This window comes from Papaver somniferum, chromosome 11 (genome assembly GCF_003573695.1).
Source record: "Papaver somniferum cultivar HN1 chromosome 11, ASM357369v1, whole genome shotgun sequence".
NCBI lineage: Eukaryota > Viridiplantae > Streptophyta > Magnoliopsida > Ranunculales > Papaveraceae > Papaver > Papaver somniferum.
Window position 1 is genome coordinate 13,724,867 of NC_039368.1, and position 72,089 is coordinate 13,796,955.

The window sequence follows — 72,089 nt, forward strand, 5'->3', positions numbered from 1 at the left end:
TTCTATGGTTGCTTTTCTTAACGTATCCTCCAACTTCTATCCCAGCCAACCAAAGAACAAGCTAGTCAAGTCTCATTCAGTATTCTAAAGTGATTGGCAATCTAACTTCCTATCAAACACCTTGAAGATCGAGGCTATACATGTATTGGTAGATCGTGCGCGTGCAAGTTTCTTATCACATGTGAATTGTGCTAGAATCAGGGTGCCTAAATATCTAGACTAAGACTCCTAAAAATTACATATTTGCACAAGAGTCAACATTTCAAGGTAAATGAGCTCCATTTTTATGTTTTTATCATTTTTTAATTTTTTTGGAATTTTTAATTTTTTCAAAAAGAGGGAGTTCTGTTTTCAATTATGGCATATTATCAAAGTATCTACTCTATACCCCCAAACCTAAACTAAACATTGTCCTCAATGTTTCAAAATATGAACAAAATTATAATACAACATATGAAGAGGATCATGTTGAGTAGAGAAAAAGGAAAGAGAATACCCGATTTCGGCGAAAGCAATATTAGAACTCCGTTATTCAAGGCAAGAATCCAACATATGTCAGCCGAGATCATATTGGATTAGCAAAATATATACAAAAGGAACAAAAGGGTTTTAAGAAATTTTATATACTGGATTATGTACAAAAAATTCACCATACACCAAAAGTCTAAAGAGTTGAGGATCAACCCAAAAGACAAAGTGTAGCGGTTTCAACAACTTCACACAATAATAATATGATAGGCATGAAAGTGAAGCTGTGAAACAAAATGAGCTACCCCCAAACCTGGATTTTTCAACGGATAAAATTTTGGAAACAAAATCTCGCAGTTTTGGGGGTTCATCATGTACAAGGTCTAACTCAAAGTGAACTGTGCTAGGGACGGGAAAACATGCTAATTCCAACGTTGGTTCCTCAAATGTATTATACTTAGATGCAAAATAGTCCAAAAGGACTTGGGAAGCACACAGTTCCAAACCTAGATTAGGGACTCTCAGAAAAGTTGGTTTGACAATATGGGTACAAACCAAATCTAGGTTGGGTGGAAGGCCATCAGATTGTGACTTATGTAGGACGATAGGCACATCATTACTAATCACATCAACATCTCCTAAGTCTTCTACACGTGTCACAACATGCTCACAATCATCAAACAAATTGGCAAGATCACAATCAGAGTCATCAACATCATCAACAAATTTATTCTCATGCATCGGCAAATCAGGAGAAATATCACAATGTGACCTAGGTAGAGAATCAGACACATCAAATATATTTTCATGCATATTAGCATTAGTGTCTACAGAAGATTCAACTATTCCTATGTCATGCTCATCTTCACAGAATAATTGTACGAATCCCATGTCAATATCAAAATCATATGAATTACAATGAGTATTAGAAAAAACAACATTCATGAAGGTCGAGGGCGAGAAGCCATATGTTATTGAACCAACAGGTTCCACAATATTTTCATGTTCTTCTAACAATCATCATAATCATCATAATCATCATCATGGTAGCATGCATATTGGTCCTCATTAACAGTGGTGGTCATTAGTCGATTCATGTTCCTCTAAATTAGGTTCATATTCAACATCATTTACATGAATGGGACTAGACACTTCATTAGGGACAACATACATTTCCTCATGAATTTCCTCCTTTTGTAGGTGAAGCAAAATCTGATCTAAATATGCATGAATTCGTGATGTAGATCTATCAAAGTTTTGCTTACTGAGTCTTAAAGCTTCTGTGGTGGAGTCTAAATTCATGGGAGTACAAAATTCTTCATGTTCAAATTGTGGTGAATGGTACATGCGTGCATGGTCATTAGGGTTTACAAAATATTGATCGCAACCCTCAAAGGATTGATTATGGTCCCAATGACTACCATTCTCACAATTTATGGGCATTTCATACCTTGGATTTTCTCTAGATTGCCTAAAATTATGCAAAATATGACAATTCTCAACAGGGTGGTCTAAACTACCACATGCGGGACATGCATAGATTTCAGGTTGCCTAAGAAAATTAGATGTGACAGATTCCTCATGTGATTGCATTTCTAAAGCTGCGATTCGAGCTTCTAATTGATCGATCAGTGATGATTGTGTGAGTGAGGCACTAGCAAAATGTTCATTTTCACGTTGTGATGAATGATGCATGTGTGAATAGTCATTAGGGTTCATGTATTGAGGCTCGGGACTTTGAAAATGTCCATAATAATTCCTATAACTATTGACATCATGGTCTATGGAAGGTTCATAACGTGGAGTATGTCCATACGCAAGTTCTCTAAGGGATTTGTCGTATTCCCCAACTGTAGACCAAGATCCAGACATGATTTGGCTCAAAAGCTAAGTAACTATGTTACAAAGCCCAAAATTTGGTTTTTAATGGGTTTTCAAAAATTTGGTTTTTATGGGAAAATTTTGGTTTTTGGGTTTTGAAAACTTTGGTTTTTATGGGATTAAAATTTGGTTTTCGAAATTAGGAGCAAATTTTTTTTTTTTTTTTTTTTTTTGGGTTGGGTTTTGAAGCCCAAATTTTAGTTTAAAAGAAACTACAAGCCTAACAAACAACTAAATTACAAGCCCAAATAAAGAAAGAAATAAAAATAAAACTAATTATTACAAACCCACAAAAAAAGAAAATAAAAATAAAAATAAAACTAAAATTATTACAATCCCAAATAAAGAAAGAAATAAAATTAAAATTAAAAAAATTATTACAAGCCCACAGATTAAAAATGGAAGCCCACAGGTTGGGTTCTCTTAATGGGTTTAGGCTTACCTTTGAAGCACAGCCCAGCTGTTCAGCTTGGTTGCAAAAGCCCAGTTGGGCTTTGGATCATCCTAAGCTTTGGCTTCAATACTTAAGGCCCAGTTGGGCTTTGGTCTTTCTTCTCCTTCTGCAGCTTACAGCCCAGTTGGGCTTGGTTCAAATCAGTTCACTTCACAAGCCCAGTTGGGCTTTATCTTACACCAGCTGCAGCAGCTTCAGCAGAGATTGCAGCAGACTTGGCCTGGCACCAGCAGGAGCACCACAGCAGCACAAGTTCTAGCAACAATAGTGCAGCACCAGCTCCACAGCAGCAGCACCACAAGTTCAGAGGCACCACAAGGCACAGAGCAGGACTTCAGGCAGCAGTTCTGGCACCAGCAACAGCAACACCAGGTTCAAGGAAGAACCATCAACAAAGGTGCAAATGGGCTGCAGTTCACAGCAGTTCACAGCAAGAAATGCAAAAAAAAATGCTTATACTAAGATGCAGATGATTACACTAATATGCAGATGCTTACAAGAACTACACAGCAGGTATGAGTATGCAAAGAACATCAAGAAAAACTTCAAAAACACGGCAGCCAAGTCCCCGGCAACGGCGCCAAAAACTTGGTAGGCATTTAAAGATGTGAAAATAAGAAAATAAATGGATGCCTACAGTGATACCTGCAAGTGCACAGGGTCAGTTGTAGCTTGTGTGCAAGAACAGGGTCATTCCACAGGGACTTGGGGTGTTATGAAGTTTTCCTAGCTAAGCTATATGCAAGGCAGTGACAATGAGGGATAGGCCAAGGCAGTGAGCAAGGCAAAGCAATAAGGCAGAACAGTTAAGAACCAAGGATGTAAGCCAAGGGCAGGGGGGAGTTGGTGCACTGATTTCAGTGCACAGCAAGCTGTAAATTGCACAAAAACTAAACAAAGCAGCAAGGAAAATTTAACTAAGCAATAAGAAAAACAGATTCGGAGTTGAAAGTGACTGTGAAAACAAATTGTGGGTTAAGCTAAGGCTTTGAATCCACCCTTGTGACCTATCCAGATAATGTAATTCTAGGTTGAATTCCTAATGGAACTAAGTGACAGCTAAGGTCAACTTATGATCCTAAGCATACAAATGGAATGGAAAGAGAATTAGCTTGCTCAACTAATGTGCTCCTAGCATTGACTGTCTTTTGACAGTACAATCAATCACAAGCACACAAATGAGCACTAATTTCTCCCATTGCTCAATCAAAACAATGCACTAAGGCTCTAACCTAGCATTCCACTATCAGACAGTGCACTGAGGTTTCATCTAAACCTCAGCTGCAACAATTTAGCTCATGCTCAACATATAAACAACATTAACATTCATCACATATGATAATAAGAGCAAATTCAAACAAAACATGACTGAAAATTTACAAAACAAATGAACCAACAGTTGAGGAACTGGCTAGTCCAGTCCTCTTGGGTGAAGCTCTGGCTAATCCAGGCATCCCCTTCATCCTCTACACCATGAGCTATTTATACTTCAAAAGCCCCAATAATTTACAAACCCTAAAATTAAAATTAGGTATTTTCAATTCCGAAATTGCTCACCAAATCCGCTGAATTGGTGGTGACCCATGCCTCTTCTCTTCTCTCTCGATCCTTCTCTGCCCTCAATTTCAATCTATAGCCTCATCTATTTCATCAACTCTTCACGCCTAGGGTTCCAGCGAGAAAAAGGGGTGATGGGCTGATGTAATAGATGGCTAGAGAGTAGGGGATGTATAGGTGATTGAGACAGAGGAGTTGGTGGTAGAGATGGTGGTGACAGGAGCGATGGATGATGGAGTTGCAGTCGGGAAAGGTGGTAGCAGGTCGGGAGAAAGAAGAAGAAAGAAGGAGGAGAAATGATTTGGGTTAGGGTTCTCTCTTTTGGGGTATAGGGTAATTAATGTTTGGGTGTGAGGCAGTTTCATCAAATTTCGATGTCTTGCGATGCTTAGCCGTGGGGTGTGGAGATGAAGATTGATCTAACGGCTAAAAGTGAAGAGGCTGGCAGCGACCGTTGGATGCAGATATACAACGAAACTAACGGCGCCAGATGGAGTTAGGTGCTGTAGTGTTAGACAGGAGCTTCCGATTTCGATGAACGACGATGAAGTGACCATTGGATGATGATATGGATCCAATCCGACGGCTGAAGATGGAGGCGGGTTTGGATATAGGAAATGGGTTTGGGTGAGGGTTTTGGGCCTTGGGTATGCCAAGCCCATATCTTCTTTAAGAACAATTCTTCCTTCTTGAGCCCATTCCTAGCTTTTTGGACTTGTGCGCACCATTCTTTGCGGCTTCCTTGTGTAATTTCTCCCGGCTTTTCACTACTTTTCTGCTCTTTTCGCTCCGCTATTCATCCAAACTTTATTTATTACCTAAAAATGCAAAATTAATTGATAAAAATATTTATTCTTGAAAACAATGAAAATACAGAATATGGGATAAAATGTAGAATTAATGCACAAAAGATGAGTTAAATGCCAAGAAAAATATATAGAAATATGCACTTTTTAGCACTCATCATTGGCATAGCATGCCATTGGCACGGTGGTGCGGCTGGCATGATTGGCATGCCTTTGGCGTGGATATTTGGCTGGCATGGCATGTCATTGGCACGGTGGTACGGCTAGCATGGTTGGCATGCCTTTGGCGCGGATATGTGGCTGGCATGGCTAGCATGTTGTTGGCACGAAGATGTGGCTGGCACGGCGGGCATGCCGTTGGAACGGTGGTGCGGCTGGCATGGTATGCCTTTGGCACGGAGATGTGGCTGGCATGGTTTGCATGCCATTGACACGGTGGTGCGGCTGGCATGGTATGCCTTTGGCGCGGAGATGATGCCAGTCAATACTGAGGGTTCTATCGTGCAACATAGCATGTATAAAAAAAGGTACCCTGGTAAATTTCACGTAGACATATTGAATGGCTCAATAAATGTGTTAGTGGAGCTATTGGTACTCTCGGATTCGTTTTCTTATAGAGTGACGTCACGTTAGACTAAGGTTTTACGATTTTAACCCTAAGCTAAAAACCACTATCAACAGTACCAAAGACCAATATCCAAGGATCAATCAATGAAAATGAACAACCAAAGGTTGGATTATTCTAATTGATGATCTAAACACACAACCTGTATTATTTCAATTATAAAGAGAAAACAATATAATGCGGAAATAGAAATAACACAGACACCAGAAATTTTGTTAACGAGGAAATCGCAAACACAAAAAAAAAACGGGACCTAGTCCAGATTGAACACACACTGTATTAAGCCGCTACAGACACTAGACTACACCAAGCTAACTCCGGACTGGACTGTAGTTGAACCCCAATCAGTCTCCCACTGATCCAAGGTACAGTTGTACTCCCTACGCCTCTTATCCCAGAAGGATACTGCGCACTTGATTCCCTTAGATGTTCTCACACACAACTAAGAGTTCCTATGACCCAAAGTCGAAGAATTGACAATAAACAAATCTGTCTCACACAGACAAGTCTATCAAAGGATCAATCTCTCTCCCACAGATAAACCCTAAAAGTTTTTGTTTCGTCTTTTGATAATAATCAAGGTGAACAGGAACCAATTGATAATATGGTCTTATATTCCCGAAGAACAGCCTAGAGTTATCAATCACCTCACAACAATCTTAATCGTAAGGTAGCGAAACAAGATGTTGCGGAATCACAAACAATGAGACGAAGATGTTCGTGATTACTTTTTATATCTTTCCTATCGGAGATATCAATCTCAAGCCAATCAATCTGATTGTACTCGGACGATAGAAGATACAAGATCAGTTCACACAACTATGATAAAAGTAGTATCGGTCTGGCTTCACAATTCCAATGAAGTCTTTAAGTCGTTAACCTGGTTTTAGAAGAAGAAAACCAAAGGTTAAAGGAGAACTGACTCTAGTATGCAAACTAGTATCACACGTGAGGTGTGGGGATTAGTTTTGCGCAGATATTAGAGTTCCCCTTATATAGTCTTTCAAATCAGGGTTTGCAATTAAGTTACCTTGGTAACAAAGAAATCAATATACACCGTTAGATGAAAACCTGATTTAGATTCAAGCTAATATTTCTCAACCGTTAGATCGAAAACTTAGCTTGTTACACACACTTGATAATGCACGCTTCTAGGTTTGTTAACCGTACCCAAACGCATCCACTTGTTGGTTCAACAATAGTTAACCAAAAGGTTAGCCATATGAGCATTCCATATCAACCACGTTCTTCTTCACCATAACTAGTTCAAATGATTTCAAATGAACTAGTTAGAGAGTTGTTCAATTGCAAGGAAATCTCATGTACTACACAAGACACAATTGAAGCAAAGATGATTTGATTCACTTGAATCGGTTCATGAAATTTTATAGCCACGGTTTGCAAAATGCATTCCTTACTCTTTTTAAGTTTAAGTTCAGAAATGATCTTCAGATATATAACCTTCTCAAGTTCGCAGACTAGGTTCGCGGACTTAAGTTACCGAGCAGAGTTTACAAACTCCAGCAGAAATTCTTGGGTATGAGAACTTCGCCGGTTCGTGGACTGGGTTCGCGGACTGACTTTGCGTACTTAGTTTCACGCAAGTAGTTTGTCAACTCCAGCAGAAATTCTCGGGTTTGAGAACTTCGGCAGTTCACAGACTGAGTTCACGGACTTGGCTCACGCCATTCTTCCGGTTCTCTTGATCAACAAAGTTCGTAAACTTTGGTTCAAGGAATAATACTTATACATAAATGTGTTTCCACAAAAATGCTTATGTCCACCATTGGTTATGTAATCTAAACTCTCATTTCAATCATTGAAACATTCTTAGAGGACGTTATATAGTTGTTACACCATTTCTCGTCAAAGCAATTTTCATGATGATTGAAACATATCATGACTTTCGTCACATGGTAAAGATAAACTTGGTTAAAGCGAAAAGCTTACCAACCCATATTTCGAGATATAGATAGGCGAGGTATACTCGGCTCGAAATACCAAATATGTATAATCAAAGTCTATATATATAGCATACGACTTCTTGTCTCAAAGAGTAGGAGATAGAGTAGATAGACTTTTGAGCGATAGATAAGTTCAAGTCTTCACATACCTTTTTGTCGAGAAGTTCCACCGGTTCCTTGAGTAGTTCTTCTACTTGTATGATGAATCACCATGAAGTACTTGAGCTCAACTACACTTTCTATCCTAGTCCAGGACTTAGCTATAATAGACTAGAAATCAAGACTTATAGTTTTGATCACTAACATTGACAAACATGCTTGAGATAGCAACGCATGCGAGTTCGACTGAGCAATGCTCTAACAATCCCTTCCCCTTGGTTGGTTCATGAATACCGTTTGACGTGTAGGGGCGGTTGAATTTCCGCAACTCATACAACCAAAGTTGTCTTTGAGCCGGATACAATGAAGAATACTTGTCAAATAGTTCTTTGTGCGCCTCAGTGTCGCAAAACACATCTCCAAAAACTTCATTGTGTAACGGATCCTTGAAGCTAAGTTGTCTCCAAAAAGGATCGATGTCTTGGATTGGGGTCAACTTTGGTGAGTACTTAGCTATAACATGCTTACATGGAAGGCCCAATGACGACATGTTGGGACAAATACATTCCCTTGGAATAATTTTCTCCGGAGCCTCCAGTTCCTTCATAATATACTTAATCGCCCAATGCGATAAATAGTAATTAATTCCTCGGAGCCAAGGGCTATCCAAATAAAGAGTATCTTTTCTAGATCGATTAAATTCAAAATCCTCATTAACTCTATCGAGATCACGCTTAAAGTACTCTTCGATAGCTTGAAAAATCACAACAAAACCACAATCGCACCCATTTAACCTCCTCTTGAATCGAAATTGAGATGACTCTACCGTGCTTGTGTCTTGGTTGCCATAATGTTTATGCTTGTTTACCCACGCCCTAACGAATTTTTCTTTGTGGGGATCCAATAATTCATTCTCCAAATACGCTATCACCTCCGGGTAGATTTTCCAATTTTCAAATAGAATACGATCCCTTACAAAATACATTCCGTATGTGGTCGAACATGTCAACTTGTCCCAGTCATCTTGAAGTCTAGCCAATTTAATCGCGGGTACTTTGTCATCTTCAACAAATTTCTCTTTCGCTTCTTGTTGTTTATCCAACAGAAGTTTCTTAATCATCTCCATCACGGTTTTCTTTGGTGGTTGAATCATGCTCTTTAATTAGTTTGCACATTGTTCTGTAAATGAAACGTGCAAAGATGATGATGTCCGTCAGGAAAAACACGCTCTATCTCCCACATCAATGATTGCTCCTTATCTTTGATCCATACCTTAGGAGTATAATCTTCTTGGTACAATAAATTTACCTTTCCTAATGCCCACAAATAACTCTCCTTTTCGTCGTCTCTCAATAAACAAAAACCAACACTAAATGACGCCTTTGTAGACGTTTTCCCCACAAAGTTCAACATCGGCATATTGTACTTATTCATTTTATAGGTGCAATCCATGAAAAGTATTTGATGGAAACATCTCGCAAGCCTTGCGAATTCCGGGTGAGCAATGAAATGATGTATCACCTCCTTTTTCTCATTTACTTCATAGGCTACCGAATGGTTCGCCTTTTCCGTCAAATACAATAGTTGTTGCATACGTAGTCTATCTTCCCATTCCCCACTCCTAATTTTTTTTCTATTTCGTTTTAGATGGTAGACAAGATAGATGTGTTATTTTCATTTAATACCTTCATACTAGCTAGAATATCAATAGATCTTGATCGTTTTTTAGTCAACACTTTTACTAGCTTCTTTTCTTCGGGTTGAGCCTTGACGGATAAGGGTGGTTGAGCAAGCTCTCCGAGATTGGGTGGTTATTATCACCCAATTTAACTTCACTCATATACCACCCTTTCTTTTCTTGGTTGAAATTAAATTGAAGTTTAAAAGGACACCCGATCTTCTTTGTATGAATAAATTTCTTTTTCCTCGTGGTCAATGGTTGATACACATAACCTTTTCTATGATGACTCTCATATTTCCCACTAGACTAGCAAACCATTTGAAAGATGAATTTTTTAACTTGTTTATTTTGGACTATGATACAATTCTTCTTCAACCGTGTTGTTGATGTGATTTGTAGATAGTGGTAAAAGTGGTTCGATTCTCAGACTTGCGAAGGATAAAATATAGACTTAAATTCTAAAACTAAAATAGAAAACTCACTAATAATTATAGCAAACACTGACAAAGTTGATATCAATATTAAAAGACAACTGAGGCTAAGATTCCACTATTTTTTCAAGTTCAAAGTGATTTAATCCAATCTTTATATTTATGCAATTTTCTCATTCAATTTGATTCTAAAACATTGCAACAAATAGATTTTCAAAAGCAATAATTGTAAATATCAAGTATGAAGCATCAAAAGTCTATAAACTAAGCATACTTCATCAAAATAGATCACAATCACTCAAGTAAAAATCATATTCAATTATAGCTCAAGGCAAATAATCATAATCATAATTGCAATAAATAGATGAAATAGAATATAACACTTCTTGTTGGAAAAATAGCTTCCTCTATCGCCTCAGGAATGGGGTTTAGCTCCTCATATTAATCACTTGCTCAAAATACATGTTTGTTGCTCAAAAGTTGATTGAATAGAGAAGAAGGTATGAAGCAGCGTGTTTGTAACAGATTTAATTGTTACAAAACGCACTGTTACAGTAAGCAGTGTTACAAAGAAATACTAACAGTAATAGTTGTTGGCAAATTGTTACAGTTTGAAAAAAAAGGTGACGGTTCTCTGTTCTTCTTCCTCTCGACTGCAACTCGGCTATTCTTCTCTGTGAATTTTTCTTAGCTCTGTTATGTTTCTAAACTTCCCCAAAGTATGCGTAACCCTTCTATGACCTATCTGAACTCCTTTTATACTGCTCAGAAACCTAAAAATTCTGATAAAAATTATCTCTTTCTTTTCGTGCAAGTCACGAAAATAATCTTCTCTGCCGACTTGTTTACGCGTTTCTGAGCTTTCCAAATCATCCCAAACTCTCTATTAGGTAAGTAGCTATCTCAGGAAAGATTATCTCCGGTTTAATCTCCCTGAAACTTCAAAAATCAGGCCAGCAGAAACCCGTGTGTAACTTCACCTTTGTTTTGCTCCAACTCGAGTTCTAGCCCAATTCAATCCATTCCAACGCTCATACCAAGCCTGTTATGCTAAATCACGTCCAGCCCAACAAATTCCCGCGATTGAATCTCCCTAAAACAGCCTAGAAATCCAACCCTAACACTGGTATGCAAACTGGTTTTTTTCCCGCCAATTTTTTCTTTTGAATTTTGAGAAGAAAGTGGTCTCCCCCTATCCAGAGTGGGGGTGCGAATAGTAGATGCCCTGCAGGGATGCCCCTTAGTAATTATGTTGCCCCTTATCCATGGTGAGAGTCCGAATAGCAAATGTCCTCCGGGAGTGCCCCGCACAACTTCGAGCCGATTTTTCCAAAAATGTTTATTGGCCAAAAATACCTACACACACATAAAACACCTTAATAAGTACAAAAATGAGCACTATCAATTATAGAATCGAGACAAATTAGACACAAAAATGTGTCTATCAAATACCCCCAAACTTATTATTTGCTAGTCCTCGAGCAAAGATAAAATCCTAACTCACTGACGCAGGAATCGTCGATTGCATTTAGCTTATGCAATAAGCCTTTAAACCCCTAGGTGGCCCTAGTGGCCGAGTTATAGTCTCGGGAGGGCTTACCAGAGGTATACCCACAAAACCTTTATACTCCAGACCCTAGCTATCTACGCAGAACCTTGGAAAGCACTAAAGAATCTCCTTGGTTGGCATACTTATTGACTACAGGAAGAAATACCCTGATGCGAAATTCCAATTGTTGTACACGAGTTTGCACTCAAGCATACTAAAATTCATATAAAGTGACAGAGCTCTACTCAGATAGTTGCACTATGGACATCAATATTCGGAGTCAAACCAATCACATGGATAGATTAAGAGATGGATATAGAAAAACGTAGATGGTTTTGATGTTTACTAAGTGAACGGTGTTTCCCATATCTGTCTGAAGGCCTCCGCCAAAATGAACCTATCCTAATGGATTGAGATACTAGTCTGACTAATATCAACACACTGGCATATACAAGGGAACCAGTGATTGTAACCTAACTCTAGGTCAACACACTGGCATATACAAGGGTACCAGTGGTCGACTTTATTGAATTTATTCCTTTTGGTCAAATGGTCTGGTCTCAAATTTTTTTTTCATGGTATCTCAATCACTCTAATTCACCCTAGCATTGGTAACAACTTGAATCGTGAGCCCCACCTAATCACTTAGAGTAACATAGTTTAAAAACAAAATAAAATAAAAATAGAAGTGAAAAGGACTCAACGAGATATGGTGAAACTATCATGTTATTTCTAACACCTGAGCTCTGTGCTTTTATGAATAGACTCTTCTAGATGTTTCCATCTAATCAGATTGGTTCCTCAACTCCTACAACCAAAATGCTTCCATCCACTTAGGTTGGTTAGTGCTATCCTTAATATGCATAAATTTCTAGGCTCTGGAGTTTTTATTAAAACAAAAAGTTTCTACCCCACCCCCAAACTTAAATCTAACATTGTCCTCAATGTTTCGAATGAAAGAACAGTACCAAAAATATAAGTAACATGAGGAAATAGTAAAGAGAGAGTTCGGAAAGATAGTACCTGGGTGAAGTGAAACCAAAAACTGACAAAAATAGTATACAACATACAAATCGCCTCGATGGTCAATCAAGGGTAAACAGGGTCCTCCAGAGGGACCTCCTCAACATCACCTGTAGGAAAAGGCTCTAAAAAGGGCTTCAATCTCTGACCGTTAACCTTTGAAGAACTAGTACCATCTGATGTCTCAATCTCAACAGCGCCATGAGGAAAAACAGTACGGACCACAAAAGGACCGGTCCACCGAGAGCGCAGTTTCCCGGGGAATAGATGCAAACGAGTGTCATACAGAAGAACTTTTTGACCTGGAGAAAACGACTTCCGTAAAATATTCTTATCATGCACAAGTTTCATTTTGTTCTTATACTCCTTAGCACTATCGTATGCATCTCTACGAATCTCGTCCAACTCATTGAGCTGGAGCTTTCTGTGAGCTCCTGCCTTGTCAAGTGAAAAGTTTAGCTGCTTAATAGCCCAATAGGCTCTATGCTCTAACTCAACAGGCAAGTGACATGCCTTGCCAAATACTAAACGGTAGGGTGACATTCCAATGGGTGTCTTAAACGCGGTAAGCCCATAAGGCATCAGTAAGCCTCGACGACCAGTCTTTCCTATTGGGATTAACTGTTTTCTCTAAAATACGCTTAATTTCCCTATTGGAAACCTCTACCTGACCACTAGTCTGTGGGTGATACGGGGTAGCTACTTTGTGGGTAATACCATATTGTTTCATTAAAGAGCAAACGGTCTATTACAAAAGTGTGAACCCCCATCACTAATTATAGCTCGCGGTGTACCAAAACGTGTAAGTATATTCTCTTTCAAAAACTTAATTACGACCCTATGGTCATTTGTTTTACACGGAACCGCCTCAACCCACTTAGACACATAGTCTACAGCGACAAGTATGTAAAGATAACCCAAAGAATTAGGAAATGGACCCATAAAATCAATGCCCCACACATCAAAGACCTCAATCACTAAAATAGGGTTCAAAGGCATCATATTTCTACGGGAAATGGTCCTAACCTCTGGCAACGATCACAAGACACACAGTGACTATGGGAGTCTTTAAAAGTGAAGGCCAGTAAAATCCACACTGCAATATCTTAGCAAGTCTTCTTAGCACTAAAATGACCCCCACAAGCATGTTCATGACAAAAGGAAGAATACTGGACTGGTCACTCTCAGGTACACATCTCCTAATAATCTGGTCTGGACAATACTTAAACAAATAAGGATCGTCCCAAAAGAAATGCTTAACCTCGGCTAAAAACCTAGAACGATCTTGTTTACCCCAATGTTGAGGGGTTCGCCAGTAACAAGATAATTCACTATATTTGCATACCAAGGTGATTGGGAAACAGAGAACAATTGTTCATCAGGAAAGCTATCCCTTATAGGAAGGGAATCACTAGGGGAACTAACAACTAACCTGGATAAGTGGTCTGCTACTACATTTTCAGCACCCTTTTTGTCTCTAATGTCTGGAGAAAATTCTTGTAACAATAGGATCCACCTAATCAATCTAGGTTTGGTATCCTTCTTAGAAAAGGTATTTCAAAGCAGCATGATCAGTATAGATTACGATCTTAGAACCTAAGGTAGGATCTAAACTTATCCAAGGCAAACACGATGGCTACAGTTCCTTCTCGGTAGTTGTATAGTTCAATTGGGCATCATTCAGAGTTTTGCTAGCATAGTAAATCACATGAAGTAATTTTCTACTCGTTGACCTAACACAACGCCTATAGCATAATCTGAAGCATCACACATAATCTCAAAGGGTAGGTTCCAGTTGGGTGCCTGGACTATGGGAGCGGTAGTGAGTAAATTTTTAAGCTTCTCAAAAGCCTCTAAACAAGCATCATCAAAGACAAACTTAACATCTTTTGCAAGCAAATTGCAAAGAGGTCTAGAAATCAAGCTAAAATCCTTAATGAATCGACGGTAAAAACCTGCATGCCCTAGGAATGACCTAATGTCTTTTACGGTTTTTGGGACCTGTAAAGTCTTAATAAGGTCAACTTTGGCTTTGTCTACCTCTATACCTTTGAAGAAATGATGTGCCCTAAAACAATTCCTGATTTAACCATGAAATGGCATTTTTCCCAATTAAGCACTAAATTCTTTTCCTTACACCTAGTCAACACTAATGTCAAATGATGCAAGCACTTATCAAAAGATGAACCAAACACTGAAAAATCATCCATAAAGACATCTAAAAACCGTTCTACCATATCAGAAAATATGTTCATCATACAACGCTGAAAAGTCGCAGGGGCATTACACAGCCCGAAAGGCATGCGTCTATACGCGAAGGTACCAAAGGGACAGGTAAAAGTGGTTTTCTCTTGGTCTTCTGGGGAAATAACGATCTGATTATATCCGGAAAAGCCATCTAAAAAGCAATAGAAACTATATCCAGCTAATCTTTCTAGCATTTGGTCGATAAAAGGAAGGGGAAAGTGATCCTTCCTTGTTACCTTGTTCAATTTCCTATAGTCGATACAGACACGCCATCCCGTGGTCACTCGGGTTGGGATGAACTCATTATCCTCATTCTGGACTACAGTGATACCTGATTTCTTGGGAATAACCTGAACGGGGCTGACCCACTTACTGTCTGAAATTGGGTAGATAATAATCGCATCTAACAACTTAAGCACCTCTTTTCGAACTACTTCTTTCATGTTAGGGTTCAGTCGACGTTGCATCTCCCTAGACGGTTTGGAGTCTTCCTCTAAATGAATCTGATGCATACAAACGGTAGGACTAATACCCTTAATGTCTGCTATAGACCACCCTAAAGCTTCCTTATTATCTTGAAGTACTTTTACTAGCCTACTTTCCTGATCACTATCCAAATCGGCAGCAATAATCACAGGTAAAGTCTCAGATGGGCCTAAGAACATATACTTCCGGTTATCTGGTAGTGGTTTGAGGTCCAACTTAGGGGGCTCTTCTAAGGAAGGAACTGAGGTAGTCTCAGAAGCTGGTAATGGTTCGAACCTAGCTGTCCATCTATCAGTGTCTAACACAGGGGTAGAATCTAATAGAGCATTCACTTGTTCAATGGTACTATCATCGTCAAAATCTAAACCAAAATGGGATAGACAACTCTCTAATGGGTCTTCAGACAAGATTTTTGGTAATGACTCCTGAACTAAGGATTCTATCATATTCACCTCTTCAACACATGTGTCATCTATCTCATAAGGTAGCTTACTGACATTAAAAATGTTCATTTCGATGGTCATATTACCAAAGGATAAATTCATCACACCATTGCGACAGTTTATGATCGCATCAGACGTAGCTAAGAATGGGCGACCTAAAATCACAGGTATCTGGTTCTCTGGGTCAGGCACAGGTTGGGTATCTAGGACCACGAAATCCACTGGATAAATAAACTTGTCGACCTCAATAAGAACATCCTAGATAACACCTCGAGGAATTTTGACAGACCTATCATCTAACTGCAGTGTTATCTTAGTAGGTTTCATTTCACCAAGTCCTAGTTGTAAGTACACATGGTACGGCAGTAAGTTCACACTGTCTTCTAAGTCAAGTAAAGCTTTTTCTACCCGGTGTTTACCTATTGTACAAGCAATGGTTGGGGAACCTGGCTCTTTGTATTTTGGAGTGGTACTGTTCTGAATGATTGAATTTACATGACTAGCTAAAAAGGCTTTCTTATGGAAGCTAAGTTTTCGCTTTCGCGTACACATATCCTTAAGGAACTTGGCATAAGAAGGAATTTTCCTAATTGCATCTAATAAAGGAAGGTTTATGGTAACTTGCTTAAAAACCTCCAATATGTCATTAAAGTTCGATTCCTTCTTTGTTGATGCTAATAGTTGGGGAAATGGGGCTCTAGGCACAGAATCAGACCTCTCAGGAACCGAATTGGCATCATCGGAAATTTTATCAGTCCCCTCAGTTAGTGGTCTTGAGGGATGAGATCCTGAGGGGTGAACTACAGTATGTTCACTATCGGGAATGGTTACCTGATTGTCTACTACTCTTCCACTCCTAAGGGTTCTAATAGCATTCAATTGATTCGATGGTTTTGCACCTACTTCATGAACTCCTCTAGGGTTGGGTGTAGTCTTACTAGGGAGCCTTCCGTTATCTCTCTCACTTAAGGTCTTAGCTATTTGGCCTACTTGAAGTTCTATCTTAGCAAGGCTCTGAGCATTAGTTTGAAAGTTCTGCTTGGTTTCCTGTTGAAAACTAATTTGGCTCTGTGCTAACATATCCTGAGTTTTTGCTAACATCTTAATAGATTCCTGTAAGCTAGTCGTCTTGTTTTCTGGGCCTGATGAATTCTTAGTGTAACCAAAACCTGGGGGAGAATTAAAATTACTAAACTGACCTTGACTCTGGCCCTTAGACCATGAAAGGTTCGGATGGTTTCTCCAACCAGGATTATAGGTTTCTGAATATCGGTCAAACTTATGACGGTTATCATACCTAGTGTTATTATAGAGAGTATTGGCTTGCTCTTCATTATTCTGGCCTTTCCAAAAAGGCTCCAATCTACCACTATTGTGACCCACTTCTAAAGCTTCTAACCTTTTCGCTATAGCAGCAATTTTGGCGTCTGATTCAAAGCTTCCTTCTACCCTATTAACGTTTCCTCTGCCTAGAAGAATTGTTTTCTGGGGTACCCTATTGCTTTCCCATTGTTGGGTCTTTTCGGCGATTTCATGCAAATATGTCATCGCATCATCAACTGTTTGGTTTTTAAACCCACCTGCACACATCGACTCTACTGTAGTTGTAGTGGGATAATCTAAACCCTCATAAAGGATATGAACTAACCTAACCTTTTCTAAACCATGATGAGGACATTGGGCTAATAAATCATTGAACCTTTCCAAATACCTATACAAAGACTCTCCCTCTTGTTGCGAAAACGTGCAGATTTGCGTCCTAATAGACGATGTTTTGTGCCTAGGGAAAAACTTGTTCAAAAAGGCAGATGTAAGTTGTTCATATGTTTCAATTGATTCGGAAGCCAAACTATACAGCCACGACTTGGCTTTATCTTTTAAGGTAAAGGGGAATAACCTGAGTTTCAAAGCATCATCATCAAGGTTTCAAATTTTCAGGGTACTACAAATTTCCTCAAAGTCCCTAACATGGAAATAGGAGTTTTCATTTTCTTTCCCTAAAAAGATTGGGAGCAACTGTAAGTTTCCAGGCTTAAGTTCATAATTTTCTTCAGTTTCAGGTAACGTGATACACGAGGGACGAGTAGTCCTAGTAGGGTTCAACAAAGCTTTCAAAGTTTCCATTTCTGGCGCTATTGGACTATCAGGGATTTTCTCCTCAAACGGACGTTCAAAAACGGAATTTTCAAGAATCGGACTTTCTAAATTGAGGTAATCGAGATGCTTAGAACTAATAGGTTTCTCTTTAACAAATCTACCTAGGGCGTCTCTTTTACGTTCAGGCATGCAACAGAATAAGGTAGGGAATTCTATGCAATCACAAAACAAGGCTGACTCAACCAAATCAAACCTAAACTTATAGCAAACAAAAAGCATGATGGCTCCACTTAGATTGTTTCTAGACCATCTTCTATTCTTTCGAAAAGGAACTCGTTACAATCGGAGCAAACCCCTCTGGAATCAATCCGAGTCAAAGTAAGTTGAATCGAGGCGAGGGAAGCTCAGTGGAGATTTGATACCCAAGGCCTCACCGGTTACAAGGCGGCGCAGTCACGCATTCAACTCACAGAAACTATCATGAACTTCGAAGTATGCTCAAAAGAGTAACCAATATTTTTCGAACGACTTTCCTATTAATCTCGTTACTCTATAGGTCTCGTTCTAGTCAAAATTTTAGGCTTAGGTTCGCGTTTGGTTTCGTTTTCCTAAGGCGGGCAAGAAGATAACGGTGATGAAATCCGAACCCTTATCTTGTATGGCCAGTCCTTGCCCTTTACTAGGAAATTAAAGCAACCGTTTTCAAGTCCTCAGCATATATGCAAACGAAGGAATACAGTAAACCCGCTGACAGGTGATTCGCGGGTGTTTAGAATCTTACCTCCCGTTCCAGACGGGGGATGAATCGGTTGTAGTCGACTCGGGCCACGACTCCTATGTCATGTACGAACCCGAGGGGCCGAGGCGATATCGTAATCGCCGTCCTTCTCTGCACACAGTTTATATTTAAACTACCCTTCCGTAGGATTTAAAAATAATAATGTCCAAGTGTCCAAAAAAGAAAAGAAAAAATAACAAACCCTAATACAGTTCTCTCTTTTTTTTTCTTTTTTTTTAATAATAAAGAAAAATAAACAAAACCCTAAAAAAATAACTAAAAAGAAATTGTCTTCTTTTCCGTTTTTTTCACTTTAATCTCTCGCTCCAATTCTTTATGCTTTAAGATCCAATCTTTACGAAATCACCAAACTCCTTGGCTCAATTCTCTTTATGACCCAAAACCTGTAGACAAAAGATAAATACCCAAAAACGTAAAAAAGAACAAAAATAATAAAAATCCTAAAAATAAAAGAAAAATAAGTCTAAAACCCTAAAAGCAAATCCGCGTCGGCGGCGCCAAAAATTGATGTGATTTGTAGATAGTGGTAAAAGTGGTTCGATTCTCAGACTTGCGAAGGATAAAATATATACTTAAATTCTAATACTAAAATAGAAAACTCACTAATAATTATAGCAAACACTGACAAAGTTGATATCAATATTAAAAGACAACTGAGGCTAAGATTCCACTATATTTTCAAGTTCAAAGTGATTTAATCCAATCTTTATATTTATGCAATTTTCTCATTCAATTTGATTCTAAAACATTGCAACAAATAGATTTTCAAAAGAAATAATTGTAAATATCAAGTATGAAGCATCAAAAGTCTATAAACTAAGCATACTTCATCAAAATAGATCACAATCACTCAAGTAAAAATCATATTCAATCATAGCTCAAGGAAAATAATCATAATCATAATTGCAATAAATAGATGAAATAGAATATACCACTTCTTGTTGGAAAAATAGCTTCCTTTATCGCCTCAGCAATGGGGTTTAGCTCCTCATATTAATCACTTGCTCAAAATACATGTTTGTTGCTCAAAAGTTGATTGAATAGAGAAGAAGGTATAAAGCAGCGTGTTTGTAACAGATTTAATTGTTACAAAACGCACTGTTACAGTAAGCAGTGTTACAAAGAAATACTAACAATAATAGTTGTTGGCAAATTGTTACAGTTTGAAAGAAAAGGTGACGGTTCTCTGTTCTTCTTCTTCCTCTCAACTGCAACTTGGCTATTCTTCTCTGTGAATTTTTCTTAGCTCTGTTCTGTTTGTAAACTTCCCCAAAGTATGCGTAACCCTTCTATGACCTATCCGAACTCCTTTTATACTGCTCAGAAACCTAAAAATTCCGATAAAAATTCTCTCTTTCTTTTCGTGCAAGTCACGGAAATAATCTTCTCTGCCGACTTGTTTACGGGTTTCTGGGCTTTCCAAATCATCCCAAACTCTCTATTAGGTAAGTAGATATCTCCGGAAAGATTATCTCCGGTTTAATCTCCATGAAACTTCAAAAATCAGGCCAGCAGAGACCCGTGTGTAACTTCACCTCTGTTTTGCTCCAACTCGAGTTCTAGCCCAATTCAATCCATTCCAACGCTCATACCAAGCCTGTTATGCTAAATCACGTCCATCCCAACAAATTCCCGCGATTGAATCTCCCTAAAACATCCTAGAAATCCAACCTTAACTCTGGTATGCAAACTGGTTTTTTTCCCGCCAATTTTTTCTTTTGAATTTTGAGAAGAAAGTGGTCTCCCCCTATCCAGAGTGGGGGTGCGAATAGTAGATGCCCTGTAGGGATGCCCCTTAGTAATTAGGTTTCCCCTTATCCATGGTGAGAGTCTGAATAGCAAATGTCCTCCGGGGTGCCCCGCACAACTTTTCGAGCCGATTTTTCCAAAAATGTTTTTTGCCCAAAAATACCTACACACACATAAAACACCGTAATAAGTACAAAAATGAGCACTATCAATTATAGAATCGAGACAAATTAGACACAAAAATGTGTCTATCAGTTGTCGAGCCCACTTTTTTGCATCGTTTAAATCTTTCCATTCAAATTTGTTAATATAGTGAGCACTTGTATCCTGGGAAAAAACATCCATAGTTGCGGGTTGATCTTCCATTGGTTCAGGTAGAAGATCGAGCTATAAATATGAAAAATATTGCAAAGGATTAAAAAAACATGCATTTGAAAAAAGAGACATACGATTTGGAAAACAAAACCGTAACCTGCCCTGAGAAACACTACGGTGCAAAAAATCAAACTGTAGAAGTGACTACGGTGGGTTTTCCAAGACGTAAGTTTCCCTGGGAATACTTACGGTATGGATTACGCACCGTAAAAGCATGAATAACGTTTAATGCTTTCATGCACCTACGGTATGGTTTTCACACCGTATATTGACCTACGGTTTGGAGTTCATATGTTCCGAACCGTATATTCTGGGTTCAAAAACCCCTACGGTTTGGTCGATAAATTTTCCACACCGTATGTCCCTTACGGTTCAGGTCTGGGGGTTTTCAAAAAACAAAATATCCAATTTGTACGTACTTCATGCGCTTAAAAGCAAAAAAAAATGTTATTGGAGTTAAGTTAGAGGTATGCCTCACTCTGTTGAGCATTTGGTTCTTGATATTCATCTTCTTTGGGTTCTTCAAATTCATAATAGTATTCATATTCTTCATGTATAGGTTGAGCCTGTGGTTGGGTTAGAAATTCTTGATTATCTATATGAGTTGGAGGATTGTTGTTTGATTTGGTAGATGAGGATTCACCTACCTCACTAATCTTACTAGAGCCACTCATTTGGATTGAGAAAACCTAAATTTCTAGGTTTTTCTAAAACTTTTTCTTCTTCCTTCACTAATCTTCATATTTTGATTTTCAGACACTAACTATACATCAAAAAATTCATAAAGGGCATTTTAGACATTACATAAAATAGTTGGATTAGGGGATTTGTTGATTACTATTTGGAAACCCAAAATATCGTTTGGTCCTTTTTTAGGTGGACCCATGTCTGTTTAGTCCTTTGGTCAAACGCATTTACTGTTTGGTCCATAATTATTTAAAAATATTTAACTGGACAAAAATACCCTTCCGTGTTAGTTTTTTTTTTTTTTTTGGTAGCAGTTCATTCTTCAAAATGAACTCCTGTTAATTTCTACTTTTTTTTTCAGAAATCACTTAAAAAAACAGAGTTCATTCCAGAAATGAACTCCATATAAAAAACTAAAGAAACAGAATTCATTCCAGAAATGAACTCCATATAAAAACCTAAAAAAACAGAGTTCATTCCAGAAATGAACTCCATATAAAAACGAACTCCATATAAAAACCTAAAAAAACAGAGTTCATTCCAGAAATGAACTCCATATAAAAATCTAAAAAAAAACAGAGTTCATTCCAGAAATGAACTCCTGATAAAAATCCATATAAACCAGACTTCATTCCAGAAAATGAACTCCTGATAAAAAAACATATAAAGCAGAGTTCATTCCAGAAATGAACTCCTGATAAAAACCTACATAAACCAGAGTTCATTCCAGAAATGAACTCCTGATAAAAATAGAGTTCATTCGTAAAAATGAACTGCAGCATCATCAACTTCATCTTCTTCTTCGTCTTCAACAGCAGCAGCAAAACATCATCGTCTTCAACAGCAGCAGAAATTCATCTTTAACACGAGCATCAAACATCAGTAACAAAGATCTTCAACAACAAAATCAAGATCTTTAACATCAAAATCAAAATCATCGTCATATTTATCATCGTCAATAACAAGATCTTTATCATCAAAATCAAGATCTTCATCATCTTCATTTGTTTGCATCATCATCTTCTAAAGAAAACAGAGTTCATATCAAGAATGAAGTTCATCAAATTCATCATCTTCAACAGTTTCAGCAGCAGTGACGAAGAAGAACATAAATCTTCATCGTTTTCATCATCATCTTCAACCACAACAGCATCAAAACAGGGAGAAAAACAGAGTTCATTTCAAGAATGAACTTCATCAAATTCATCATCTTCAACAGTAGCAGCAGCAGTGACGAAGAAGAACATAAATCTTCATCGTTTTCATCATCTTCATCGTGTTCATCATCATCTTCAACCACAAACAGCATCAAAACAGGGAGAAAACACAAAATCTTTGTCAAAAAATCGTCGTCTTGTTCATCATCTTGATATACTCATGACGTTTATCATCTCTGCAAGTCGTATTCATCATCTCTGCAAAATCAAAAACCCAGAACTCACACAATCTTCATTGTTTATGCAGCAGCAGGAGAAGAAAAAAGAGGAGGGAGAAAGTAGATCTGAAAATATGGAGGTGAGAGAAAATAAATCTGAAAATAATATCTTCTCTCTTGATAATTGACTATATATATCATATGGTGACGTCATGGATGATATAATGGTCCTAAAAGGGTATTTCTGCCACTACAAGATGACATTTACATCATCCATGACATCACCCTAGGACCAAACTATAATTTTTAGGACCAAACTATAATTTATATTACCAAATAGGACCAAACAGACAATTGACTAGGTCAATTGGACTAGACTCTCTCTAATATATTATTCTTAGGACCAATTGGTATTTCCTTGTATTTTATCATTTTGTGAGCCCTTAAAACTCAAACTTGAGAGCCTCTATAATAGGTTTTTTTTTTTTTTTATTATAGAAATTATTTTGAAATTATGTTGCCTGACTAGTTAGTCGAAATCCAATCTCCCCATGTGTATCCAAGGTCCAAACGGACTTGTGAGAACCTGTAACCCCTATAACCTATTATCGATCAGGTGTGAACATAATTTGTGGCGGTGGCGCCTTTTGAAGTGTTCCCTGTGCGCCTCTGTTTCGCCCCCCTATGTTTTTATCACAAAATTAGAAATTTGATTTGATACACCCCAGAAATTGCGCCAAAGGAAAACTCGGTTAACCCTATATTTAGAAACCCATTTCTTAATCGAAATTCATCTTCAAATCCAACTATTCAAAAAACCCTAAACTCAATATATACTGATCGATACTGCAACCCCTTTACCAGTAATCTATTTTCTTCTTACAATTTCTATTCCCTCTTTCTGTCTCTCTCGAATAAGGGTTCTGTCTGTGATCAATTATCAAGGTTTAATTCAGTTTTGATTAATCAGAGTTGAAGAAGATGAAGAGACCTAGAGCAGAAGATTGTCTTGCTTACATAAAATCAGTGCAGAAAACATCAAAGTTTAATGAATTCCTTCAAGTAATGAAAGAATTCAAGTCCTTGCCGACGTACGACTCCACCAATTTGGTCTTTGTAACAGCAAGTATTAAACAGGTATTTCATGGCCATTCCGACCTTATTCTGAGATTCAACATGATATTCTTGCCTAAAAGATATGCAATTGAAGTCGATGATTACGCCGAGCAGAATAGGGTATTCAAATCTACAAAAAGGGTTCAAGCAGAAGACTCCAATAAGGCGTTGTTGTTGCATGAAGCTGATGATTATCATGCAATTGAAGTCGATGATTGTGCCGAGCAGAATAGGGTATTCAAATCTACAAAAAGGGTTGAAGCTAATAAAGCGTTGTTGTTACATGAAGGTGATGATTATCATGAAGACTACAAATTCTTTGAGAATGTCATCAGGAAGGAGAAGTTTAGAAATCCTGATGAGTACAAGAAATACTTGAAGTGCCTGTATCTTTATAGCAAAAAGATAATTTCAGAAGGTGAATTGATAGATATGGTTGGTGATTTGCTGCAATATGATGGCACCGCCTATCCGAGTACAGCAAATAAGGATAGAATTCAATCAGACCCCCAGAAGGATGAAAGGGAGACAGGTTTTGAGGCTTCAACATCAAAAAGGAGGAAACTTGATGAACCCATGATTGGCCGTCTCTCAAACTGTGAAATTGTGAATCCAAGTTATCAGCTTTCTACTGAGAGGATTTTAACTAGCGGAAGGACACAACTTGGAGTTGCAGTATTGAATGATTCTTGGGTGTCTGCAGATAGTACTCCAGAAGGTGATAGTAGTGATACATGTCATTTCAAGAAAAATGTTTATGAAAAGAACCTGTTTAAATTCGAAGATGACAGATGCGAACGCGATAGGCAATTTGAGTTGGTAAAAGGTACTATTGAGTGTGTGGAGGAATTGCTACGAGAGATCGTGGATAACACAATCGATGCGGAAAGTATATGTATCAAGGATCACTTTAAAGTGCTACAGCTTGGGTGCATCAAACGCGTGTACGGTGAATCCTGGCTGGGTGTGGAGGATGCATTACTGAAGGATGCAGTTCCTGTATTGCATGATATATTAACTCAATTGCAGAAAAAAATGAAGGAGGTGACGAGTCGTCTCTCAGTAACTTACAGAACGAAAATGAATGCAGTTTATTTGAAGAACTTTAGAAAATCTCTGGATTATGGTGGCAACTCCAGTGGCGAGCAGCAGGACACAACAAGTTCTAGTTCTAAAGACGATGATGCATCTACTTCTACTTGTCCAAATCTTTTAGCTGAGCCAACAACACAGGCTTGTTAATCTCTTGTAATTTCTGTTTATACTGACCTTTTCCGGTGAAATTCTTAATGAAATTCAGATTCTTTTAAATTTGTGTTGTGTTTCAAATTTTACAAGCTGATTCCCTAAAACTACTAGCTAACATTCTCCACTGATAGCCTATTATTGAGTTTCAAATCCGTCATAGTTTCTGTTTCGCGCCTAAGCAGCCCATATCAATTACACCGGAGTACGCCATATCTGCCGTATAAGCAGAAGTACAATGCCAATAATGCATCCAACAGTACTAAAGTACTCACAATACTAATGATTGTGCTAAAATTTGAACTCAAAATCTAAGAAAGGACTATTTGTACTTTTTTTACCAGACAATCCATGTCTTCTTCCAACTCCAAGTCCTTACATTACACATATTTTGTTGTTCAACAACATGCAGTTTAATTTAATCTACTGCAATGACTCCTAATCTGACCTGAATTCCCTGTAAGTACATTTGTGGATGAGAGCTTCACAAATGCAGAAGCAAAGACTTGGAAAAAGTAGTTTTGATCATCAGCAAACGACTTAACAACCGGTGATGTTCTTGGATCCTTTGAGATGCTCGAGTCGATACCGAATAAACCTCTGCCATAAATGATATCTCTGTAGTACTGATTATCAAAGGTTAGAGGAGTTATATCATTAGGCACAAATGTAAGGTTTGTTAGAGGAACTCTAGTTGGGCATTGCATCTTCAATAGAGCTTCATAACCTTTTTCCAGCATATCATTAGCAGAGGCAGGGTTGCTGTTGGTGTGTTTGGGATTGTATAATCTGTCCACAATGTTCAGACAATGTCCAACCCCTATTGTATGTGCTCCTGGAAGAAGAAAAAAACACGATTCGACTCATAAACATAGCTCAAACTGTTAAACCAGATTATGAACTCTTATATCTACTTAAGTAATGACAAAGATTTTACCCAGCATGGCGACAGATTCTTGAAGATTCATTCCTTTAGATCTAAAGATTTGAAGCATCCCATCTACACTCACTTGTGGTGAAGGTAGCCATATATCAGCTTGTTTATAACTTGAACTTGTTGAGTCTTTCCTTCCAAGAGGAACTTGAATTTGAGGTCCTCCAGTGAAGGCTACCGACTCCTTAGCAGCTAAAGCAATAATATCAGCACAAGAGACTTGCCCTGGACACTCTGATTCCACAACCGATTTTATCAACCCAATTGATTCACGGTTTCTTATCATGAAATTTTTTGAGGAAATTATCTCTGAACCAATGTTTCTGCGTTCAGAGTTGAGTAGTATCGATGCATCACAACCCTACATACAAACAAATTCATGAATAAGTTCTCCTTGCATATGAACCAAGCTCAAGCAGTATCCACATACTGTTATATACAAAGCATACGAAAGAGTTACCTGAACTTGACAGTCATGAAACAGGAGCCTTAAGAAAGATGCAGGAGCAGTAGCATCAGTCAAGAAAATGGGTACTAGTGTATCCCTGACTAAGGCTTCAACATTTGGACATGTAGTCTGGTAGTGTCCATAAGAGAGATGAGCTTCATTAACAGACACTAGCATCCCTGGTTTTATGATCAGTACCATTACCATCATAACAGGTCGCAGAAGACGCAACATTTTTGAACAAATTCCCTCTTGTTGTAGTTCTCTAAGTAGAGATGAACTCTGCAAATCCTTGACCATGAAGAGAACTGGATGATGGTTGAGAGAGAGCCTTTTATGAAGAGATTTAAGGTATTGGCATGGTGAGGGGGGGTGATGTCTAGTGTCATAAATTGCTCATTACTTGGCATTGGGGACCATCCTAAACTAAACTGGTCCCGTAGTTGTGACATCAACTTGTACATTTGACTAGGAAGCAAAGCAGACAGAAAGAGACTACTCCTTTCCTGTTCTGATTATAGGAATTTGGGTGACTGATAACTGAGAAGGGGTGTGCTGTTTATTACTGAATATGAGTAGTTTTGAATTGATGGAGTCTGGATGTTGCAACCTGCAATGCAATGCAGAGAGTTAGTACAGACTGACACTCAGTCCATAAAAGGTTTATTCACAGCTGACCAAAAGAGCAGAATTTAAAACATTATGGATGCTGGTAAAGTTGATTTAATGAAATAGTTAATGCTTTCATAGATGCATAGACTGCCATTGAGCCATTTGAACTCAATGATAGATTTTGGGTAACCAGGGTAATGCCCCTCTTCCATATTGGTATCTGACTACATATGCAAGTGAGCGGAGTAGGGTGCCTGAAGTGCAAATTTTGTTCATTGACAGTTTTTCAGTGTTGGACCACAATTGTTTCAACTATGAACATTTAATTGCCTCACCAAGTACATAACTACTTCAGAACTTGGAACTATGAGAATCAGATAAATATTTTTAAGCACCAATTTAGTGTTTCTGAGTAGTCTTTTTGTTCAGGGCTTGACCTTCTAGGCAACCTCTCTGCCGAGCCCGCAGCTCCCACATCCACACCTCAATCAACAACGGTGGTCTGCTGTCAAGAGCTTCTCTGACTTCAAGTAGCTCAGGACGATGGTGTTTGGCGAGTACTTCTACTTGTTCTGCGAAGGATTGCAGTCCATGCGTCCCAGAGTGATTTACCATCTGTCTCCAACGTTTCAGAGTAACATCTCCAGACCTGCAACCAACACAACAAACAGGATCAGAAGAGATAAGTTCTTCATAACTGGTTAGGTTTCCATGTGAAGAGTGGTTTATTAAAATACCAGTATACAATAGGTCCGAAATAAAAAATGGTTTCAAGAGATCATATATACTGAACACATGAAACCAAGTATCACAATAAAGTGCCTGACCCACCAGCTTCAGTTAAGTTGCTTACCTATGCTCAAGAAGATTATCCTAGTCAACATCTTCAACACAGCAAGCATCCAGTCTAACAAGTCTGCAACTCCAGTAATTGGATTAGACTTATTTGAGTTGCATTCAAAGTACGTCCTATGGCATGCTGCTTCCCAGGGCCTATACAGTAAGGCAGTCCCTGAAAGTTTCAAATACCTATTCAAATAACATAATTTCGGTGGAACAGGCAACAGAAAGTGCATCATTAACTCATAGTGAATACAAACATGCTTTTTATTGTCACAAAATCCCAAGCTCAGAAAGTGGAAACATTGACTCATCACACCAGTTGAACCTATTATATTATAATGGAAGAAAAGAATGCAATATGAGTATAATTATATGGAAAGAGTACGCTCACCTATTTCCTTCCAACATCCTCTTATATTTCAATGTTTCCCGCAGTGCAGAATCATATCCAAGCCGTCCTCACCCGATTCATGTACCTAAGAACATCAATGGATTATAGCTGTTAACGTGGTGCTCTACCATCAATAAGAAATTAGGATTAGAAGTAATGAACATGGAAATCAGGTGTCCAGATGCTGGATATTGGAGGTGTGAAACATGATATTCTGGGGCCGCAGTCATGCTTCCCTGGTGTGTTTCTCTACCACGAGCCCCTAGAACGTGTTAACAATGAGAACGTATCTTCTAGCAAATCCTCTAAACCAAGTTGCATCCCACGTACCATGATTGATTGTAAAACTCAAACAATACAAAAAGAGATATTGACAATAGGTGACACATAAACCCTAAATTATTTTAACTCAATATTCCTAAGGTCCATGAATCCTTCACCAATTTATGATACTTCAGAGCACGCCGTTTGTTTTTAACTTGGATATTAATAAGAAAACTCATACGAACCATTTAACCAAGCAATGTACACATGTGTCACTTGTCTTATAGAACAGCATGTTCATTTATAATACATACTAAAAATTTTACTGATAGCATGATTACCAAGCGCATTCGTTGAAACACAAACTAAAACAATATCACAAATTAGAATAGTCATAATCATTCAGATAAAATAAACATGAAATTTCCAGGCATGAAGCTACGCTTAAGAGAAAAAGCACTTCCGCTGCAGTAGTTTAATGTGCATGGCCGTATGTGGTTGTGGAAGTGCATGAATAAGAGAGGTACAAGTTCCACTTTTGTTGTGTGTGTCACAGTGAGTGCTAGTCAGGATATATGTGTTCGGCGTGCATCACCACTGGTCCGCAACAAGGGCACACAGAATTTTGAAACAATTTCTACTCTGATAAATTATGACAAAACCACACACCACCTAGTTTAGTACAAATTTTAATAAGAGAGTAATATCATATCATAAGCATACCTTGTGAACAGCATCTTTGATTATTTGATCTTCTTTCTTCGTGAACCACTTACCTCGAACCAACTTATTTTCTGGGGTTTCGTCCCGACCATCTTTGTCATCAGATGAAGGGAAGACTTCTACATGACATGTAAATTTTACTCTTTTGGATGATCTTTTGGAATCCAAGTTCCTCAAATGTGCTTCAAAAATTGTTTCTTGTTTCAACATCTCCAATATTCGCATTCATAATTTCAATATTCGGACCCAATTTGGTCCTCTTCTTCTTCTTCTTCTCTGTAGGCACTTCAGGAGAGCTCAAAGCCTCTTTCTCCTTGCTTCTCTTGCGCTTCTTCTTTTCACTCTTATGCTGTATAATCTCTTCATCCATTCCAAGAGGAACAAAAGACTTCACGTAATCAAAAGATATAAACCTGGCAACAAAAAAAATGTAAGAATCTCAGTGAAACATCAAACGCAAATGAAACATAATGTCAACACTCACTGTCTGGAAAAAAAACGAAGAACAAAACACCTACAAATATTAACCAAAAGCAAAAAAAAAATATATATATATATACTTCACTAGACAGTGTTAAGCAAGTACAGTCACAAATCAGAACACATGTATTGAAATTGCTGTATGGTCTAAATAAAAGATGCCAACACAAAAACTATTCTCTGTAATCTTACAAGAGCAAGCAAAATGTGGCAAATGCAAGTGAAAGTAACTAGCATAACACCAAATAAATCTTGCAGTAGGTTTATTAGTACAGTTTCCTTTTCATTGCTTTATTACTTGCAAAGCTATGGTGTTTTTTGTTTTGCATTATTCTATATTTTTGCTGCACTTTCTGCTTGAACTTGGGCGAAAATTATAAAAACTTGCCATTTTTGCTTTATTAGTAGTAGTTCAGTGAAATCGCCCAAAATCAAAAACTTCAATGAGATCCACAATTTCTCTACATTGGATGAATCACTTAACAGTAAGTATTCCGATTACATATATCGTTTAACCTAAACTCTATTTATCACCACAAACATCAAAAAAAAAAAAAAAATTAATAAACACCACAAACATCAATTAAGAAAATATAAATTATCTTTACAGAATCAAGAAAACGAACCTCAAAAAAACGATAACAGACACACGATTTCAATTTCAGGGTGTTTTATTAAGTTAAGAAAGATTGAGAGCTGAAGAGAGCGAAAGAAGAAAGGATTTTATGAGGTAGCCCTTAACATTTTACTCGACCCTATACCTGACAAGGCTTGGGTTTTCCGGTGGGCATGAAAGGAAAAAAAAGAGGGATTTCCTGTTTAGTCCACTAAATCCGACCCGGGTTAGTGGCTAGTCCAGCGGAATTAAACATTTATCCTTTAGTCCAAAAAGGTTTAAACATATGTAAAGTTACCAGGCTATCCTCACTCACGTTTTAACCGTTTCCTCCCACTACTTCTTTCTTTATTCTTCTCTACAACTTCTTCGTTCTTTCTTCTCGATCAACAGTAATGAAAACTGCAAAATCAAAACAGCAAAAATAAACTAAAATATGATTAGGTTTAGAGCAAAAATAATCAAAATGAAAAATTAAATTTTCAAACCAACCAAACAAACTGAAATGTTGAAAAGGAAATCATCAAACAGACAAACAAAAAAATCAAACAAACTCATCAAACTGTACATATTGATCAATAATACATATTGAAAAAAGATTGAAGAAAACCCTATTTTACTAAAACCATGGAGAAATTTACATTTGGTGAATCCTGGTAAAAACAAGATCGAAGAATACAAAGAATACACAAATACCACAGTAGAAGAAGAGAGTACAAAGAAAAATAAAGAGTAGAAGATCCAATTGTACATATTGATCAACAATACATATTGATATGTACCGAAGGAAAATATGTATTGAAGGAAAAAGTATGATTCAACAGTACATATTGATCTAATAGTACATGTTGATATGTACTCATGGAAACCATGTACTGAGGGGAAAAGAGCACAAAAGAAAAAAAGAGTAGATGATCCAACACTACATATTGATATGTACTAAAGAAAAATACGTACCCAAAGAAAAAGAGTGGATGATCCAACAATACATATCCAATAATACATATTGATATGTACTGAACAAAAACGTGTATCAATGAAAAAGTATATGATTCAATAGTACATATTGATACAACAATACATATTAATATTTACTCAAGGAAAATATGTACAGAAGAAAAAAAAAGTACAAAAGAAAAAAGAATAGATGATCCAACAATACATGTTGATATGTACTGAAAGAAAATATGTATAAAAGGAAAATGTTGATGATTCAATATGTTCTAAATGAAAATATGTACAAAAAAAGAAAAACAATTGGGTTACTGTAGGATCGTACAAAATCTCCCAATCTTTTTTATACAAACCTAAAATCCAAAACAATTTGATCAAAGATAAAATTAACAAAAAATTGAAATCAAAACTAACCGGAGACGAAAGGAGTATTAATCTTCACTTTAATAAACTAAATCATATCGTTTTGAATGGACTACCTTCGTTTTCAATGTTGAATAACAGATCCAGACGAGAAAATAGATTAAAAAGTTAAGAATCCCAATATTGATTAAATCCATATCTCTTTATTTATTTTTCTTCGTTGATCTATTAATGGAATGATATCTTGTTCTTCTTTGTTGTTCTTCTTCTTCAATTGAATTATATCTTCTTCTTCTTTGTTCTTCTTCTTCATGAATCTGCTCTCGGTCTTCTTCTTCTTAATCGATTCAGATCTGAAAAATAAAATAATATGCTTGACGTGTTTTTATGTTAGGTATTGATTGGACGGAGGGACAATTACGACATTTATGAAATACACATAAAACACCTTGCACGTATGCTGGACGAGAGAATAAAAAATCTGGTCCAAAAGCATGTTTTTGGACCAGCGAGTAATTGTTTTCTGATGATGGACTACACAGTAACCGGTTCTTCCTATAGTGGATTAACTAGTAATTCCTAGAAAAAAAAATCATACGAGTAATTTTTATTTTGAGAAATAAATTCGCTCCAAGTAAAAAGTAGGGTTCTGACAGTAATCTTGCTTTCTTCGTCAACAAAGGGGTTTTGATGGATAGTTTTAGCATTTTTCGGGCGGAGATTGTCATTCATGTACCCGCTGAATCAACTCTGGATTGCAAGTCAGTATTGAAAACATGGAGAAATCTTATTCAGCACCAATCGTTCTCAAAGATGCACATAAAACACCACACTAATTATGCTGATTCTGGTAAGTTGAGTTTTATCGGATTTGCCCTAATCAACTTTATTATTTCGAATATATGGAGAATCATGAGACACCCCTTGGTAAAATCCGAGAAATCATTCTAAAACCTCCATTTAAGTGCCACAATTTGGTTGGTTCGTTTAATGGGTTGTGATGTCTTAAGGGTCCGAAAGAGAGATTTTGTATTTGCAATCCCATTACAAAAGAGTATGTAATTCTTCCCGAACCTGTGAGAAAGTATGGTTATAACAAGTATAGGTGGACCGGATTTGGTTACCTTCCTTCAACCGATGAGTACAAAGTTGTTCTAGTGTGTTACGAAGAACGCCATTTTGTATATGTCATGGTGTACACTCTCGGCAGCGGCAATGGCTGGAGGAACATTGGAAAATTCGATCTTGCATTTGACCATGGTTGTTATAAACCTGGTATCTTTGTGGATGGAGCTCTTCATTGGAAGGACAGACATAGGAAGATGATTCTGGTCTTTGACTTGGCTGATGAAAAGTTTCGTGAATCTCTTTCACTACCAGTAGACAGGTACAGTTATCATAACTTAGGAGTTTTTGATGGGTTTTTATATTACGATGTTATGTATTTCGATTCAGTACTTGAAAAGATCTCTGGATACATATATATATATATATATATATATATATATGAACAAACAGCATTTCACAACTCTAATGCTATTGACGACATATTATCTAATTGAGTAATGTTAGTTTGTTTATTTTCATTATATATATACCTTTTTTTCTGTGGTTAATCTAATTTCATATTTTCAGTCGAATATTGTGATACATATTTTAGTAGTTTATTTCGTTTTTGTTCACTGGAGGAGCAGAATTGTGGGGATATGTCTCTGTATCTGTTAACAATGAATCCCACAATTCCTGGCAAATAGCTAGTGCAACTGTTAAATTTGCCGTCCCATGGCAATTATAAATTTCTCATTCGTTCGACGAATTTTCTCTAAGGTAGTATGCTAGTAAATCCGCGAGTTCTAAAGTTCTGGATGGGTGAAAGGGAGTAGATTGCATTATGATCTCTTTACATTTGATAGAATCACCCCACCATCATACAGAAGTTGCATTATGATCTCTTTACTAAGAGCAAGTTTTGTGGTGGAAGAATTCCATCTTCTATCTTCCATGCCACCTCAGCATTTTGAATAGTTCATGGAAGGTCAAGTGTAGTGGTGGAATCATAAAAACGCTAATCAAAATAGTGTTTTACGCTAATAAGAATAGCGTCAAAAAAACGCTATTCAGAATAGCGCTTTACGCTAATAAGAATAACGTCAAAAAAACGCGCTTTACGCTATTAAGATTAGCGTTTTTTTTCTCAGTCATTAGATTTTCAACGGCTCATTTTAAATCTACAGATAAGAAAAAAAACGTAGCGCTTTATGCTATTCTGAATAGCGTTGGGCGCTATTTTTATTGGCGTTTTCTATCTTCTAGCGTGCTATTCTGAATAGCGTTTTACGCCAATTTGAATAACGTTTCCATGGATTCCACAGACCATCCCACGAAATCATGGAACATGGCTTAGAAAAACTGTGGAAGACCCCAACTTAAAAGCCACTAGATTTGACATTCCACAATTTTTCCACACTTCGAATAGGTTGAATTCCATCATAAGACTTGCTCTAAGATGCCCTGCATGACTTAGTGTATCCTGCTTTGTTTTTTATTGTGATTTTTAAACGAAAGTTTGGGCAAGATGAATGAATGTGACTCGAGGGGGTTGTCTTGTTACACCATTACTGAAGGTCTCCTACAAGACTTTTAGTAAGTTTTTTTTTTTTTTTTTTTTTTTTGCAGGATCTGTTTCACAACGTTCATCATCTTGCCCAAACTTTTGAGGGGTTGTCTTCTTACACCACTACCGTGAAGAGAACTTAGTAGCCGAACAGCCTAAATAATTTGGTTTGTTCAACCTTTTTGCATCCAACAACTTTTGTATCCTAATTTATGCGGCAAGGTCTCTCTTGATGTGAGACCATCTTATAGTTTTTATATGAATGTGTTGTTACAATGATAAACTTCACTCAATTTTAGGGAATATCTTTACGAGTCATATTTTTTCTGGCCATAAGATAAGTCTAGTAGTCAAGCCATATATGGTACCCCAAATCTATAGAATTTATGTATTGCAATTCTTAAAGAATTGCAAAGGGGCTAGAGGGCTAATAAAATCTTGAATTAGATCGCATGATAATAAGAAAATCACATATCTATTTTGTATTGGTTGTATTTATTGGGTTGAGGTACCCTTTAAGTACATTTCTTTCAATAAATCTTTTCCTCTTGACCGATCGAAAAAAAAATATTCACATATCAGCACAAAGCTTCATCCACACTACCAATGCGATGAGAAATGCTACTGGTATGCACTTCCTCGGCTATACGCATATTCTCTATATAAAAACAAAGTTTTTTCGAGCGACGTGGTTAATCGGAGCTTCTGGTTGATTCTGACCCCACCAAATTCTTTTAATGGAAATTTATTTGACGTGGCCTAATAGAAAAAGTGGAAAATATTTTCTGGTCCACATGAATTTTTTTTTAATAGAAATGGAATTATTTTTATTACCAAAAAAGAATATCTCAAAAATTAAATATCTTGCCAAAAATATATTAAATCAAGAAACAATCACGCAATCACAATTTTTTAGTAAAAAAAAAGTAGCCAATCATGCATCAATCATATAACTAATCAATCGTGTAACTAATAAATTAAAAAAAAAACAATAAAGAAAAATGTCTAATATCCGCCTACAATTATCAAAATCATTCTTTTCTAAATTACAAATCCATACTATTAATTAAAACTAAAAGATTGAAATTACATTTGCATGAGAATTAAAAAAAAAAATTAAGTTAGTTATGGGTACTAACCTTTGAATGAGATGATGTGGCTTTTTTTCATGAAAACTTTTTAGTGATCCTGTCCAATTATATAAAAAAAAATTATTAGAAAAATACACAATTGATAGAGAAAAAAATCGAAATCCAAATTGAGACACACCATATTGAAAATATTTATTTCAAGTTGATGCTTTTGAAAATCTATAAAATATTCACATTAACGATACATGTAGAATATCTGGTTGCAATATTCACACCATTTTGACATCATTTTATTTCCTTGATTAAATAGGTAAAAAAAGATATTACCATGCTAACTGTTGCATTGTTTACATAATTTTGGCATCATATTTGTTGTCTCGAATAGAATGATTTCGGCTAAAAGGATTAAGAAAATGTAAAAACTTTGTATAACATGATTTCAGCTAAAAGCAGTATGAAAATCTGAAGACTTTCTAAACTTGGATAATAGTTCATTTGGAAATAAATTTATTCTAGATGGAAAAAAAAAATTCTTAAGAATTTTTTTTAGTAGATAATGACTTTATCAAAAGCTCATTTTTGGATTATCATAACATACTTCGATTTCTCTGAGCGTGGGATGTTTACTTGACGTAGAAATTGAAGGGAGAAATCATGTTGAACGTGGAGGACATCTTTCCCCTAATTCAATGCATACACACTTTGATTTTTAGAGATCATTGGTAAAGAAAATTTGTTCATATTTTATTTTGACGATACAATAATTCATGCAACAGGAACAAGGACTAAACATTAGAGCCAGTAACTCCGAAAGAAGCAAGGATAAATCGTTTACGGCTTATGGATGTGATATTGGAAAGAAAAACAAGAGAAGACGAGGAATATATTTCAGCTCGGATGCGGGTGAAGATATATGTGTATTTATGGTGTGCATGGAATTTTAAATTTTGGTTCAGATTTTATTACAGATGCATTTTTGTTGAATCTTGATTCATGTAGCAGGAAAATACTCAAGTAAATCATTTGAACACGTAGAACCATGCCAGTAAATATGGAAGAAGCAAAATTAAATCAGCGTATGTGTGTGATATTTGGAGAGGAGAGACAAGGGAAGACGAGAAGTGCATACCGAAAACTCGAGTGCAGGTGTTTATTTCTAAGCATTTTTGTGTCCAACGGAGCTAAGAGGTATGCCATTAGGTGTAATACCAAACCATGATTTGGGTATAGGTTGGAAATCTGTGCATTAAATTCGTCTATTACTAGAAAAAAGAGAAACATGTCACTGAGAGAGTTTTGAACCCATAAGAGAGGAAAGAAAAACATTTTAATGCGCTAATGTATATATGTGTGTAGGAAATTTGCAATCAGTGGTGACATTGAAAAATCCACGACTGGATCTAGAACTAGCGATAAATAAACAAACCGTCAGAGAACAAACCGTCAGAGACATAAAAATAAGGTTGCAAAGGTGGGGGTCAGACACTAATAAGGGATGGACGTTTTTTACGGCAATGTGAATTTGATGTGTATGCATGCTTAGAGGAAATGATCAACCCACTGTTCGGGCTGAGTTGTATTGCAAATCACAAGATGCATTAATAAGAGGAGACACTGATAGAGAAACTAATGGAAAGAGAATTGTATTGACTTCCGTTTTTACAGGTAGTCCAAGATACATGATAGAGCATTATCAAGATGGAATTGCAATATGTAGATGTAAGGACCTACCCGATATCTTTCTAATGTTCACTTGCAATCCAAAGTGGTCTGAGATCCAGAGTGAGCTGTACTGATTCCTGGGAAACGTGGAGATGATAGACCAGATATTGTGGGTAGAGTTTTAAATTTGAATTTAAAGGAGATGATGAAAGATCTATGTGGAAGAAGCATTTTGGGACGGTGACTGCAAGTATGTTTTATAATTTTTTAGTATACATTTTCGCTTTGTATACATCCAGTAAATTAGGTTGTTGTTGTCTATTGATAGTTAATTGCAGATAACTGCAAGTTTTGAGGTTTATGAGTCTCACTAAGCATTTATTTAGGCATGAAATCAAAATAAGTAAGTACCTTTTATTGTTTGTTTCAGCATTGACTTGATCTTGCCCCGTTGATGTGCATCAATATATACAATCGAATTTCAAAACATAGGATTGCCACATGCACATTCTTTTTATGGTTGGATTAAAAAAAAACAGGCTCCGTCATAAATAAATCGTATTAATATTGACAGAGATACCTAACAAAAAAAATGGTTCCAGGTGGGCAAAAAGTTGTTGTTCGGTCATGGTGCATGGGCCTTTTGGAATTAACAAACCAAACCAGAAATGCAAGAGAAATAAAAAGTGTTCGAAACACTATCTAAGGAACTCCACGTGAGGATAATGGGTATATGGGATAACGGTCGATGTAAATGGGTATCCAGTTTATCGGAGGTGCAAGAATAATGTTGTATGCTCATAGGGATGAAGTAGATTTCTTTAACCAGTGGTCATAGACTTGATTGTTCAATTCGATGCACACTTCAACGGAAAAGGACGGCTATCATTGAGAAAAAAAGTCCAAAAAAAAAACCGAATTAACAGTGGTTCTGTATGAACCGAATTTTTAGACTATGGAAAAACCGCCACTCAAATGGGAGTGGGCTCCGCCCACGTGGAGTTAGCAGGGGGCACTTATGGTGGGTCCCACTAAGAGTTTTGTGAGGAGTGGTCTTGCCATTCTTCTCGGTTCAAATAGACATTTTGCCGAATTAAATGGAAAAAAAAAAACCAAAATACCTAAATCTTGGAATGCGGAAAAGTTTATCGATAAAGCAAGTGATTACTTGTATTTTCACCAAGTATCAGTATAGTCATGTTGGAGGATTTAGTGACAAGAATTAAACGAATATAAATATATAGCTGGGAGGTGTGGAACAAAAATTCATACATTTATATCCAGAATCGCGATCCAAGTGAACGGATTCCCCACCATTTAGAAGGTGAGCACCAAGTGTTTTTCAAGGATAGTGATAACTTGGTCTTTTTTGGATAGGGAATAACCGGAGATTTTCTGAGGTTAGAATCAATACCGATTCTAGAACAGAAATATCATAACATTTGTAAAGCATACGAATGAACGAATAATCTGACCAACTAAAAAAAAAATTAACACTTTTTTGGTTTATTTTTATGTTCTTGAACACAAACTAAGGTTTATTGATTATGTATTTGTAAGGATAATGTTATGGTTGTTCATTTGGTACCCCCTTCCCGAGCATAAACAAAAAAACAGACCCGTGCATCGCACGGGTGAAAAACTAGTACCTTTAATTGTGCTGTTGTATGCATTTGGGTTAATAGATTTCACCGGCCCATGAGGATGTCTGCACGGAGATCAGTTTTTGAGCACACCGGGGCTCACTCATCTGAGTCCGTTGACACTAAAATAATATTGTCTCAATTAGGGGTGTAAATGCGTGCAGGCCAGGCCGCCCGGCCCAAAAACTAAGATAAGTCGGGCAAGCCAGGCTTAATATTTGTGAGCCAGTAAACAAATTCAGGCCGGGCAGGCCGGGTAAAAGTAGATAATTTGTTACTCAAAGACCGTCCAAAGCCCGCTTTTTATACGGGCAGGCCAGATCGGGTCGGACAGGCCACTATTTTGAAGTTTTTTTCTTTTTTTTTTAAGTTTAAATTTTCAAATGAGTGGTATTAAATGTATTTATTTTTAATACAGTATTCTTTCCTTTCTAACATTGCATACCGTAAGTGATAGTATTATTTTATATTTAAATTATAATGACAAACTTTTAATTTTAGCCTATAATAAATAATTAATTAGAGTACAATAAATTTTCTAATAAGAAAATTTATTACCATTAATGTTTTGAAAAGGCTAATTGATGAGTGCTAAAAAGTGCATATTTCTATATATTTTTCTTGGCATTTAACTCATCTTTTGTACATTAATTCTACATTTTATCCCATATTCTGTGTTTTCGTTGTTTTCAAGAATAAATACTTTTCTTAATTAATTTTGCATTTTTAGGTACTAAATAAAGCCTGGTTAACTCAGGGAGCAAAAAGAGCAAAGGAACGGCAAAGACTCTCGATAGGAGGAAGCGAAGAATGATGTTTGCAAGAGCCGGATCAACGAGAAGTGGGATTGAAGAGGAAGAATTGTTCTTAAAGAAGATATGGGCTTGGCATACCCAAGGCCCAAAACCCTCACCCAAATCCATTTCCTATATCCATACCTGTTTCCCTTTCTAGCCGTCAGATTGGATCATCTCAGCATCCTACGGTCGCAGCATCGTCGTACATCAAAGTCTGAAACTCCTGTCTAACACTACAACACCTAACTCCATCTGGAGCCGTCAGCTTCGTTGTATCACTTAATCCAACGGTCGCTCAGAGCCTTCTTCTATCTTGCCGTTAGATTCAATCTGAAGTTGATGATCCAACGCCTTCCACTCGTTGTTCATCAAACTCCGCTGAACCTGCTCAACACCTAAGCATCAAACCCATCGACCCAAAACAAACACCCACTCTCTTCTTCCCAAAATACACTTCCCCCAAATTTCTCCTCTTCCCCCGACCATGGCAGACACTGCCATGTCTGCTCCGCCGTCTCCGTCTCCACCACGACCACAAGGACACCACCACCATCACCTACCTCTTCCCTAGTCGTGTCTGTCTTGTTCTTAGCATTGATTTTTGATGCTACCAAGAAGACAAACATAACCAGGGTTTCACCACAGTGAAGAGAAGACAAAATTTGGGAGAAATTCGAGTAGAGGATTAGCAGAGGAGGATAAGTAGAAGCATGGGTTGGCGTCAATTTGCAGAGGGGACAACAAATTCAGAGGGTATGGTGAGTTTTTCCCAAATTCCTATAAACCCTAATTTTGTTAAATTTGGGGGTTTGGTGTAAAAACCCTAAATGGGTGTTCTGATTATAAATAGGAAGTGAGGGTGTAATGATTTTGGGGTATGCTGGAATAGCCAGTGTCATTTGGTCTGATTTTGGGAGAGCTGGATTAGCCAGTCTCTCCAATCTTTGTGTTGTTCATATTTTGCTCTTGTTTTATCCACTGTTAACTGTTACTGTGAGGTTATTGTTGTTGTTTTCTTTTAATTTCAGTTTTACCATGTTTTAGTTTGTCACCTTGCTGAGGAAAAAGATGAAGCTTCATGTGAATGCTAGTTAACTGATATGTAGAGAAGAGTTTTGTGGTCTGAAATTGTGCAGGATAATCATAATTTAAGCACTTAGTTAGGCTAGCCTTGTGACTAATGGTGCTGCAGCTCATGCACAGTTGTTGCTAAGCCCTTTGACTAGTTGTACTTTAATCATACAATTAGTACTTTGGTAAGTATTTTAGCTGTAATTAGGATATCCCATAGGAAGAACAAGAGGCAGAAATTTGAGTCACATTGAAGATTGATTAGCATAAGTTTGAGGTGAAATCAAAAACCTCAGTGCCACTGCCTTATTACCATTTTGTCTCACTGTTTCTACTTCACTATTAACTTAATTTCTCATCTCCACTGCCCTTGGCTTAGGCCTTGGTTTATCTCTTTGTCATTCTTTGTGTCACTGTCACTTTTCCAGTCACTGTCATCACCTAGTAGTTTCTTTGCTGTTTTAGTTTACTTGTTCATTGTTTCACATTTTATCACTTTCACTGTCACCTTCTCACTTTCATTTTGTTCCATTTTGTTTTGCTTTTGTTCTTTGTTTAGTTTCATTATTCTGTCACCTTCTCATAATACTTTTGTGCTGTTTGCTTTTGCCATTGTAAATATCCATGTTTTACCTTGGCCTAGTGCTCTGCTGCCTTGTTTAGCTCCAGCTGCACTAGGTCTTTTTGGCTTTTCTGCCCTTTTCCTTCACTGGCCTTGCTGCCAGTTCTCCCCCAGCTGCTACTACTTGCTGTTGTTGTTGCTGCTGCTGTGCACTGCTTCTGCTGCTGCTGAAGCCACCACTGCTGCTGCTCCAGGTCCAGTTCAATTCTGGGCTACAAGTCCAGTCATTACAAAAGCCCACTGTATCTGTTTAGAAACCTAAGGCCCAACGGCCCAGTTCACATCAAAAGACATTGAGCCCAATTCACAGTCACTGTTAGCCCAAGGCCCAGTGCAATTCAAAAGACCAAAAGCCCATAAGTTCACAGTCAATTCAAAAACCCACTAAGCCCAAAGCACAATTAGAAGCCCAATAACAATTTAGAGCCCAAATAGCTAGAAACTCCAAACACCCCCAGTCTCTGTGGATCGACCCGTACTTGCACGAGCTACAACCGACGACCGTGCACTTGCGGTATTACTGTAGGCCCGTTTTTATCGCTTAATTTTCACACACCTTCGGGCCCACCAAGTTTTTGGCGCCGCTGCCGGGGACTCGGTTTGTTTCTCTAGTAGTTTTATTAGCTATTTTTGCATTTCACTGCATAGCATTTGCATCTGCATCTGCTTCACTTCATTTGCTGTTGGACCTGCTGTTCTGAACCAGTTTTTCCTCCGCTGGGACGCCACCAAGGAAAAGAACCAAAGCCCAACTGGGTTTTTGCAACAATATCAGAGCAGCTGGGCTGTGCTAAAAAGGTAAACCCATTCAGAGAACCCGAATTGTGGGCTTCCAATTTTTAATTGTGGGCTTGTAATATTAAAGCCAATTTTTGGGCTTTTTATTTTCTGTTGGGTTTGTAATTAATTTTTGTGGGCTTGTTTATTTAATTTGTGGGCTTGTATTTAATTTTTGTGAGCTTGTTTAATTTGGACTTGTATTTTGTATTCTGGGTTTTTAAACCCAGCTGAGCTTGTAACCGATCACGCTAGGTTAACTCGTTAGTGGGCCGAGTACCCAAATTCTAGGCCGAGATTTTGGACTCAGTTTCACCAAACGTTTTCAAACCAGCTGAGCCAAAGCAAACACAAAATCAACAGTGGGCTTGCTCCCAATTTCAAAAAACCAAAACTTTTCTCCCATTCAAAAACCAAATTTTACTTGCTCCCACATTAACAACCAAATTTTTTTTCTTTTATCCCACCAAAACCAAATTTTTCCCAAAAATCCAAACCCATTAAAAACCAAATTTCTTTTCAAACCCGACAAAACCAAATGTTACCTATAAAAACCAATTTTTTCCCAAAAATCCAAACCCTTTAAAAACCAAATTCTGAGCTTTGTACATTCTTTACTTAGCTTTTGAGCCAATCATGAATAGATCTTTTTCTACAGTTGGGGAGTACAACAAATCCCTTACAGAACTTGCATATGGACAAACTTCACGTTATGAACCTTCCACGGACCATGATGTCAATAGTCATAGGAATTATTATGGACATTTTCAAAGTCCCGAGCCGCAATACATGAACCCTAATGACTATTCATACATGCATCATTCATCGCAACGTGAAAATGAACATTCTGCTAGAGCCTCACTCACACAATCATCACTTATGGATCAATTAGAAGCTCGAATCACAGCTTTAGAAATGCAATCACATGAGGAATCTGTCACATCTAATTTTCTTAGGCAACCTGAAATCTATGCATGTCCCGCATGTGGTAGTCTAGACCACCCTGTTGAGAATTGCTATATTTTCCATGAATTTAGGCGGACTAGAGAAATTCCAAGGTTTGAAGAACCTACAGATTATTATGCTGGTAGTTATTGGGACCATAATCAACCTTTTGTAGGTTGCGATCAATCATTTATAAACCCTAACGACCATCCACCCATGTATCAATCAACACCATGGGAAGACGAACAATTTCAAACTCCCATGAGTTTTAGTGAGCAACTTCTAATGGAAGCTAAAAATCTCCTCAAACGAACCACTGCTAGTTTAGAAATGAAAACATTGAATGATCATAGCAGCATTTTTCTCCCTAATGAAGTTAATTATGAAAATAGTGTTTTTAACCCTACTCATGCTAGTAACATTGAACATGAACCTAATCTAGAGGTAAATGAGTGGAATAGAAACACTATGGTTTTTAGGGAAGCACACTCTTGTTTTGTTGAGGATGATAATAATTGTGATGTTATATTAGAAGAACATGTCTATGATGATGATGTTATGGAACCCTTGGGTTCAAATACATTAGGCTTCTCTGCCCCGACCTTAATGAATGATATTTCTTCTAGTATTCCATGTTATGTTTCCACTGATTTGCCGATGCATGAGGATAAATCTGTTGATGATGTTGATGATTCTGATTGTGAACTTGCTAATTTGATTGATTATTGTGAGCATGATGTGACATGTGTAGATGATTTAGGAGATTTTGATTTGATTGATAATGATGTGCCTATTCCTCTACATAAGTCACAATCTGATGGCCTTCCACCCAACCTAGATTTGGTTTGTACCAATATTGTAAAACCAATTTTTCTGAGAATGCCTAATCTAGGTTTGGAACTGTGTGCTTCTCAAGTCCTCTTGGACCATTTTGCATCTAAATATAATATCTTTGAGGAGTCACAGTTGGAATTAGCATGTTTGCCCGTCCCTAGCACAGTTCATTTCGAGCTAGACCTTGTGCATGATGAACCCCCAAAACTGCGAGATTTTGTTTCCAAAATTTTATCCGTTGAAAAATCCAGGTTTGGGGGTAGCTCATTTTGTTTCACAGTTTCACTTGCGTTTCTTTCCTGTTATATTTGTGTGAAGCTGTTGAAACCTCTACACTTTGTCTTTTGGGTTGATCCTCAACTCTTTAGATTGTTAGTGTATGGTGAATTTTTTGTATATAATCCAGTAGATAAAATTTCTTAAAACCCTTTTGTTCCTTTTGTATATATTTTGCTAATCCAATACGATCTCGGCTGACATATGTTGGATTCTTGCCTTGAATAACGGAGTTCTAATATTGCTTTCGCCGAAATCGGGTATTCTCTTTCCTTTTTCTCTACTCAACATGATCCTCTTCATATGTTGTATTATAATTTTGTTCATATTTTGAAACATTGAGGACAATGTTTAGTTTAGGTTTGGGGGTGAAAAGTAGATACTTTGATAATATGCCATAATTGAAAACAAGAACTCCTTCTTTTTGAAAAAAAATGAAAAATGAAAAAAAAAAATTAAAAATTGAAAAAAAAAACATAAAAATGGAGCTCATTTACCTTGAAATGTTGACTCTTGTGCAAATATGTAATTATTAGGAGTCTTAGTCTAGATATTTAGGCACCCTGATTCTAGCACAATTCACATAGTGATAAGAAATTTGCACACGCACGATCTACCAATACATGGATAGCCTCGATCTTCAAGGTGTTTGATAGGAAGTCACGATTGCCAATCACTTTAGAATACTGAACGAAACTTGACTAGCTTGTTCTTTGGTTGGTTGGGATAGAAGGTGGAGGTTACATTAAGAAAGACAACCATCGAATTTAACTGGGTGCATCAAAAAGGGCTACCTCTTGCAAAGTGTCATGTAATCTTTTGTTTCCTTTTGTATATGTATCAAAAGTGTTTCTTTATCAAAAAAAAAAAAAAAAAAAAACGATGTATATATTCAGAAAAAATCAAAAAAAATCAAAAAAAAAATCAAGTATTTATCAATTCCATCCTCTCTTGTTCCAAAAATAAAAGAGAGTAGTCAATGTAAAGAGTCATGTAAAGAGTCATTTTGTTGTTTCATTGTAATAAGCAAGGAGGGTGTATGCCATTGATGTACAACGCGAGTAATTGTGAAATACCTCCAACTCATTCACAATTCTCGTAAAGTCCGGACAGCTAGCTAGATTTCGACCTTGGTTCTTAGCCTGAGAAACTATCTCTTGGTGATTAGTAGTCATAACATCCGATCTTTCTTTACACATGTGTAGATACACTTTACACTCTTATCACATGTCTTTATTTGTTATCAGTGCTAGGATTGTGCCTTTGATAGCTAGATTGACATCTCCATTTTGCTGTGAGCTTAAACTGACTTGCACATGTCACATTTGATGGAATCTGAGCTTATATTTTGACCTAGAACTTTGTAGGTACGTTCTAAGCAAACCTTCACGAGACTTCAACTCGTCCACTAGGGACACTTAGTGGTTTAAAAGGCTTAGTGCATACGCTAAATGCATTCGAGAGACCAGCGACAGTGGTATAGGTAGGATTTCCTTAGTTTTGTTTTACTTGAGGACAAGTAAAATTTAGGTTTGGGGGTATTTGACGAGTGCTAAAAAGTGCATATTTCTATATATTTTTCTTGGCATTTAACTCATCTTTTGTGCATTAATTCTACATTTTATCCCATATTCTGTGTTTTCGTTGTTTTCAAGAATAAATACTTTTCTTAATTAATTTTGCATTTTTAGGTACTAAATAAAGCCTGGTTAACTCAGGGAGCAAAAAGAGCAAAGGAACGGCAAAGACTCTCGATAGGAGGAAGCGAAGAATGATGTTTGCAAGAGCCGGATCAACGAGAAGTGGGATTGAAGAGGAAGAATTGTTCTTAAAGAAGATATGGGCTTGGCATACCCAAGTCCCAAAACCCTCACCCAAATCCATTTCCTATATCCATACCCGTTTCCCTTTCTAGCCGTCAGATTGGATCATCTCAGCATCCTACGGTCGCAGCATCGTCGTACATCAAAGTCTGAAACTCCTGTCTAAAACTACATCACCTAACTCCATCTGGAGCCGTCAGCTTCGTTGTATTACTTAATCCAACGGTCGCTCAGAGCCTTCTTCTATCTTGCCGTTAGATTCAATCTGAAGTTGATGATCCAACGCCTTCCACTCGTTGTTCATCAAACTCCGCTGAACCTGCTCAACACCTAAGCATCAAACCCATCGACCCAAAACAAACACCCACTCTCTTCTTCCCCAAATACACTTCCCCCAAATTTCTCCTCTTCCCCCGACCATGGCAGACACTGCCATGTCTGCTCCGCCGTCTCCGTCTCCACCACGACCACAAGGACACCACCACCATCACCTACCTCTTCCCTAGTCGTGTCTGTCTTGTTCTTAGCATTGATTTTTGATGCTACCAAGAAGACAAACATAACCAGGGTTTCACCACAGTGAAGAGAAGACAAAATTTGGGAGAAATTCGAGTAGAGGATTAGCAGAGGAGGAGAAGTACAAGCATGGGTTGGCGTCAATTTGCAGAGGGGACAACAAATTCAGAGGGTATGGTGAGTTTTTCCCAAATTCCTATAAACCCTAATTTTGTTAAATTTGGGGGTTTGGTGTAAAAACCCTAAATGGGTGTTCTGATTATAAATAGGAAGTGAGGGTGTAATGATTTTGGGGTATGCTGGAATAGCCAGTGTCATTTGGTCTGATTTTGGGAGAGCTGGATTAGCCAGTCTCTCCAATCTTTGTGTTGTTCATATTTTGCTCTTGTTTTATCCACTGTTAACTGTTACTGTGAGGTTATTGTTGTTGTTTTCTTTTAATTTCAGTTTTACCATGTTTTAGTTTGTCACCTTGCTGAGGAAAAAGATGAAGCTTCATGTGAATGCTAGTTAACTGATATGTAGAGAAGAGTTTTGTGGTCTGAAATTGTGCAGGATAATCATAATTTAAGCACTTAGTTAGGCTAGCCTTGTGACTAATGGTGCTGCAGCTCATGCACAGTTGTTGCTAAGCCCTTTGACTAGTTGTACTTTAATCAGACAATTAGTACTTTGGTAAGTATTTTAGCTGTAATTAGGATATCCCATAGGAAGAACAAGAGGCAGAAATTTGAGTCACATTGAAGATTGATTAGCATAAGTTTGAGGTGAAATCAAAAACCTCAGTGCCACTGCCTTATTACCATTTTGTCTCACTGTTTCTACTTCACTATTAACTTAATTTCTCATCTCCACTGCCCTTGGCTTAGGCCTTGGTTTATCTCTTTGTCATTCTTTGTGTCACTGTCACTTTTCCAGTCACTGTCATCACCTAGTAGTTTCTTTGCTGTTTTAGTTTATTTGTTCATTGTTTCACATTTTATCACTTTCATTGTCACCTTCTCACTTTCATTTTGTTCCATTTTGTTTTGCTTTTGTTCTTTGTTTAGTTTCATTGTTCTGTCACCTTCTCATAATACTTTTGTGCTGTTTGCTTTTGCCATTGTAAATATCCATGTTTTACCTTGGCCTAGTGCTCTGCTGCCTTGTTTAGCTCCAGCTGCACTAGGTCTTTTTGGCTTTTCTGCTCTTTTCCTTCACTGGCCTTGCTGTCAGTTCTCCCCCAGCTGCTACTACTTGCTGTTGCTGTTGCTGCTGCTGTGCACTGCTTCTGCTGCTGCTGAAGCCACCACTGCTGCTGCTCCAGGTCCAGTGCAATTCTGGGCTACAAGTCCAGTCATTACAAAAGCCCACTGTATCTGTTTAGAAACCTAAGGCCCAACGGCCCAGTTCACATCAAAAGACATTGAGCCCAATTCACAGTCACTGTTAGCCCAAGGCCCAGTGCAATTCAAAAGACCAAAAGCCCATAAGTTCACAGTCAATCCAAAAACCCACTAAGCCCAAAGCACAATTAGAAGCCCAATAGCAATTTAGAGCCCAAATAGCTAGAAACTCCAAACACCCCCAGTCTCTGTGGATCGACCCGTACTTGCACGAGCTACAACCGACGACCGTGCACTTGCGGTATTACTGTAGGCCCGTTTTTATCGCTTAATTTTCACACACCTTCGGGCCCACCACTAATTATAAGTAAAAACAATTATATATTTTAGTTTTCTTGACATAAAATTGACAATTACAAAATGGTAACTTTTAAGTCTTTTTAAGAGGATATTAAATGATTAATGGCACATAGAAGGCTTTCAGTCGGGCACTAGGCCGGGTATCAGGCCAGGCATCATAATTAATTGCAAAGCCCGAGACCGCCCAATAAATTAATCCAGGCCAGGCCGGGTGGTCCATGACGGGCCATAACAGGCTTTGGGATACTTCGGGTACAGGTGGGCTCGGGGGGATACAGGCAGGCCGAGTATTTTCGGGTATTATTTACACCCCTAGTCTCAATAAGAAAAAAAGAACGATTCTTTGGGGACTACTCAAAAATGGAGGGGGACTACTTTGTGATAGGAATATCTACCCTATACTTATAAGGGGTATCCTAAAGTGTGGAAATAACTAATCTACCCTTAACCTAATTAAAAAATCAAAACTAATCTAATAAATATATATATATATATATACCTAATCTAAATCATTAACAAAACAAAATCAAAATCAAAATTATAACAAATCCATTACTTTTAATTTTTCACAAATCTGTTACTATTAGAGGGTTTATTTTGAACACACGATTGGGGGATATCAAAACTAATTGGGGGATATAGCTACATGACAAAATAGGGATCCAAATATCAAATCTGGGTTACCCCTTATGTAATTATTTTTTAAATTTCTAATCTAGCCCTCACTAATCAGGTTTAGTGGTTAATAATAATTAGTAAAATCTTAAGTATTTGGAGGATAGATTAGTGTGTATTTTTATTTGAATTTATGTGAGGGAGGTGAGAGTAGAAGGAAGGAAAAATATTTTTGGGTGAAATTCTTTTTGTGAAAACGGAAGATGATTGTGAGGAGAGAATTGCAGCTGCTGAATCTTTAGCTCAACTACAACAACAATCATATATTCAATATTCGATTAATGATAACAACTCACAATTGGAATTATATGATGAACCAACACCCTTGGATCATGATTTTCGTGAGCATCAAGTGTTTTTTGAAGAACCAACCCAACAAAGTAAACATGTTCAACATACAAGCAACCCCAACACACAGGTAATGCTGCTAAGGGTCGAAAATTTGTTGTTGTTTTTTTAAACCGCCATTTTTTCTCTGAAAAAGCTTGGTACCGGCATACCCGTAGTATGAATACCACGCCGACACCACCAGAACCGGCACAGTATTCATACTATTTCCATGCCAGCAATAGATTTCCCCAATTCTGAAACAATTTCCGGCGTGGTCTTCAACCAAAAAAACCATGCCGGCACGAAGTTAACTTTTTACCTACCACCGAATATTCCATGGAATATCCAAATCGGCATGGTTCCATCCTAACTTTCCATGCCGGTACCACCAATAAAACATCCAGGAGTTAGAGAGTTTTGAACTTAAATACCGGCGTCTTATACAAATTATCAAGCACGCCGGAACCTATTACCGGCATGGTAAAAAAATTACGGACCAAGCCGGCACGAGATACCGGCTTGGAATCTTTCATATCTATAATGCCGGTACCACTAGAAAAACATCCAAAAGTTAGTCACTTTGGTACCGGCGTTGTTTTAGAAGTATCTGGAATGCCGGCTCCGGTTTCCGGCGTCGGACCTTATGTAAAGAGAATGCCGGTATTACCAATTACGGCATCGATGTTCAAGAAAATACAATGCCGGTACTGTTTAAAATTAGGTGCTCTTTTTCAAGTGCATTTCCAGAAAGCCAGAACATTTTTCGAGATTGCCGGCACTAATTTCCGGCTTAGGTCGTTTTTGCTGAACTGCCGTCGAGCATGCCGGAAATAGTACCCGACATAGTACTTTAATATTTTTTTTGAACTAATTCAATTTTCTTTTCATTCATTCCTTAGATTGTGACATACATTGATCCAACAAATTCTAAACCGCTTGGTCCGAATACATCCGAATACTATAAAAAGCCTCCGGTATGTTACCAAACAATAATTTTCACCTAGTTTTTAGAACTTTATATGGGGATTTCTTGTAATGAACCTTATAATATTCCATTGTTGTCCTTATGTAGGGAATTAAATCTCCACAGGAAGCGATTGCTTGGGCAAAAGAGACGGCTCTTAAGAATATGTGTGTGTTGGTGAGGAATACCCAACGTTCAGATAATCGTTTTGAGATGGTTTGCGAGAGAAGTGGGAAATACAAGGAGAAGAATATTCATAATAGAAAGGGTTATGTATATCCAAAGAAGACCAATAGGGTATACAAGACTCATACGAGGAAGGATAATTGCCCCTTCAAGCTTGTATTCTATTTAAGAGACAAAGAAAAGGAATGGGATTGTGCGGTGTGGTTTGTCCGTCATAACCATCGGGATCCGAAAGATTTTGTTGGTGATGTTTTTTCAAAAGTTGTTGTAGATAGTGGTAAAAGGAGTTCTTTTCGAACTTGTGAAGGGAATAATTTTTTTTAGATTTAAATAATTTAGAAATGTAGAAAATTCAATTAACAAGTGATATAAATTTTATGGAGAAAATAGGGGTGATGATTCCACCATTCAACAATATTTATGTAGTTTTATTTATTTTTTATTATGCAAATTTAATAATTGTTTTGATTCTAACTATTGCCAAAAGCAGATTCTCAAAATATCAAAGATTAATCGCAAGCATAATACATCAAGAGTATAAAACTAAGCATGTATTATCAAGAGAAAATATATTTGATTAATAAAAATCATTTAAATCATTTATTTTCAGTGCAATTAATCATATATAAATACTGCAAAAATTAATCAAATAAAAATTACCACATAAATATTGCGAGAAAGGCTTCCTCCGTCACCCCTGGGATTGGGTTTAGCTACTCATGATGAAAAACCTCTCAAAATATTTCATTGATGCTCAAAAGTTGATTACAATGAAGAGAAATGTCAAAAAAATCAATATTCGACCGTACTTTGCAACACACAGGAAGCGTCAGGGAAGAACGATACAAATGAAGTGCTGTAAGCACTGTTTCTAAGTCGCGGGAAAGGAATTGGAAATTGTCGCAGTTAAGCGACACCTTTCAACGACTTTCCTGGAGCGTATTTTGTTCTTCGTCTTCAACTACACCAGCAGAACTCTTCTCTTCTCTGCGTGATTTTCTTTTAATTCTCTCGACTCCTAAACTTTCCCCAAAGACTCTCCAAACTTGCTAAACTCTTTATCCTTGTATTTATAGTGTTTTAGAACAAAAATATCCGACCATAACACCGTATAATCTCCCATTAATCCCGTCATTGCTCGCTGCCCATATTTAACAATAATTTCAATTTTTGGCTTCTACACACGTTAGATTTGATCCTGCACGCTCTAGTTAGCCTTCTCCACGTCTCAGCACTCTTTCAACGCTAGTAGAACTTCTCCATGCACACAAGAACTTCAATTTTGCTCGTGTTACAGTACACGTGCTCTGTTTTGGGTGTGTGAATCATCACGCGTTTTCCAGCCAATTCCGATCGAAGCCACTGCCCAAAATGTGTTCCTTAATCTATATCACATCTCTCTATGAAATTTCAGCCATTGAATCGACCCGTAACCCCTTCATTTTTGTGATCAAACTTCTGCCAGTTGAGAATTTCATTTCCTGCCAAAAAACAGTTTTCAAACGAAGAAGAAAGGGTGTCCCCCTATCCTGAACTGGGGTGAGAATAGCAGGTGTCCACTGAAGTGCCCCTTAACCGATAGTGAGATTCCGAATAACAATTGTCCTTCAAGGGTGCCCCGGGCAACTTTTCGAGCCGAATTTTCCAAAAATGTTTATTTCCTAAAAATACAAACACAATATTAGTACAAAAATAGAGTTCCAACAATACGGACAAATTAGACACAAAAATGCGTCTATCAAATACCCCCAAACTTATTATTTGCTAGTCCTCGAGCAAATTTATTCTAGAAAGGAAAATCATTTGAACCCTTAGGTGGACCTAGTTGCGGAGTGTTGTCTCCGGAGGGTTTACCAGAGGTGTACCCACAAAACCTTTACTCCAGACCCTAACTATCTACGCAAAATCTTGGAAAGCACTAAAGAACCTCCTTGGTTGGCATACTTATTAATTATATGAGGAAGTACCCTGATGCGAAATTCCAATTACTGTACACGAGTTTTCACTCAAGCATACTAAAATTCATATAAGTGACAGAGCTCTACTAAGATAGTTTCAGGATGGACATCATACTCGGAGTCAGACTAATCACATGAAAATATTAAGAAGATGGAAAAAGAAAAATGTAGATGGTTGAAAAGTGAACGGTGTTTCCCATATCTGTCTGAAGGCCTCTGCCAAGGTGAACCTAACCTAAATGACTGAGGTACCGGTCTGACTAATATTAACACACTGGCATATACAAGGGAACTAGTGGTCAATAATCCTAACTCTAGGTCAACACAACTGGCATATACAAGGGTACCAGTGGTCGACTTTATTAAACACACATTTATTTAAGAAATAACAACATGATTGGACCTGTGGACCCAAGCGCATGTTTCTTGTCAGCAGATTACAAGGTAATTCCCGTGGATCCTGCATTCCACGCTTGTTTAGGCGACGGAGACAGGGAGAACACACACATATTTATATCCAAGTGTTAGTATTTATTCCAATTGATCTACTGGTCTGGTCTTTTTTTTTTTTTTTTTGTTGAAAAGGTAACTCAGTCACTCTATTTCACCCTAGCAAAGGTAACAACTTGAATCGTGTGCCCCACCAAATCACTTGAAATAAAAGAAAACTGAAAATAGAAAGTGAAAAGGACTCGACGAGATATGGCGAAACTATCATGTTATTTATAACACCTGAGCTCTGTGCTTTTATGAATAGACTCTATAGATGTTTCCATCTAGTCAGATTGGTTCCTCAACTCCTAAAACAAAAATATTTCCATCCACTTAGATTAGTTAGTGTTATCCTTAATACGCATAAATTTCTAGGCTCTGGAGTTTATTTATTGCAACTAAAAGATTTTCCCATACCCCCAAACTTAAATCTAACATTGTCCTCAATGTTTCCAATGATAAAATTAACAGCATGAACGAGGAGAAATTGTTACCACTTGAAGCAAAAAGGGTTGAGGAAAGATATTACCGTGTTGCGTGAGATTAGGTTACCTCCCAAGAAGTGCTAAGTTTAAAGTCTTCATCCAGACATCAAATACCTCAAAAAGGATCTTCACCTTCTAAAATCATATACCAATAGCCGAAAAAGTTGTGGGTCCATAATACCAAATAGAGCTAACACGAATATGAGACAACTGCACTGGCTCAGAAAAATGAACAGAAGGAGCACATCCTCATCTAAGGTTTCTTGCAAGACAACCGGATCTATCCAGAGCCTCCAGTTGGGCTTCATAAGAGCGTCTTGAAAAATAGATTCATCCGAAAAACGGGTTTCTAATATATGGATTTCCTCCTGAACAGTATCAGGCGGATCAGGTTGTGGAGTCTGAATAGACTCAAGCGATACCTCAGATGCACTAGGCTTGAGTCCCAAGTTAGGGACTTCTACTGGGGATAATTGACAATCTCTACCCCCAAATTTAGGGTTTTGGGTGTCCCTATATAAACTAGTCACAATATTCCTAATTTCTAGACCATCCGGTTCCTGAAAAAGTTCAATTGCTTTCTCTGAGTTATAATCAGGTGGTTCATCCTCTAAATTATTTTGAGGTATACTAGCTATAGGACTTATATGTTTCATATCCTCTATGGTCATCCCTAGAGTTTCCTTATTGTGTTGAAGCACGGTTACTGGCCTAATCTCATGATCACCATCCAAATCGGAAGTTATAGGCAAAATCTCAGATGAGCCTACAAATGCATAATTGGGGTCCAAGTTAGGAGAATCTATAGGCTCTTCGAAATAAGGGCTTAAGGTAGATTCGGTAGCTAGTAATGGTTCAAACCTAGATTTCCATCTATCGGTATCTAACATAGGAATAGAATCCAACAGAGCATTTACTTGTTCAATGTTGCTATCATCGTCGAAATCCATGCTAAAACGGGCTAGACAACTCTCTAATGGATCTTCCGATTCGGTGTTTGGTACAGACTTCGGAACTAAGGTTCCTATCATGTTGACCTCTTCAATGCACGTGTCATCTAGCTCAGAGGGTAGCTTACTAATATTAAAAATGTTCAGCTCAATAGTCATATTACCAAAAGACAAATTCATAATACCATTTCGACAGTTAATGATCGCATTGGATGTAGCTAAAAACGGGCGACCTAAAATCACTGGTATTTGGTTCTCTGGGTCAGGGATAGGTTGGGTATCTAGGATAACAAAATCCACCGGATATATAAACTTGTCGACCTCTATGAGAACATCCTCGATCACACCACGAGGAATTTTAACGGACCTATCAGCTAACTGAAGTGTCATCTGTGTAGGTTTCATCTCACCAAGTCCTAGCTTAAGGTACACATGGTATGGCAGTAAGTTCACACTGGCTCCTAAGTCAAGCAACGCTTTCTCATCACGGTACTTACCTATTGTACAAGAAATGGTAGGGGACCCTGGGTCTTTATACTTAGGAGTAGTGGTATTCTGAATAATATAACTCACATGACTAGCTATGAAGGCTTTCTTCTGGACACTGAGCTTACGCTTTCGCGTACACAAGTCCTTAAGGAACTTGGGATAAGAGGTAATCTGCCTAATTGCATCTAATAATGGAAGGTTGATATTAACCTGCTTAAAAACCTCCAATATATCGTTAAAGTTGGACTCCCTCTTAGTCGGAACTAGCAACTGGTGGAACGGGGCTCTGGGAACAAAGCCGGGCTCATCAGGACCCTCATTGGTCTCTTTGGAGACTCTATCAGTCTCCTCATTTTCTGGCTCATAAGGGTGAACTACAGCATGTTCACTATTAGGCATGGCAACCTTATTGTCAACTTTCTTTCCACTCCTAAGGGTTGTAATAGAGTTCACATGATTGTACGATTTCTCTGCTTTAGGATTGGGTTGGTTTGACTAGGAAACTTACCTTTTTCCCTCAAAGACTCATTTATATGACTAACCAGGGTTTTCAACTCGGAAATAGCCTGAGAGTTAGCCTGACCTATTCTCTTATTTTCTTCTATACCTTGAGCAACAGATTTCTGAAACTCCATAGTGTGACGAGTTAACAAAGCAAGAGACTCTTCTAAAATCATAATCTTCTTATCCGAAGGGTTCTGAAACTGTGTCGGGGCTGAAGGATTCTTAGGATAGCCAAAACCTGGGGGAGCTTGAGAGTTACTAGACTGACCTTGATTCTGGCCCTTAGACCAAGAAAGGTTGGGATGGTTTCTCCATCCAGGGTTATAGGTTTCTGAATAAGGGTCAAACTTCTGACGGTTATCGAATCTAGTGTTGTTATAAAGAGCATTGGCTTGCTCTTCAACAATATGGTCTTCCAAAAAAGCCCCAATTCTACCACTAGTACCACTAGAATGACCTAATTCCAACGCTTCTAACCTTTTGTCTATGGCTGCTATTTTAGCATCTGACTCATAGGATCCTTCTACCCTATTGACATTTCCTCTACTTAGAAGAATTGTTTTCAGGGGTTCCCTATTATTTTCCCATTGTTGGGTCTTATTGGCGATTTCATTCAAAAATGTCATCGCCTCATCAACAGTTTTATTCTCAAACCCACCTGTGCATAAGGACTCAACCATGGTCGTTGTTGAATAGTCTAAACCCTCGTAGAGGATCTGAACTAACCTAACCTTCTCTAAACCATGATGAGGACATTGAGAAATTAAGTCATTGAACCTTTCTAAATACCTATATAAAGATTCTCCCTCTTGTTGAGCAAAAGTACAAATTTGTGTCCTAATAGACGATGTTTTGTGCCTTGGGAACAACTTATGTATAAGGGCAGATGTAAGTTGTTCATAGGTTTCAATTGACTCAGAATCCAAACTATACAGCCAAGATTTGGCTTTATCTTTTAAGGAAAAGGGGAATAACCTAAGTTTTAGTGCATCATCACTAAGGTTTTTAATTTTCAGAGTACTACATACTTCCTCAAATTCCCTAACATGAAAATAGGGGTTCTCATTCTCTTTTCCTAAAAAGGTTGGGAGCATCTGTAAAGTCTCAGGTTTGAGTTCATAATTTGCCTCGATTTCAGCTAACTTGATACAAGACGGACGAGAGGTCCTAGTTGGGTTCAATAAAGCTTTTAAAGTTGCCATTTCTGGCACTACCAAAGGACTAGGAGAAATTTCTTCACAAAGACGCAGATTCTCAAAACTGAAGTTTCCAAAAACAGGGCTCTCAAAAGAACAATCTTCGAGCTCCCTGCTTATATCAGAAGAACTACTAGGTTTTTCGCTAATCAATCGACCTAGAGTATCTCTTTTCCAACCCCTATTAACAAAATCGGGCATACACTAAAAAAAATCAAAAATAAATAAAAATCCTAACAGGAAGGTTCTAGCAATCACACAGCAGGCTCACTCGACTTTACCACAGCAAACCTAGAGATTTCTAGCAAACAACAAGCATGATGGATCACTTAGATTGTTTCTAGACTAGCTTTTATATCTCGAAAGGGAATTCATTACAATTTAAGAAAACCCCTCTGGAATCAATCCGAGTCAAAGTAAGTTGAATCGAGGCGAGGGAAGCTCAGTGGAGCTTTGATACCCAAGGCCTCACTGCATTACAAGGCGGCGCAGTCACGCATTCAACTCACAGAAACTGTCATGAACTTTGAAGTATGCTAAACGAATAACCAATATCCTTCGAAATTTTTTCCTAACAAGCTCGATACCCTATAAGTCTCTTTCTAATCAGATTTTAAAGCTTGGGTTCGCGTTAGGTTTTGTTCTTCTAAAGCGGGCAAGAAGGGAGCGGTGATGAAATCCGTACCCTTATCTTGTTTAGGCCAGTCCTTGCCCTTTACTAGGAAAATAAAGACAGTACAAATTCGTCCTCAATCAATGATCACCTTAAGGAATACAGTAACTCGCTTACAGGAGATTCGCGAGTGTTTCGATTGGACTTACCTCCCGTACCAGACGGGGGATGAACCGTTGTCGTCGACTCGGGCCACGACTCCTATGCCGTGTGCGAACCCGAGGGGCCGAGGTGATATTGTAATCACCGTCCTTCCCTGCACACAGTTTGTATTTAACTACCCTTCCGTATGGTTTAAAAAAAATAATAATAAAGTCCAAGAGTCCAGTCCAAAGTCCAAATAAAGTAAAGTGCAAAAGAAAAAGAAAAATAACCTAAAAAAAATATATAAAAATCTCTCTTCTTTTTTTTCTCTCTTTTCTATATATAAAACAAAAAAAAAATATTCCTCTTTCGCTCCTTTCGCTTTAAGCTTTTCCTTCCAAGGTCCTTAGTACTCCACTTCGAACCTGCAAATCAAAGACAAAAAGAAACGTAAAAAGGAAAAAAAATAATAAACCTAAAAAAAAAAAAAATCTACCTAAGCACAGGTCCGCATCGGCGGCGCCAAAAATTTGTTGTATTTTCAAAAGTTGTTGTAGATAGTGGTAAAAGGGGTTCTTTTCGAACTTGTGAAGGGAATAATTTTTTTTAGATTTAAATAATTTAGAAATGTAGAAAATTCAATTAACAAGTGATATAAATTTTATGGAGAAAATAGGGGTGATGATTCCACCATTCAACAATATTTATGTAGTTTTATTTATTTTTCATTATGCAAATTTAATAATTGTTTTGATTCTAACTATTGCCAAAAGCAGATTCTCAAAATATCAAAGATTAATCGCAAGCATAACACATCAAGAGTATAAAACTAAGCATGTATTATCAAAAGAAAATATATTTGATTAATAAAAATCATTTAAATCATTTATTTTCAATGCAATTAATCATATATAAATACTGCAAAAATTAATCAAATAAAAATTACCACATAAATATTGCGATAAAGGATTCCTCCGTCACCCCTGGGATTGGGTTTAGCTACTCATGATGAAAAACCTCTCAAAATATTTCATTGATGCTCAAAAGTTGATTACAATGAAGAGAAATGTCAAAAAAATCAATATTCTTCCGTACTTTGCAACACACAGGAAGCGTCAGGGAAGAACGATACAAATGAAGTGCTGTAAGCACTGTTTCTAAGTCGCGGGAAAGGAATTGGAAATTGTCGCAGTTAAGCGACACCTTTCAACGACTTTCCTGGATCGTATTTTGTTCTTCGTCTTCAACTACACCAGCAGAACTCTTCTCTTCTCTGCGTGATTTTCTTTTAATTCTCTCGACTCCTAAACTTTCCCCAAAGACTCTCCAAACTTGCTAAACTCTTTAGCCTTGTATTTATAGTGTTTTAGAACAAAAATATCCGACCATAACACCGTATAATCTCCCATTAATCACGTCATTGCTCGCTGCCCATATTTAACAATAATTTCCATTTTTGGCTTCTACACACGTTAGATTTGATCCTGCACGCTCTAGTTAGCCTTCTCCATGTCTCAGCACTCTTTCAATGCTAGTAGAACTTCTCCATGCACACAAGAACTTCAATTTTGCTCGTGTTAAGGTACACGTGCTCTGTTTTGGGTGTGTGAATCATCACGCGTTTTCCAGCCAATTCCGATCGAACCCACTGCCCAAAATGTGTTCCTTAACCTATATCACATCTCTTTATCAAATTTCAGCCATTGAATCGACCCGTAACCCCTTCATTTTTGTGATCAAACTTCTGCCAGTTGAGAATTTCATTTCCCGCCAAAAAACAGTTTTCAAACGAAGAAGAAAGGGTGTCCCCCTATCCTGAAATGGGGTGCGAATATCAGGTGTCCACTGAGGTGCCCCTTAACCGATAGTGAGAGTCCGAATAACAATTGTCCTTTAAGGGTGCCCCGGGCAACTTTTCGAGCCGAATTTTCCAAAAATGTTTATTTCCTAAAAATACATAAAAACACAATATTAGTAAAAAATAGAGTTCCAACAATACGGACATTGAGGACAAATTAGACACAAAAATGCGTCTATCCGTTGGTCACTCCCTAATTGCGAAGCTAAAACCTCATGAATTCGAGGATGTAAAGATAATGACCAAAGCATGTATCAAACCAAGAGTGATTCTCAGAGGCTTCAAGGAAAAGGATGATCAGAACGTTCCTTATCTAAGTACAATCTATAGCGCACAAGCAACCATTAGAAGGGTGGAATGGTAAGGGAGGACCGTTATGCAAGAATTTGAGAAGATAGTTTGGGATCACAACTACACGCGTATCATTAAAAGAGGACCGGACAACAAACCCCTTCAAATATTCATTGCGCATCCTTTGCTTTCACAATTGGCTCATACATGTGGTGGTGTTCTTATGATGGATTGCACCTACAAGACAAACAAATACAACATGTTGTTTTTCAACATCGTGGGGAAAACATCGGACAAGGTGTCATTTACATTGGCTTGGTGTTTAATGGAAAACGAGAGGGATTACAATTATCATTGGGCATTACGAAAATTGAAATTATTGTTCCGGAAAATTAATTTCTGAGGGTCATCATAACCGATCAAGATGACGCACTAATGAGTGCTATATCCGATGTATTTCCGGATGCACAAAATTTCCTATGTACGTATACGTCAAAATGTGACAAAACATTGTCATGCTTTGTTTGTACCCTCTAAGGCGGATATTAAGAAGGGAATGGTTGCTCAACTAGAGGAAGATGTTCGCAAGAAGAAACTATCACCCAAAGAAGAAGAAGATGAAAGAGGAAAGATTAAAGAGCGAGTGGACAAAGAATACGATGAAAATCATAAAAAGTGATTGGAATTTCTAAAGGATTGGGAGAAAGTTTATTGGTCTCTTACCGAGGATATATATGAAAATAGATTGAACATGTTTATTGCAAAATATAACGAAGTGTATCCAAGTGCCGTCTCATATTGTCGGGATAAATTGTTGGATAAGTACAAGGAAAAATTTGTGCGTGCATGGACAAATCGGTATAGACACCACGGGAATGAAGCAACTAGTATAGAGGAGTCATCTCATGGGAGATTTAAAGATCTTATCCAGTCCGGCCAAGGAAACGTGGTTACGGTCACCGAGGCATTTGGACAATACTTTAAGGCTAATATCGATAGGATCAAGAAGGCTTTTGAGAAAATCTCAATCGAAAGGATGACATCACATTTTCGATATGGTAAATTGCTCCAAGGAATAGAATTCAACGTCTCGCAATGGGCAATAAAACATATGATTAAACAAATGGAAAAAGAGATAAACTGCGGGAAACGGGTGATGTGTGTATTTGTCCCGACATGTCTTCGTTGGGACTTCCGTGTCGTCATATGCTTGTGAAGTATGAAGAAGTGATACCTATTGAGGTTATAGATCCGTTTTGGAAGCAACTATCTTTCGACCCTCCCCCTACGGAAGCTCCCGGACAATCACTATGGGATACAAATGAAGCAAATGAATTCTATGAAGCTTACTCACGTGGCAACTCGACATTAAATAATATACAGTTTCTATGCCGGAGATATAACAGTATTGAATTATACGATGTAAGCCGGAACTATAATTTATTTCATATGTAATCCTTGTCGCAGGAAGCACGAATGCACTTAGCACGTGCATCAAGCCTTTAAACCAATTGGTGACCCAAGTGGACGAGTTATAGTCTCGTGAGGGTTTACATAGAGATGTACCCACAAAACCTTACAAAAAACTACCCTAAAAACCTAACCAAGTACCACTAAACCTATCAATCTTCTTAAGAAGAATTCGTCTCCGATTCACCTAGTTGGTGGTACTCCGTGACTTTGCTTACAATGTGGTTCATGTTGGCATCAAACATGAATGCTTCTCCCTTTTCCTATAAGTAACGCGTTTTCACGGCTTCATGCTACAAAAACAACACAAAACCTTAGTTTGTTACATAAAATTTGAAAAAAAATGGTTTGTGTCGAATTAATCATAAAGATACTTACAAGTTGTTGAGGAGACAATCTATTGCGGGTAGCATGCTCGATCCGGTGTTTCATTTTTAGATACTCAACCACCACATTTAAGATGATGTCGTGTCGTTGCTCGATTTGTTGAGCAGTTCTCCCTTTCGGGTTACCGTAATCGTGAATAAATTTGTTAAAAATCTTCAACCACATGGAATCCCGCGTGCTGTTATCTACAGTTGAAGGACGAGTTTCGGCGTACCATGCTTGGGTGATTGCTAAATCTTCCTCGGAATCGAACGATGCCATTTGTTGTATGTGGGATTAGCTACTATATATACTAATCTATTTATAGATGATTATTCTAGGGTTTAGGGTTTCTAAGTTAAGAGGCTCAAGGAGATATATAAGAACACACGAGTTTTGGGCTTTTGGGTCCAAGTATTAGCTCTCCTTATATAGAGAAAAACCTCAACGACTAGTTTTTTTGAAATCACCCAAACACCGTCATACAAATAAATGTGACATAGAATGTCGGCACCCAGTTCCGGTAAAGTTTATCGTTATATGTCCATGCCGGTACAAAGGAATTTCTTCACAGTGAAATATGCAACTATCACCGGAATGGTTTAACAACAAGGTTCAACGCCGGTACTAGATGCCGGCATTAAATATATAATTGCGACCATGTCGTTATTTGTGAATTTCAAAAAAAACGGCTAGTTTTTTTTAAAAATAAGACCGTTGGAGATTCATTTCTATATAATACCCCCCATATCTTTGGAAAAATCTACACAAAACACCCACCAAATAACAAAAAACCTTCTCTCAAGAAAGCAAGCACCAAAAAATAGATCAATCAAGCACGGTTAAAGTTCACAAGCGATGGGAGATTCATCATCAAGCTCTATTTGCAAAGTAAGTAGATTGAACATTACTAACAATTTACGGATAGTTAAAATCTTCACTACTATGACGCATAACTGATACAATGTTCTCTTACAGAATCATGATTGTCGGTGTCAAATTTGCAAGTCACCTTCTCATCTAGCCATGGAATGTCCTTTTATTTATTCAAAGTGTAGAAGCTGTGATGGGACACGCCGGTTTTGGATTGCAAAAACTGATGATGCTGAAAATGGAAGAATGTTTCTAAGGTGTTTGAATTACCCAAAGTGCGATGAGTTTCAATGGTTTGACAAAGCTGTTGAACTAGCAGAATCAAGAGAAAACCACAAGGGCCAAGGCACGCCTATTGATGGGTGTGATGGGTGTTATATGAAGGGAAAGGAATATGTTGAAAGGTAAGATGAACCAATGAAGATTGTCCTTGACACCCCCATTCCAGACGATGTCTTCGAAGATATTTGCGAAAGGCTCAAAGGATCCGCAATTGTTGAAAAAGGATGGAAATAGATTATGAGATCATCTTTAACCAAAGTTACTCCATTACCATGTTTTAGTATGTTTTAATTTAAAGTTTGAAATCTAATGTAATAGATTATCTAGGAATGAAATAAATAGAGAATTCGTAACCTATTTATAACAAATACCGGCATACTATATTTATCAAAATCCAATGCCGGAATTATGCAAAACTATGCAAGAGTAAGAAAATAAGGTTTCCGGTGTAGATCCAATACTTTTTCTGATGCTAGAACTACCTGTAATCTACACAGAAACTTGTTCATTTTTATCCATTGTGCCCGGAATGGTTTTGGAGTAAACAGTTCCATGTCGGCATTGAAATTAAATTGCTTTGAATGCCGGAACCAAACATTTTACAGAGATCTAAACATGTTTAACATAAACCAAACAACTGAATCGTGCTTAGAATCATCACTTGGTCTTTTGCTTCTTGGAAACGGGCACCTTCCTTGTTTCCCCAAACAAAGTTCTTTCTCTTGGGTCTTCAATTTTATCAAGCTTTTCCATGACTTCCTTCATATCTTCAAGGGATAGCACCTCTCCTTCCTCGTACTTGCAACCTAACATCTTCTTCAACTTGCCAAGACGACGCCGCTAGTTTCATACATACAACACATAATTAGTATATATATGCTAATATAAAATTATATGTACATTAAACGAGTAAGCAATTAACAATACTTACTAGCAATCCGACGGTCTTATTAAGTTGGGTCATCGTAGGTGGTGCCTCTATAGGAATTAGAACGGGAGGGTTTTTCTGGGGTGGAACTTCGACGTCTTCCGGGCGCACGACAAAAGGATGTGACCGTTCCAAGTAATTAGCAATGTAAGTTGGGTTGGCTTCATCACCGTTGTTCACAAGCTCCCAATTAGTAGCATCTACCAAACGACGTGGTTCCCTACCCCTCCAATGTGTTGGTTATGGAGTTGGATCATACTCTACCCTCAACCTTGTGGAACTTTCCATGGACACAGAAAGGTCAAGCTGATACCTTTCAGTAGAGGATGTCATGTAGCAGGGTAATTGCTTGTATCCAAGTTGCCGCATCACACGTCGAGGATCAGCCATAACGTATCCCTTTGGGTGGAACAAAGGCCCGTTGTAAAATGCAACGTTATGAGACCTCAAATATTGGCGGTTTTCTCTAGACTCCTTGTAAGGGTCGAACACAACATCTTTGGTAGTCATCGCGTCCAGATACAATCTCATGTTTGTCAGTCGATGATCGTTACCGGGCTTCGGATGACTGTTGAACTGGTATCTCTTGGCTCTAGGCTCCTCGGGGTCATCAACGGGAATAATCTTCACGAAGGGGTTGTATTTGAACAATGTTGGGAAATGTTCATAATCCCACACCTATACCAATGTGAAATGATACATATAAAAATCAGTAAATTTTGTGAAAAGGGTACACGTGAACAATATCAATAAGAACATAAGTTTAAAAACAAAATTACCTGGAGTAGAGTGAAATTCCCGACAAATTAGTTTGTAACCGCCAAAGAGGCCCTTCTCATCTCCGTCATCAAATGTGCCATTACCACGATGCCCCAAGAATAACTAAAGACATCTTCCAACGGATCCAAGTATTGAAGGTAGTTTGCACTAACCCTGTTTCCACTAGTGTCAGAGAATATCCTAGTGCCCAAGATGAATAACAGGTACGCATCAGCTGTATAACGAATCTGTGCGGGGTAACATCCATCCTTCAAACTTATTTCCTTTGAGTTTTGAAACTTCTCCTTAAGCAGAGTCAGCTTGATGATATTTGTCCTACTAAGCTTAGATACGTAGAAGCTTTCCACAGAAGTTTTGTAGTCCCAACTAAGCAACTTTTTGGTAAGCTCGTGCAACTTCGTCCATTATATCTTAAAAGAATGATTATCTCCTTCTGCAATTGATTTGCCGGTAACACTCAAGCCTAGGATGTTCTGAGCATCATCAAGGATCAAGGCCATCTCGTCAAACGGGATGTGCATGGTATCTGATTCACCATGATACCTTTCGACGAAGCAATTGACTGTCACAATATATGGTTTCACATAATTTTCAACCAAATGATATAGACCAGAATCCTTAACTATTGCTTGAACATCTTCATGCTCCTTAGACAAATCCCAATGAGCCGCGACTTGGTTTCGGCAAACACGCACAGCCTTCGTATGATCCTACAATTAAGAGATAATATGATTAAGAGATTATGCATAAATACAAAACAATACATATGCGCGATATAGAAATTCTTACATAGGTTTGATATATAGTACGATCCCACGAGTGCTTGTATCCAAATAGATACCCCGGATCATAAGAAGTTGCGCCCCAAATTCTACCACGATCAAGGTCGGGCATCATGTCATCAACATGAGGAAGGTGCGAACCTTTAACTTTTACTTTTCCTTTGCCTTTGCCTTTCCCCTTGCCTTCTGTGGGTTGTTGACTTGGACCACCTTGTTCCTCTACTCCTTAGCATTGGATTGCTAATTGAGTTGGTTCAATCTCATTATCTTCCTTTTCACTCTCCTCTTGCTCATCTCGCTCATCTTTCTCATCTTCCTCCTCAACATCTCCGGTTTTACTACGATCACGACCACTCTCCCAAATTTCCCCTCTTGTATTAGCACCCAAATGTTTTTTGTTTTTCCTTCGAGGAGGTAGAGATTGAGGAGTATCAAGACCATCCTTCCTTCTTTTCTTAGTGACAACATCTTTAGACATTCCTTTGTTAGCCTCCTTTGTTTTAGCTTACTTTGCTTTAGATCTATTTCAAAAGAAGCACGAAATAAATATAAGACAACTAACTTTAATTTCTAATACCGGAATAGATAAACCACATTACGGCATAGAATCATAAATACCGGCATACTGAAAAAAAGTATCGAACATGCCGGGATACAATACCGACATAGTATATCAAAACGATTACATGCCGGGAGAAGCTGCCGGCATTGATAAATAAGTTTCTAGGATGTCGGTTTACTATAGGAAATTCCTGGATAAGAAAACTCAAGTACCGACAGCTACGTAAAATAAAAATAAATTGAAATAAAATTGTTCAGGATGCCGGTAGTAGTTCTAAAGTTTCTGGATACAAAAACTCCAGTACCGGCATGGAATCTAACATACAATGTACGCCGGAACAACTAACAAAATCATAGGGTTTTATGTTGATTAGAAGCTTGCTACCGGAGTACTCATAAAAGTTCAAGTAAACTCCGGTACTAGGTTCAAAAATGGTGTTCATCCTAAATTCAATGCTGAAACTAAGTTCTGGTGCTGTCTTCAACCTAAATTGAATGCCGGAACGGGATACCGGTGTGGTCTTCATCCTAGATTGATTGACGGTACTAGTTTCCGGTGTGGTCTTCATACTAAAATGAGTGCCGGAATTTCTGAAACTCAACTGTTTCACTTAGGATTTCGCGATTTCGACCTAAACCCATTGCTACAAATCGATTGAAACACTAATTAAACAGTTTTAAATGACTTACCTTCTCACAGAAGCCATATTTCTGAGTAGTTGATCGTTCGATAACTCTTGTTCTTCGTTTTCTTGCTCTTGAGCAATCAAAGCAAGCCTTTTCTTTAATTTCTGTTGAGCAATCGATTTTGATTTCGATTGGGCATCTGATTTGTTTCGTGGAGGCATTCTTATGGGTTGGTTTTAATCGACGAAGAAATTTTTGGTTCAACGATTAATCGTAGAGTATATGAAGAACGATGAAGAAGAGGAGAGGAAGATGGAAGAAAAAAAAGATTCAAAACCTAACCCTAAGTATCGAGTATGCCGGCACAAATCAAATGGGGGATAGCTGATTTGGTTTTTTGATTTTTAAGTTTTTAATTTAGTGGGAGGGTATAACAGTCTTTTCATAATGTTTTTTAATTAATATAAGGGTGTTTCAGTATTTTCGCCCCAAAAAACACCCCTTAGCAAACACCTTTGGTTGGGGGAAGTAATTCATATCCACCAATTAGTTTCCATATCCCCCCATTGCGCGTTATTTATTTTCTTCTCTTCTTTCCGCTTCATCGTCTCGATTAAAAAAAAAATTCCACAAACTCATTACTCAGAAAAAATGAGTAGTAATCATCAAAATGTGTTGAAAATGAAAGTTGCAGAGAGAAGTTCGGCTAGGAATTATGTGAAACAGTTTGTCGAACTAGACGAACTCAGCTTTAATGAATTTATTTTTTTTCAAAGAAAAGTTCGGTTACCTCGCAAAAAAAAAATCCTAGCCGAACTTTTAGTTCGGTTACGTCGCAACTTTTTTTCCTTTTTTTTCCCTAGTCGAACTTTTAGTTTGGTTATGTACTTACAACGCAATTTTTTTCTCCTAACCGAACTTTTCTCTGAAAACCTATGTATTGAGTTCGGTTACGTCGAATATTTTTTTTCGCGGCCGAACTTTTAGTTCGGTTACGTGGCAACTTTTTTTTCCTAGCCGAACTTTTCTCTGAAAGCAATAACTTCATTAGAGCTGAGTTCGGCTACTTGTGTCTTCAGAACCATTAGCCGAACTACACTTGCAGATGAGTTCGGCTACCTGTTCTTCAGATGTCGTAGCCGAACTTTATTTCCATGGTCGAAATCAGTTTATAAATTCTTCATTTTTCGAAAGTTTTTGTCAATTCAAGCAACATTAACTAAATTTGAAGTATACCTAAGTACCCAAAACCCTCATTTCGAAATTAACCATTTTAAAAAAAAAAAAAGAAAAAAAAAAACCCTTCTTCTCAGAAACTATTCTTTTAAAAATACTGAACTAATTAATCTAACCTCACTAATTAATCAGTACATTAACCTCACTAATTAATCATTACACTACCTAATTTAATTATCAAGGGCAAATTTAGGTCGCAAAAGCTTTTGTTTTGTATTAGAATATATAGCAGATACAAACAAGTAGCTTGGGTGCATAAAAGGACCGAGGCAACTTTATGGTGAAGTGAAGACTAAATCAAGTAACCGTGTAGTCAGGCACGTGAAGGTTAAGTCAAGTGATCAATGTTCAAACTGAAGTCAAAGTCAAGATGAAGTGATCAAGACTCAAGTTATCATAAGATCGACGGAGATCAAACAACACAAAAGATCGACGGAGATCAGTTAAGTTTCCAAAAATAAAAAGATCTTGTGTAATTTAGGTAGTTTTCTAGACAAGTCAAATATCTAGCTAATTCTTATTATTCATATTCTAGTTAATTAGGATATATATTATAGAGAATAATATAATATCATATATTAATTATATATACTTTATAAATAGAGAGTCTCAATGTAATTGTTAATCATCTCAGAATGTTCTGATGATCAATATTATTATTCACCCTATGGGGTTGCTTGTGGATGTAGGTTGAGTTGACCGAACCACGTTAACATTTCCATTACTATTTCAGTATGTGGATCGTTTTATTTCTTCTTGATTATTTATTTTGTTATTGATGATTTAATTTTATTCATTTTCTAATATCAATGATATTCATCTTGAATTTGATCTACATATCAAAATTTAAGATGGTATCAGAGCAGCAATGCTCCCGATCCAGTCGCTTCCGCAACATATTTTAATGTTCAATAATAATTTCATTTTAAACTGAACATCAAAAAAAATTGATCAATTATATGTAACAAAGTTCTTTTCAGAATTTGTTACTTTTTTTTTATCGTCCAAACAAAATTGCTTGTTTCTGATTTGTTTGAGTATGATCATCAACTTAATGAAAATTTCATTAATGTTATAATATGTGTTCTTGGAAGATTATTAATGTCTTCAACATCAAAGATCACTGTTATCATTTATTATCTCACATGATAATAGAAATTGATTTATAGTAAAATATGCTTCAGTATATCCAATATATTCTTAGCTTGGATTATTATGAGCAAATATACTCTTCAAATTTCTTTTCAAAGATAATGATGTATTTACATCACTTTCGTTCTAACGTCCACATTGATTTAGTTGACCGATAATTCATTCAGACCCAACAAGAGTCTTTGTACATGTTGGGTGTATGTATTTACGTCTCGTATCAGAGATCGTCTATGTCATTTCAGTTTTGATTTCCATCCAAAAGGTCTAAACTGAACTAACTGTTGCTCCAACAGAAAATTTTAATTTTCGTATTTCTTATTTTGGTAATTGATTTACTTTCCAAAGAATCTTTATATCCAAAGATATTCATTTATAACATATCCAATAATATATCTTTCCCGAAATATTTTGGGTGGATATTATGTGAAAATATGTTTCTTTCACTAAAAGTATTTCCGCATTGATGGTATATTTTTAGGATTACTGCACACCACACCATATTTTTCATGGAATAAAAAAATATCTCCTTACATTTAAGGACGAAAATCTCTCGTTCTTGGGTTAACTTGAAAATATTTTCAGTATTTTCGAAAATCAATACAAAATAATTCCATCTTTATTTTGGATTATTTTTTATATCTTTACCACGTAAAATATCTTTTTATATTTAAGGACGCTAAAAGTGGTGAAATTCTTTAATTGTCATTCTTGGTGAGATCATTATATCATTAAATGATATTCAGTAAAATATTTCATCCTTTATTTAGAAAAATATTTCTTATTTTCGATCATATTTTCTACTAATAATAATATTTTCCTAGACGTCTACCAATATTTTTCCATGTTGACGAAACATGAAGTTTTTCGTATGGTTAGTATTAAACTAACCAAATCCATTGGCCAAGCAAGTTGATTCTCAAAAAATTAAGTGTATGGACCGTGGACCCTCACCAAACTTAGTCAAGTCAAGACAATTTTCAACAGAAGTCAAAACGTATATTCTGCAGTGTTCTGAGTTTGTTTCAACTTTCAAACGCCGCAACCGAAGATCAAGTATCGTGCTCGAAGGTGAAGTACAAATTTTTTTCACAAGGTTTCTTCAACTGCCCAAGTTGCACACTACGTTTTTCTACGTGTCCAACTTGAGGGAGGGTATTAGAATATATAGCAGATACAAACAAGTAACTGAGGTGCAGAAAAGGACCGAGGCAACTTTATGGTGAAGTGAGGACTAAATCAAGTAACCGTGTAGTCAGGCACGTGAAGGTTAAGTCAAGTGATCAATGTTCAAACTGAAGTCAAAGTCAAGATGAAGTGATCAAGACTCAAGTTATCAGAAGATCGGCGGAGATCAAACAACACAAAAGATCGACGGAGATCAGTTAAGTTTCCAAAAATAAAAAGATCTTGTGTAATTTAGGTAGTTTTCTAGACAAGTCAAATATCTAGCTAATTTCCTATTATTCATATTCTAGTTAATTAGGATATATATTATAGAGAATAATATAATATCATATATTAATTATACATACTCAATAAATAGAGAGTCTCAATGTAATTGTTAATCATCTCAGAATGTTTGGATGATCAATATAATTATTCACCCTACGGGGTTGGTTGTGGATTGTAGGTTGAGTTGACCGAACCACGTTAAATATTGTCTCCATTACTATTTGGATATGTAGATCATTTTATTTATTCTTGATTATTTATCTTGTCATTGATGATTTGATTTTATTCATTTTCTAATATCAATGATATCCATCTTGAATTTGATCTACATATTAAAATTTAAGATTTTGTTTGGGTGAGGTTTATGTTTCTGTTTTAAACACAGTCATTAGCAAAAATCAAACATATCATTTCCACCAATCTTGCCATTAAATTGCGTGTACCCAAGTAATTTAGAACTAGACTGATGGACCTACTGGATCAAGCCGTCAAGCCATGACAAAATTGACAAAGCCATCAGAAAATGATGCCGACAGCGGTGATGCTCAACATCGTTGTTGAGAAAAATCAAAGTTTAACAGCGCTGATATTGCCATCGGAAAGTTCCTATTCAAGTTTTAGATAACATAGCGTAACGATCAGTCATTTCATCTTGTATATCATTGAATGCTGATTAGTCTTTTGTTTACGTGAACTCATACATCTAAACTAAAAAACCGCATATGGATATAGAAAACCGAATTTTATCCACTCAAGTTTGATTAAAATAGTTAGTCTCCTTTTTCCTTCGATCGTTATCATTAAATATATATAAGTCCCATTTGTTATTCCCTCTATCCATCCACTCGAGGAAACATTCTTATCCAAACGGAAGAGTATAATTGTGAAGGGGAATTTAAATTATCGAACAAACACGGCTTTCTTCGTAAAACCTGTTTAAATCCGGGTCTATGATGATTAATTGGGACCTATGCATTTCTTCATCCACCCCATAGAGAATGATAAGGGGCGTCTAAATTTAATGAAATTACCATTTTATCCTCTATGAAATTTTAATACTACCAATTTATCCTCATTTAATCCTAATAACAACAAAAAAAAAAAACTAAATCAAATCAAAACCATTTTCATTTCCATCAAAATTAAGAATTCAAAATCAAACGAAAACATTGTCGATAATCACCAAATTCACTAAAATAGGTAATTTTTTGTTTTATCTTGAATTAGCTATTTTTCTATTAACCCAATCCCCTAGAGTAAATTATCGAACTGATTTTCATGAATGGCTTAATGATTACTTGGAAATCAATAATAGAGATGATTATGTTGTAGAATGGAATGTTTTGTGTAGTATCACCATATGGCATATTTGAAAGATACGATGTGACGTAGTCTTCAAAAATAAAAGTCAGGACAGTGTAACCACGGCTGATGAGATAATGAAATTCATAAACAATTATAAAATGGCAACAATACCTGGCTACAATGTGCTACAATCCCTGTACTATAACCCAACAAACGATGAAAATCTTACAGTGACAAACATGGATTCTGCTAACTATTCAGAACCGGAAAAGATGACAGGCTACATGAATCTAAAGATAAACATAGCCCTGACAATGATGAATGTTGCCATCGCACTAACTCTATGTGATTATTCGGGTAATATTAGAGAAGCTCGAGGTATCAGCACAGACTGCACTACCACAGAACAACTAGAGCTTCAAGGAGCAGAAGTGGCTTTCCGATGGGCAACAGATTGGAGTGGGTACACAATTACTTTCCGAAGCGATTCTTGCCAGACTTTCGTGCTGCTGATAGGAATGTATGCAAAAGCCAGAGAGAGAAGATACAAAATTAGCAAGGACTTTGAAAATACCACTAAGTTTGATATAAACTTTAGAGTGAGTGCTTTTGTTTTGGTAAAGAGAATAGACATTATATGGGCAGCTAAATTAGTTGTTTTTTGTAACATGTATGATATAAAAAATACTTGGTAGGGAAATAGCCTATGGGCAATCTTAACTTATCTAAATATCCAATCTTGGAACTATGATGTAATGATTCACAAGAACTCTCCTTAAGGAGTTGTTGGTAACTCGATGTTTAATGAATGAGGTTATCCTCTTTTTGCAAAAAAAAAAAAAAGAAAATCCCCTAGAGTAGGTTTCAATAACACGTAATCACTCAAACAATCCAATTTTTTTAAATCAAAGTTTTTTGGGTTTATAACAATCGGTCTACATCAATGCACTTGTAAACCGATTTCATTTAGAAATGGTTGTTGTTTATGCCCACAAAGAC

The 72,089-nt window shown here is 37.2% G+C and overlaps 2 protein-coding genes and 1 long non-coding RNA gene across 4 annotated transcripts; 1 reads left to right on the forward strand and 2 right to left on the reverse strand.

Moving 5' to 3' along the window:
* The first annotated feature begins 23,777 nt into the window (after positions 1 to 23,777).
* LOC113324147 (paired amphipathic helix protein Sin3-like 4) lies at positions 23,778 to 25,154 on the forward strand. The gene has a single exon (XM_026572476.1). It carries the CDS (start codon positions 23,778 to 23,780, stop codon positions 25,152 to 25,154), a length of 1,377 nt encoding a protein of 458 aa, XP_026428261.1.
* An 85-nt stretch (positions 25,155 to 25,239) lies between these two features.
* Positions 25,240 to 27,034, reverse strand: LOC113321219 (peroxidase 29-like). Its single transcript, XM_026569097.1, has 3 exons — positions 26,552 to 27,034; positions 26,095 to 26,452; positions 25,240 to 25,992 (listed from the first exon to the last, which is right to left on the reverse strand). Exons 1-3 carry the CDS (start codon positions 26,837 to 26,839, stop codon positions 25,571 to 25,573), a joined length of 1,068 nt encoding a protein of 355 aa, XP_026424882.1. The 5' UTR covers positions 26,840 to 27,034; the 3' UTR covers positions 25,240 to 25,570.
* A 2-nt stretch (positions 27,035 to 27,036) lies between these two features.
* On the reverse strand, positions 27,037 to 30,565 carry LOC113321220. 2 transcript variants are annotated; one of them, XR_003346549.1, is made up of 6 exons: positions 30,479 to 30,565; positions 29,373 to 29,785; positions 28,386 to 28,470; positions 28,005 to 28,163; positions 27,589 to 27,800; positions 27,037 to 27,149 (listed from the first exon to the last, which is right to left on the reverse strand). It is a non-coding gene; the product is annotated as an uncharacterized LOC113321220 (long non-coding RNA). The 2 variants fall into 2 exon arrangements; XR_003346548.1 differs by lacking the exon at positions 27,037 to 27,149 and having other exon boundaries at positions 27,408 to 27,800.
* Between the last annotated feature and the right edge of the window lie 41,524 nt (positions 30,566 to 72,089).

What these genes read in the sequence shown, in the direction of transcription:
- LOC113321219 (XM_026569097.1), bottom strand. Translation starts at nt 26,839, where the DNA reads ATGGTCAAGGATTTGCAGAGTTCATCTCTACTTAGAGAACTACAACAA. An exon ending in TTCATGACTGTCAAGTTCAG is followed by an intron (nt 26,453 to 26,551) that starts GTAACTCTTTCG and finishes GTTTGTATGTAG; the next exon opens with GGTTGTGATGCATCGATACT. An exon ending in AGAATCTGTCGCCATGCTGG is followed by an intron (nt 25,993 to 26,094) that starts GTAAAATCTTTG and finishes TTCTTCTTCCAG; the next exon opens with GAGCACATACAATAGGGGTT.
- LOC113324147 (XM_026572476.1), top strand. Translation starts at nt 23,778, where the DNA reads ATGAAGAGACCTAGAGCAGAAGATTGTCTTGCTTACATAAAATCAGTG.